At 44.2% G+C, this 71,655-nt stretch overlaps 2 protein-coding genes across 5 annotated transcripts; one reads left to right on the top strand and one right to left on the bottom strand.

Annotated features, from left to right (window-relative positions):
* The first annotated feature begins 7,032 nt into the window (after positions 1-7,032).
* On the top strand, positions 7,033-9,294 carry LEP (leptin). The gene is made up of 2 exons (XM_010975628.3): positions 7,033-7,198; positions 8,931-9,294. The coding sequence occupies exons 1-2, from the start codon at positions 7,055-7,057 to the stop codon at positions 9,288-9,290; spliced, it is 504 nt and encodes a 167-aa protein (XP_010973930.3). The 5' UTR covers positions 7,033-7,054; the 3' UTR covers positions 9,291-9,294.
* Positions 9,295-43,006: 33,712 nt separating this feature from the next.
* On the bottom strand, positions 43,007-71,313 carry RBM28 (RNA binding motif protein 28). 4 transcript variants are annotated; one of them, XM_031455305.2, is made up of 20 exons: positions 71,093-71,313; positions 69,254-69,412; positions 68,743-68,837; positions 68,222-68,297; positions 67,677-67,769; positions 66,837-66,908; positions 65,817-65,988; positions 65,535-65,677; positions 62,514-62,583; positions 60,030-60,139; positions 57,349-57,422; positions 56,409-56,544; positions 55,340-55,404; positions 52,555-52,713; positions 50,577-50,726; positions 50,195-50,269; positions 47,564-47,820; positions 46,852-46,951; positions 44,736-44,914; positions 43,007-43,906 (listed from the first exon to the last, which is right to left on the bottom strand). In XM_031455305.2, exons 1-19 carry the CDS (start codon positions 71,208-71,210, stop codon positions 44,780-44,782), a joined length of 2,259 nt encoding a protein of 752 aa, XP_031311165.1. In that variant the 5' UTR covers positions 71,211-71,313; the 3' UTR covers positions 43,007-43,906; positions 44,736-44,779. The 4 variants fall into 4 exon arrangements, with proteins under 4 accessions (XP_031311165.1, XP_010973933.1, XP_064343448.1 ...); XM_010975631.3 differs by having other exon boundaries at positions 43,007-44,914; XM_064487378.1 differs by having other exon boundaries at positions 43,007-44,914; positions 71,133-71,313.
* Between the last annotated feature and the right edge of the window lie 342 nt (positions 71,314-71,655).

The following is a 71,655-nucleotide window of genomic DNA, read 5'->3' as shown; positions in this document are numbered from 1 at the left end:
AGGTGGGGCAGAGGGCAAAGGCTTGAAGGCACCACACCAGGAGCACCAGCAGGATGACTCCGCTCCATAGGCACCGACCTCTGTCCACCCTCTTATGTTTGTCTGGGAGAGTTCTGAGGTGGGCAGTGAGACTGGGACTAGTGGGAGAGAGGGAGTCCTGTCTCTTTCCCACAAGGATGGTGTGCAGAACCAGATTCACTCTCATTCTAACACCCTCATGAACAGGAGGGCCTTGCTGATCATTTCTCTCCTTCAGGCAGAGGGAGAAGGCAAGAGAAAAGCCGTGGATGTGATTTGGTTCTTTCCTTTTCCAGAAGTTGAGGACATTGGGTTGAGGGGAACGTTTCCATGTTGGCCAAAGGAGCGTCCTTCTCATATTTTGTACATCTTATGCCCAAAATAACTCTTCTTGGTATTTGGGGGAAATATTTTCCTCCCCCTCTGTTCCAGGAAATGGCTCCAAGAGCCAAGGACAGAGCCAGGGAGATTGCAGTGAATTCTTGCCCGTCAGCCTCAGGCGGATGCCGCTCGTGTCTGAGTGGCCCATGCAGGGTGCAAGGTGGCCGCTTGGGAGAGCTCTCTTCACGGAACCTGGTCATTGTCCACGCTCTAGCCTAGCTGCCACCTAGGGGAACATGGTGGTCAGTGGGGATCGGGGGAGATAAGGGCTCCAGGGAGGTGGAGTCTTTGTGGGTGTGTGCATCCTCAAATAGCATGCATGTAAGTTAAAGGAAAACCAAGCCAAATTCTCCTGCAGTCAGTCAGTCAGGAGATCCTGTCCCCAACAGCAGTAGGAGTCTAGTGGCGGCAGCTCCCGTGTGGCCTGCCAGCCAAGAGCTTTGAAATACTTTTCTGTCCACACAATTGTCTCAGATAAGTAGAAGGAGATGTTGTTTCTGCTTAAAAACAGCACACCTGATGCCTGGGCCCCCAGAATCCTTAGCACTTACTCCATATGTGAAAACAAATGTGCCTTCTTCTCAGCAAACTGCATTTTACAGTCTTTCCTGCTCAGTTTTTCAGCTCTCTGGAACTGAATCTGTGCACACTTTGAGTTTGTACTCTGGGGTCCCCCAGGCTGGGGGTGCAAAGGAAGAGGGAGGAAGCCACAGGGAAGACAGGAGGGGCAGAGGAGAGGTCTCAGAAGGGCTGGGGGCCCAGAGCACAGCAGCAGGAGCCAGCCTGATGAATGGGACCAAGGCAGGGAGCACCTGGGACAAGAGTCAAGATGGAGCAGAATTCAGGAAGCTGAAGGGAATCAGGGCCCACGTGGTACTAGGGGACACCTATCGGGTACAGGAAGCCAACCAACATTCCCGGAAAAGAAGACACATTTCCTGTCTTCATTAAGAAAGTTTCTTAGGAATTCCTGCTAGGCAAAAGTGAACCCTAGGATGTGACTTTAAAATGGGGGCAAGTGAACCATTGTAGAGTTAGGTAATGAATGCCTGGATAGACAATGAAGACCAGGGATGGGAAATATTTTATTTGTTCATTCATCATATATTTAATGAGCACCTGCTCAGTGCCAGGCCCTTGGGAGATGCTGAAACAACTGGCATATCCACCACTCCTGCTCCCAGCAGACATCACCAATTGATCACAGCACCTTCTTTCTCTGAGGCTGGATGGAGCTTCAGGTTCCCCTCCACTCAGTGCTCCAGGGAGCCTCTAAACACTGATCAGTTGATGCAGAAATTGAAACCTATTTGTTATCCCTGGTAAGATCAGATCTGAGGGTAGTTTCCAACGAGCAGGAAGAATATAACCCCCAACGTCCACATTCTTGCCACCAGTTAAGTATGTTAACATGATTGCTCAAACAAGGCTCTTGACTGTAAATAAAAGAAAACCACTCATGCTAGTTCAGTGTTTTTCAGCTATGTTGCAACCAACTTTTAAAAAGCAGAATGGAGACTCTCAAGGGTGCATCACGCATAATAAGGGTGAATTTCATTTCTTGACACTTCTTTCCCTTACATGTGTGTATTTGTATGTCTCCTGGATGAAAAAAAATATATTCAGAAAGTTGAAAGCTACTTAAGTGAGTAGTATATTTGTTCTTTGTTTGCTTGTTTTTTTCTTCTTTTTTTCTTTTGGAGGGGAATTAGGTTTGTTTGTTTGTTTATTTTAATGGAGGTGCTGGGGATTGAAAACCCAGGGCATTGTACATGCTAGGCCTACCCTCTACCACTGAGCTATACCCTCCCCCTGTGAGTAGTATATTTGGAAGCATATCTCACACTGGAGGCTAAGGACAAGGATAGCCCAGAACCAACAAGGTCAGGAGCCAGAAGGAAAGTCATTGCCTGACCATTGACCATAACCCACTTCTCAGTGACTGGATAGACCCTGGTCTCTCTTAGCTACTCCATGTACATGATGCCAACCGTGGCTACCTTTGCACTTCTAAGTCCTCAACAGAGACAAACTGAACTCTTTGAAGCCCTATTTTAAATTCCTGGGAGAGACACTAATTAACCCAATCAGAAGTTGGAGGAAAAGGGGACAAGTAAAAGGAGAAAAGAGTATTCTGGTTTTTTGCCCACTACTGCTCATGCAAACATATAGCCTCCAGGGTGTGTGTGTGTGTGTGTGTGTGTGTGTGTGTGTGTGTCCGTCCTGAGCTAGGGCAGATCACCCACAAGGTCCCTACCACACATGGAATCAAGCCCAGGACATTCTAACTCTCCAGCTTCACATACTACCCTTCTACCATATTGAAATCTCTTAAACCTATCATGGATTTCCCCCAACTCCACATTGTCCCCTTGGCCTGGAATACCCTGCTTGCTGTCTTACACCTGGGGAACTCTTGTCCTTCAGATCTCTGTGCTAAGCTGTCCTCACCCTTCCACCAGAGTCACCCCCTTTCCCTATGCCCCTCTGGTTCAATGTTTCTTTCCTTATAACTTTCACCAGGTTGTGTTAAAATGAGTTGTTTAAGCTTGTATCTGTTCCACTGGATTCTGAGTAACTTGAAGGACCAGGATGCAATCCAACCTTCTCTGTCTCTGTTCATCTTGTGTCCTTTCCTCATCCCCAAATCCCTTCCAACTTGGAGTCAGGGAGGAAGGAAGGAAGGCTAAGAGGGAAGAATGGGAGAGAGCCCGCAGGAAGAATCTCAACAGGGAGAGCGAGGGCTTAGACTATCCAAAGCACTTTCCTCAAAATTAATGGCAAATATCGCATTACCTGAATTTAATTCACACTAGCATATCAAAGATGACTGAGAGAGGGATATAAAAACCTGATGGCTGGGAAAAAGAAGAAGAAAGAGAGGAGAGTGTCCCGGGCCCCTTGTGAACCTCTGGTACTTTCAACCAGGAGAAGAAGAGGGGTGTGGAAGGCTCAGAGCCAGCGGCCTCCACCAGCAAAGGCCTCTGTGACTCAGAGCGCTGCAACCCACACACAGTTCTGCTGAACTTTAGAGCTCCTAATTTTACACACGACTCCCTCCTGAGTTACCCAAGCCTTCCTCTCTCTTTAAATGTTCTTCCTTGCATTGCAGTCAGTTAGATAAATTCTTCAATCAGTTATTTAAGAGCACAGTTTTGTTCTTTACTTTTATTTTTAACAAATAGTATATGTAGGTAGTTGATGATGTCAGATACTGCAGTTTACTACCTGGGCTTCCTGGGAAAACCCCCAGCCTTCAGCCCCATCCATCCTCACTCCTGATTCCCACTGTCCTGTAATTGCAGGTCTCCTTCATCTCTGTCCCTGGCCCACGGTGGGCGATCAATACATGTTAGCTGTCACCCATCAAATAGATATTGAGTAACTATTATGTGTCAGGTGCTGTGCTCAGTGAAATTGTAGTTCCTGCCTCAAATTATCCCTCCCCTCCCCAGACCCTAAACCCTGCTCTTACCAGCCATTCCCCTCCACCCCAAAATCTCGGGCCACAACCAGATCCCACCCAGATACTGACACTCGGGTAAACCAAGAAAGACTTGATGTTTGATTAAGCCTGATGTCTGATGCTTGTGTCCAAGTGTAAAATGAATTAGCATTAATTTTGGCTGCATTTAGCAGAGACCCAAAATAACAGTGGCTTAACCAAGACACAGATTATGTCTCTCACTGCCTTAGCACAAGTTCAGAGATAGGTAGTCCACGCCAGTCTGGCATCTCGGCTCCAGGAAGTCCTAAGGGACCTGGCCTCCTCCAGCTCTCTACTCCGCCATTCATACAGTGAGGTTTTCATCCTCATGATCCAAGAGGCACTAGTACGCCGGCTACCACATTCACAATTCAGGTATCGGGATGGAGGAAGGGATGGAAAGGAAGGGGCAAAGGCACACAGCACGAGAGCTGCCATGTGGCGTGTCTGCTTCTATTCAGTTGGTCAGAATTTCGTTGCACGGCCATACCTAGTTGGGAAAAGCTGGGAAATACAGTCGTTATTCTGGGTGGCACTACGAGTTCTGTCTGCAGCCCTGCAGGGAGCACCCCTAAACCTGACCTCTCCTCTTAGACTTACTCAGCAGCAGCTCTTCAATTCCTCCTACCAAGGAACTGCGATTTATTTCAGCATCCACTGAAGCATATTATCAGTGGTGATAAAGAAGTCTAGTAAAACTGCTTTTCCACTCAGGTATTGCATACAGGGTGGCCATTATGTGAGAGCGACTATGACCAGAGTTAATCTGGTAGTAAATTCTCTTGGGAAGGAGGGTGTCATTAACACACGAATCCTAGGAAAGGTTACCACTCAATCTTGTGCCGCTGCAGGAGGACCCAGAAATACCAGACACGCTTTTGAGATGGCCCAGGGGAGGCAATGGGCCAAGTGCCAGATTCAGGGTTGGCTACAGGTAGTGTTACCCGAGCATTTCAAGACCTGCCAAGTAATGACACAATTCCAAAACAGCTGACATTTACACCCCCTGCCCCCACCCCACCTTACACACACACACACACACACACACACACACAGCCACACTTGGATGGGCAGGGGCTTTAGAGGTTCATCTCAGTTACCCTTTGGGCCATGCAGTGTTATTCGTCCCATTTTACTGATGGAAACCGATGCTTTAGGGAATTAAATATCGTGCCCAGAGACACATAGCTAATAAGGACAGGGCCTTCTTATGAAGCTTTGGGGCCCGACCACTGTGCTTCCACTTCTGCTGGGGTTTCATGGAAACACTGGGGGATTAGCACTGTTTAACTCCATTCCCCAAACATTTGGTGGACATATTTACTATTAAAAGTATTAACTTTTCAGGAGAGAAAATAAGCACAAAAATATGTGAAGCGCCCCCTCCCGAGTTACTTAGTATTTTTCATACGTGAAGTTGACGCAGGGGTACAGTCTTGTAGCTTCATCCTAGAGCAGGGTGTTTGTTCCTGAGTGCTGGAGTCCCAGGAGCTGCCCTTGGTTGGGCATTGGATGGCTTGTAATCTGGGCTTTCCCTTAAAGGCTGGAAAAACTGGTGGGGTAGGGGAGAAAGTGCCCAACCTTTCTGGGTAAGGCAGCTCTGGCCGCGACTCCTGGCTTTGCCACTTACCTATTTGACTTTGGACAAGTGAATGCATCTTCTTGAGCATCATTTTCCCCCTGCTATAAAATTCACATTAAAAAAAATACCTTTGGGGAGTGGGTATAGCTCAGTGGTAGAGCATGTGCTTAGCATGCATGAGGTCCTGGGTTCAATCCCCAGTCTCTCCACTTAAAAAAAATTAAATAAAATTCTTAAAAATAAAGAATTAATTAATTTTTTAAAAACCATACCTTTGATCAAGCACTATAAATAATATAGAAAGAGACTGCGTGTTTCTATTATATTGCCATAATAGTGAATTATACTGTTACTGTCACCTATGGACTGAAAATGCATTACCTGTTTTTATCAGGACCCAGATGAGGCAGAACACAAAAATCAGGGATGAACTTTTTTGCCATCTCTAGAACCTTCATGCTAATATTTACTTACTCTTGATCATTATTTCAGGCTCACCCACACATACTTAGCACAGATCATTGGCCACAGACTCACATACATTTAACTTTATTACCTTTTGCCTCGTGTATCTCATTAAAACTTTGCTGCTTAATCAAGGATCTGCACAGTATTCATGTTAGAATTCATGGTTCCAGGACTTTGGAAGTTTCAGACATTCTGGATGAAAGTATTACATTCTTTCCTGCCTCCACGCCATTGCACCAGCTGCTTTCTTGGCCACTTCTGGCAACCATTTTATATTCTTACTGACCCCTAGTTGACCTTTAATACCCAGCTCAGCCGACACCTCTCCTGTGATATCTTATCCTTCTTGCAAAGCTCTTTCTTCCTGTATTGGAGTGAACTATTTACCTGTTTACCTCTCCTATGAAACTGTAAGAATCTTGAGAGTAGGGGACTTCCATTGTTCACTGCGGCATCCTTGGTGTCCGGCACTGCATCTGATGTATCGGACCTTCCTTAAGTGCCGGTTGGATTCAGGCTCCCAGTGGGAGAGAAGGGAAGTAATAAAGCCAGTGATAAATGCCACTGTGGAGGTATTAGCTGGCTGCAGTGAGAGAGTAATGGAGAGGACAGTAACATAATCTCTAATAATAGAGTAGTAATAGAGTACTCATCACAACATCTTTAAAACTCTTTCACACACATTATCTAATTTGATCCTTGTAAAAGCCTGGAGATAGGTATATTGCAGGGGATGAAGGGGGAGTTTTTAGTGGTTCTGTGAGATGCCTGAAGTCATTCAGCTAGTAAATGGCTGGATTCAAATCAGACCTTAAAACCCTGTCCATGTGCTCATGCCCTGGCGTACTCCTCTGTGGTCTCCAGCTCACCTCACTGTGGTTTTCTTGATCTGGCTGTGCCTGTCCTCAGGGAGTGCATTTTATTAATGTATTTCTAGATAATGAATTGTCTTTGACTCTGGGGAGATGATAGCCACAGCAGAAAGCCAATCTCGTTTGTATCCGCATCCGATAATGTGGTTGGTAACGGGGCGTATGGGTGTTCTCTGAGATCCCAGTGACATGCTCTATGTCATTCCTTCTGTTTTCAGGCCCCAGCAGCCCATCCCGGGAAGGAAAATGCGCTGTGGACCCCTCTGCCGATTCCTGTGGCTTTGGCCCTATCTGTCCTATGTTGAAGCTGTGCCCATCCAAAAAGTTCAGGATGACACCAAAACCCTCATCAAGACGATCGTCACCAGGATCAACGACATTTCACACACGGTAGGGAGGGCCTGGGAGACCGGGTAGGAGTGGCCGGCCCGTGGGGATGCCGGACTTCAGAGGTTGGCTGAGGCCGTGCAACCATACACAGTGCTGTGGTGGCCTCGATGCCCTCCCACGTGTCCACGCACGGACAGCTGCCTCTGCTCTCCCCTCCCCACAGCCCCCACTCCCTTCCTCCCCTTCTGCCCTGACTGGAATCCTAGTGCCCAGGACCAGAAGGAGACGTAAAGGTCCTGTGTTCCCTGGGGAGGTGACCAGACCCCCCAGGAGCATCTCCTCTGGGTCTTCATCCCATCTCTAAAACGTGCTAATCATTGGGCATTCTTCGTGGTTGGAGCTGAACTCTGACCCCATGAAGCTTCTCATGACCACTAGGTCTGCCTGTCAGGCCGCCTAGAAAAAAATCTGTCTTCTTTCACATACAGCCCTCTATGTACTTGCAAACAGCTGTCAATGTCCCCTGGGTCTTTTCTGTGGGGACCACTTCCCAGATGAGGTCTGTACTTAGAATTAGGAAGACTAAGTGTGAATCCTCACCCTTCTGTTCTCTGTCTGTAAAATCTTTTTTTTTCCAACAATGAAAGTTTTTTTTTTAAGCTTTGTTTTGGGGGGGGAGGCAAGGGAGGTAATTAGGTTTATTTATTTTTAGAGGAGGTAGTAGGGATTGAACCCAGGACCTCATTCATGCAAAGCATGCGCTCTAGCTCTTTGAGCTATACCCTCCCCACTCTGTCTGTAAAATCTTAAGCCAGTTAAGTTCCTTAATTTCTTTAAACCATGGTTTCCTCCTCTAGGTAATGGGACTATCTTATAGTCTTTACAAGGTCGTTATGAGATTAAATCAGATAAAGCATGTGACCCATCGCCCCCATATACCCCCCTGCAGAACCAGAACAGAGTGCGTGTCCTCTTCAAAGGTTTTCAGTTGTGACTTTTGATATCCCCCAGCCTTAAGTTTACTTATTGACCTGCATTGAGCAATCTGGAGACTTCATCTCCTGGCCACTGTGCATTTCTGACCGTGGCCTTGGGCAGCCGGGGAGAAGTTCGGTGGCTGGAAGCTGGGACAGTTCAGAATTAGATGGAGTCTTGGGCATTTCATAGAGAAAAATCTGTATGTCTCCTTACTTTCAAAATAGTCATTTGACAAGCTGCACATGATGGATCCAGAGTGTGCCAACCTGTGTGGTGCAGGGAGTGCTGTGGGCTGGGGGCAGGGGGAGAGTCTCTCCTGGTAACCGAGTTATTAGAGCAGAGGAGTGAGGTGGGGCATCGCTGGGGGTATGGTCTTGATCTTTAAGGGGGTGGGATTTCATGGAGAACCTGACTGGAGGAAGGAGTCTGCTCAGGGAGGAAGGGAATGAGAATCACTGGGAATGGGGACCTTATGGAGGACCTCAATGGCTGGGAAGAGGCTCAACTTAGTAAGAAGTAGGGATTCATGGCTGGTTCTATAGCAGAGGCATCTGGAGAAGGGAACAACTTGCAAAGGAGGGTCTAAAGTGGTGGGCAGGGTGGTTTGGGAAGGGCAGGAAGACAGAAGTCCAGGAGACAAACCCGCAGGTTTGGCAGCCACCTGGGCACAAGAAGTAAGGGCTTAGGCAGGATGATGTGGAAGGGAGAAAGGAGGTACCAAAGGAACAAACCTCCATGCTTGTGGGAAAGGCCAGGGTTTGCAGAGCTGACATCTCCCCCGCTGAGCAGTTGCTCTCCCCTTCCTCCTGCACAGCAGTTGGTCTCCTCCAAGCAGAGGGTCACTGGTTTGGACTTCATCCCTGGGCTCCACCCTGTCTTGAGTTTATCCAAGATGGACCAGACCTTGGCGATCTACCAACAGATCCTCACCAGTCTGCCTTCCAGAAATGTGATCCAAATATCTAATGACCTGGAGAACCTGCGGGACCTTCTCCACCTGTTGGCTTCCTCCAAGAGCTGCCCCTTGCCCCAGGCCAGGGCCCTCGAGACCTTGGAGAGCCTGGGCAGCGTCCTGGAAGCCTCCCTCTACTCCACGGAGGTGGTGGCCCTGAGCAGGCTGCAGGGATCACTGCAGGACATGCTGCAGCAGCTGGACCTCAGCCTTGGGTGCTGAAGCCTTGAAGGCCTCCCTTCCCAAAGTCAAGGGAAGAATCCTGAGCTTCCAGGTGTCTCCAGGAGAAGAGAGCCTGTGTGGACATCCTTTATGCAAGCCTGCGGGCCATTTTTCTCTCACTACTCTAAGCCACTCTTCCAAAGGCAGAAGACTCCAAGGCACAAAACCAAAGATATAAATACATGGTTCCATGCCCCCTGGGAAGAGGTCCCCATCCAGCAGCAGCAGACTAGATCTGGGATTTTCACAGAAGTCTTCCTCCCTGTTCCATCTCTCTCTCACTGCATGCTTCAGCGTGACCCTGGGTGATTTCAGGAGGCAGGCCACGGAGCTTTTTTGGACGATCAAGCAAGTTTCCATCTGAGAATTCCAGGGAGCACCATGAAGGCTACGCTGCATACACAGCTGGATACTCCTAGGCAACATGAGTTGAAAGCACCTATTTATTTACCATGCATTTTATTTATGGATTTGAAGCAAAACACCCGCTTTTCCAGGTTCTTTGGGGTCAGCCAGGGCTAGAGATGCTCCTAGGTGCTGTTTCCAATCTCATCGATGAGCCTGATCTAGGCAAACCCATTTTGAGTGACTTGAGGGCCCTCAAGTTAGTTCTCTAGTGACTGGCTTTGTTTCTACTGTGACTGACTTTCAATTACAGTGTTTGCTATGGCATTGCCCTAAACAGATCTCGAAGGGCCAGGATATTTTCAAAAGAAGAAGATGAATTTTGTCAAGTGTAATATATAGCTGTGTGCACCCGGAGATGGGGAATGCGTTGGGGGAAGGGGAAGGATCCAGAATGAATTTTTTGAAGAACATTTGTGTGATGGGTTCTTTGGATGGGGTGATGTCATTTCCCCATCTTCGTGGTTTTCATGAATAAGAGATGATCTCTTCAGGGGGATTCTGGGGTTTTGCTGGTGCCCAGTGCCCGTGGAGGGAGTGGGGACGGGGCTAAAGCTGAAGACTTCGGGGGCAGCGGTGAGCTCTGGCCTTCTCCGACTGCTGGAGAGTGGTCTTTCTTATCAGGAAGTGAGGATCCCGCATTGGAGATAGTGATCCCCAGAGTTGAGATCCTTGGTGTGGTGCTCTGAATGGTCCAGGTTGATCCCACACTGAGTTTATAACATAGCAGTGTCCCTGTTTGGCATTTGCATACTTGCCAAAAGCAGGGTCACTTTTCCCATCTGTGTGGGAAGGATTTGTATTCCAGTGGGAGGCTGAAATCTGTAGGAGGTCTGTGGGCTTTAGAAGATGGTTCCAAGACCTGGGTCAGCACTGGATCAGTGAGTCCCAGGTCTCCACAACTGGTTTCCAGGAGTACCCGCTCTTGCTAGAGGTCACGTTCAGTAGTACAAACAAGGAGGCTTAAGTTTCCCACCATCCTGCTGCTGTGACGCAGCCATCACACCACAGGAGGTGAATCTGTCCAAGGAAATTTGAATCTAAGCAATCAATTTGAAGACTGAGCGCCTACTTGTGCTCAGTCCTGACTGGTGCTATGGGCTAGAGAAGCTCACCGAATAAATATTAAAATGCAGTCCTGCCCTCAGGGACCTTGCATTCCAGATGATAAAACCCTACTCTGGGGCATGCAAAGGCTGGCATTTCACCATGGCAACCGAGCAGCTGAAATGCAGTGTGGTCCTCAGCAGGTGGGAAATGCTGAGCTGAGGAAGGCAGTGCCCAGAGGGCCCCAGGCTAACACTGCTTGGACTTAGTAGCATTTTTCTTTTTCAGGGCACGTCAGCATCTATTACTGTGAAGCCACATCCCTTTGAAGAAGGATAGCTGAGAATTTAAAAAACTTAAGACCGTAACAGCAGAAAGGTGACAGGATCAGCACTAGAAACAGGTCCTCTGACCCCTAGAGTGTCCCTGGAGCCAAGTAATGCTCTCTGGGGGTGCTAATAGGGGTGGGCAGGGAGACCGGGGTGCTTGCTGGAAGAGAGGAATTTTGAGGCCAATTTAGCAGGAAATGAGGGAAGTGAATTGCCCGGGGGGAGGAGGCTGATTCTTTGAAGCTTTGGTGCTGAGACACCAAGGTGATGGGGCGAGCAGCCAGTTACAAAGAAAGGCAGAGAAAGGAAAGATGGGAGGGAAAAGGACATGTTGAAGAGCCCTTCTGGGGCAAAGAAGTTTGCTATCGAAAGAGTTAAGAGTCTAAAGTTCTAGAGCAGAGACTCATGGGATGGCAGAGTTGGACCTGCTCTGGAAAAAAATATGTCCTGATAATCACAGCCACTCAGGCTGGGATTTTTGTGAGTCTTTTGCTCACAAAACCTGGCACTATGGCTCATTCCTGGAGTGTGAAACTTCCAAAATGGAAATGATTGTCTTTTCTTGTAACTTGAAATAATTTTTTTTGGTCCCAAAAAATCCAAATAAATTACCTTTGCCCCCTGGTCTTTGTTTCCTGTCGCCTTTTGTGGTGGGGCTGAGGAAGGGCTGCTTGTGTGTGACAGGGCATGGCCCGGCTGGCCTTCTTCCATCACTGGGGTCAGCCCTGCCCAGGCTTGGCCACAGCCGGCCGCCAGTTATTCAGGCTAAAGGATTCCCCCAAAGCTCAGAGCACATTCTGCACCAGCGTCAGGGTGGGTCTGCAAATCAGCCTTGAGAAACACCAAGTACCAAATTATTTTTTTAAAAACCCCCAACCTGAAAAAGAACAATCACAACAGAACCACAAATAAACAAAAACATGAGCCTGGTAACAGATCAGGTGCACAGACTCGAAATGACAAGACTTTTCTTGTCGCAGGCACAGAGCACAGACCCTTACCTCGGCAGTGCAGTTAGGACCTGAGAGTTTCAATGCAAGCCAAGCCCCAGGGAGGACTTGGTGAGAGGCGGAGGCTGGAGCATCATAGGCAGTGACTTCCATGGGTGATTTCAAGGGCCCCCTCCCCTCAAAAAGTTGCTGATTGCTCTGGAGCATTTAGTGAGATAATGACCTGGCACAGTGTCTGATTTACGGTAGATTTAAGTGAGTCTCCTTCTCCTCACATCACAATTAGCAGCAGGCTTGAAATGTGAGTGATCCAGGACCAGGGAGCACATAAGTGCAAACTCTCCTCCAGTAGAGATGACAGTTGTCCATCCTTTCCTGCAAGCTAGCTTAGGTGGGAGAGGGGAGGGGGCAGCGAGCTCCTGAAGGAGGCGGGCCACAGAAGGGGGCCCTTCAGATGCGGCTGGAGCAGCCTAAGTGGGTCACTTGGCACCTCGGGGAAGCGTCTGGCCTCTGTACCAGTCAAGACTCCTTTAGCAAGTGACAGAAACCCCAGGCAAATGAACTTAAATGAAAAAGAAAAATTTTTGGCCCATGTTGCTGAGAAGTCCAGGCCACGGTCCATCTCTTACAACACTTTTCTCTCAGTCTTCCCCAGGGACCTGGAAGGTGCTGGTGCCATGACTCGCCCCAGTCCCTGCCCGCCTACCCGCCTACCCGCCTACCCGCCTACCCCCCTGAGGTGGGGAATAGGGGCTGGGACTGGCTGAGCTTTCTTGTTTCTGAGCAGATGCAGCCTGAGAAGACCCCGTCCACCTCCACCCAGTGGCTCGGGAAGCCAGCCCGCAGGAGCAGGGGTCTCGGGGCAGAGACCTGAAGATGACATTCCCTCCTCTGTGATGTGACCCCCAGGGTCAGAGTGCAAGGAAGTGTCTGTTCTTCAAGCTGTCTTTCCAGATCTCTTTCATCTGCGGGCATTCTGCCTCACTCCCCTGAGGCAGCCGCTCACAGCTGCTGAGCAGCTGGCAGAGTCTGGGGGCTGCATCTGGCCGTGTTCAACCTACAAAGGCAAGATGTTGGTTGAGTCTAATGAGAAAAACCTCAGGTCAATCCAGGAAGACCTTTCAGAAGACCCTACCCCAGAAGCTTTCTGCATAACAGCACACAGCCAAAAATATTACCCCCTTGTTTTTTCCAAAAGGAATTTAGAGCAATTTAGTCCAGGCTTTTAGCAGCAGGATCTGACTCTAATGATGCCTGACCGCACACCTGGGTTAAGTTCATCCGTGGGGTGCTTAACCCATACGCAATTTACTTAACCTTTCTTGGCCTCAGTTAATTGTCCGTACAATGGGAGTATAATAGCACCGTCCTCATAGGTCTTTAGAAGATTAAATGATAAAATGCTTGGGAAGCTATTAGCCCAATGACTGATATACAAAAAGCACTCAATAAGTCATGTTGTCATTATTAGTATTAATAAGTCAGGGAAGCAAAAGGGAAGAGAATTGCTGTAGCAGACGTGTTTGATGCCTGTGGCCCACCTCTGAGCTCAGTGCGGACGTGCTGTGCTGTGTAGCTGTGCCTTGTACTCCCCGCATCATTCCACTTTGACACCTTGGGGAGCCCCTTCAGCCCACACAGGTCAGCTTGAAAGTGAGGGAGAGTGAAGGCCCCAGAGAAGCAAGTCCCAACCAGTGGGGATTGGGGGCCAGCCTCCCACCCTCCACAGGGGCCATTCTGAAGTGCATTCTACCAGGATTGAGCGCCGGGTGCCCACATCAGTCACTACATCAATAAGGCATTCTGGATGGCTGTTCCTCCTTCCCTACCTCCCTCTCCCCGCTCCTCACTCTTGCCTCCTCAGGTCCTCCCAAATATACCTCCTGCATCAGCACCCTTGTCTCAGGTGCTGCTCTTAGAGGAACTGAAAGTAAGACAACTGCAGAGCAAGTGGAGATGAATTTGGATGCTGGGAGGACTGTGAAGCAAGGTTCTAGAACCTGCAGGAACCACACATCCGAACTCAGAGAGCCCCAGGCTGTCCCCAGGAACGAGGCTAAGGGAGGGGTCCTCTTAGGAAGAAGGGAATCCACTTCAGGAGAGCTTGACTCAAGAAAGACAGCAAGGACAGGAAGGGGAATCTATTAAAATGGAAGAATTACAGGATTAATTACAGAGTTAAGCATCACTTGTCAGTGCATTCAGGATGCTGTAACTGGGTGGCTTTTAAATAACAGAAATGTGTTTCTCACAGTTCTGGAGGCTGGAGGTCCAAGATCAAGGTGCCAGCAGATTTCGTGTCTAGTGAGAACCCACTTCCTGATTCATGGACCACACCTTTCACTGGATCCTCACGAGATGGACGGACCTGGAGGTTCTCTGAAGTCTCTTTTATTTTACTTTATAAATTAAAAATTTTTTTAATTAAATTAAATTGAATTAATTGAATTAATTAATTTATTTAAATTAATTGAATTAATTAAATACATTTAATTAAAATTTTTTCTGGGGTCTCTTATAAGGCACGAAGCTCATTGATGAGACCCCCCCCCCACCCTCATGACCTAATCACCTGCAAAGACCCCCGCTGTTAACACCATCACATTGGACATTAGGATTTAACATATGACTTTGGGCGGAACACAAACATTTGATTTACTGCATTACTTTATGATAACTGATTAGAGGAACAATCAAGCCAAATCAAAGGAGTCTCAATGATTAAATATTTTCTGCATAAAATGTCTTTTTACAAAAATGGGACCTGATGTTGGTATTTCTTCCTTCCACTGAGTGCCCACAGCCCCAGTATGTGTCTGTGCACTACCTCACAGGGAGCCATTCCTGGACAATTTTCACCACCACATCCCTTCCACCCTGGGCTGGGAGCCTCTGCTGGCAGGGTCACCTCGCCCGGTGCCTGACTGTAGTGTCTGGCACAAAGCAGGCCCTCTGTTCTTACTTGGTGACCAAAGGAACTGAGACTCCTGTGTAACAAGCCCTTTATTTCCATGTAAGCAGATTCTGCAAAAAGCCTGAAAACAATCATGACCGTTAAAGGTTAAACTTTTTATTAGAATTCTGCTTACTCTTAATTTGCTCAATTTACTCTTAAAAAACTTCTTTTTGCATTCAAAGATACAGATCCAAACCAACCGTAAAAGACAGCTTTGAGACAATGACAGAAATTTGACTATGGAATCTGTTTCAGATCATGACAAGAAATTACTGTTCATTTTCTTAGCTGTGATGACGGCATGGTAATTATTTTTAAATTCTTCTGTATCCATTAGAGATTCAAACTGAAGTAGTTTACGGTGAAATACAATGATATCTGGGATTTATTTTAAAACACTTCAGGAAGAAATATGTTTTTATGTAATATATATTATGTGTGTATATATAGATGAAGTTAGATAAACAGGATCAGCAAAATGTTGGTAATTGTTAAAGCTGGGTGGTAGGTACACAAGCGCTCATCATACAAGGTTTTCTACTTTTGGGTAAAATTTCCAGAATAGATAATTTGAGGGTAAGGTTCACTCAGCCCAGTGCCTCCACTGCCCGGGCATTCTGCGTTCTTGGAAGGAAGGAGGTGGTGGAGGCGGGAGGGAGAGCGAGGATGCGATATGGAGCCAAGTTGCATTTAACCTCACATTTGATGTCACTGCCTGGCAGATGTCCCAGGGCCTGGGGAGGACGGCAGACTGTCAGTGTGGGTGTGAAACATTGAACTGAAACAGACATTTAGCAAATCAAACAAGGAGAAAGCAGTAAGAGTCAGCTGAAGATGCTGTGAAGGCAAGTCTTGATGCTCATAAGAAAAAGCCAAAAGAGGAGAGAAATCAGGGCCCTGAGCTCTGCCTCATCCCTGCAGGGCCCCGGGGTGCCTCACAGAAGCCATGGACCGTCCTTTCCCCTCCCCAAGGGAAATTGTACTGCTCCTCTGTGTATTTATCCCTCCTTATGAAATACTATACAGGAGAGAAGCCCTCAGCCCCTTTGTGAAGGAAAATACGATTTTTTTTAGTTTTTGTTGTATGTGTGGTTTTTATTTGGGGAGGGGATTTTTTATTTTGGAGGGTATTTTTATTTAATTAATTAATTAATTTAATGGAGGTAGTGGGGATGGAACCCAGGACTTTGTGTGTGCTAAGTGCGCACTCTACCACTGAGCTATACCCACCTCCCAAAGACTGCACTTTTTCCCACTTTAAGTTATCATTTACAAAGAGGGCTACTTCATCCCTACCTTCAAAATTTTGTCCCCAGGGCTCTGGATCTGGCCACAGCCAGGGGCAGCCTCATCCCTTTGCCTTCAGGCCCTTCCCAGCACAGGCGCACTATTCACCCCACACACCCCATCCTCTACGTGAGCTTGGAGGGTCAGAGAGGGCAGAACGGGACAGGCTGAGTGGCCTGTTGCTGCTGAAGCTCGGACGAGGCCTTTCTCTGGAAAATGAGCGTCTCATCTCAGGCAGATGTCTCCTAGAAAGACCACAGATCAGAAAACCGACCCTCAAGTTGCCTTGAATGATGACCCCTTTTTGGCTATAATTCTGGAGAAAACACCCACCCTCACAGCTTCACTTTTCTGTTTACAAGATGCGTGTGTTTATCTGAGGGAGAACTAGCAGGTGCAGCATGAGTTGTAGGAAGCAGAGCCTCCCCCATCCCAGTGGTGCGACAGTCACAGACTGGGAAGCCCCCGTCCCTTCCTCACATGGGCTCTGACCTTATGTCCAACTCAGAATCTGTAACTGGTCTTCACAACCCAGTAATTATTTGGAGATCATGGAAACAGTCCAAAAACCCCCCTCCATACTTCAAGAAGGTGGGACTAGAGACCTTCCTGCCCTCAGGGGAACATGGCAGGATGCTCACTATTTACCCCGAGTACTGAGTGATGCAGCTGAGGCTTAGTGGTCTCACAAGACTTGCCTACAGGCTTCCCTCTGAGGATGGCAACCTGAACCCTCAGACGTACAATACCCGGGCTGGGGGTGTAGAGAGTAGATCCCTTTTATCCTCCATTTTCCAAGTTTTCAGTTACTTTCAGTCAACTGCAGTCCAACAAAACGACATGGAAAATTCCAGAAATAAACAATTCATGAGTTTTAAACTTCGCGCCATTCTGAGTAGTGGGATGAAATATCTTGCCATCCCACTCCATCCTGCCCAGGACATGAATCATCTCTTTGTCCAGTATATCTCACCTGTTAGACAGTTAGTAGCTGCCTAAGTTACCAGACCAACTATCTCAGGATCTCAGTGCTTGTGCTCAATTAACCCTTATTTTACTTACTAATGGCTCCAATTCGCAAGAGTTGAGATGCTGGCAACTGGGATATGCCAAAGAGGGGCAGTGAGGGGCTTCCTTTAGGTGAAAAGGTGAAAGTTATTGACTTAATAAGAAAAGGGGAAAAAAATTGTACACTGAGGTTGCCAAGATCTACAGTAAGAACAAATCTTCTCCCTGTGAGATTGTGAAGAAGGAAAAAGAAACGTGTGCTAGTTTTGCTGTCATACCTCAAACTGTAAGAGTTATGGCCACAGAGAGTAGTAAGTGCTTAGATAAGATGGAAAAGGCATTAGATTTGTACAGTAGGATGTTTTGAGAGGGGGAGGAGAGACCACATTCACATAACTTTTATTGCAGGATATTGTTAAAACTGTTCTGTTTTATTATTAGTTATTGTTCTTAACCTCATACTATGTCTAATTTATAAACTAAACTTTGCCATAGGTATGTACGTATAGGAAAAAACACAGGACATACAGGGTTCAGGACCTTTTGTGGTTTCAGGCATCCACTGTGGGCCTTGGAATATGTCCCCCGCAGATGAAAGGGGACTGTTCTATTTGTCTCTACTCACTCCATCCCTGCCCCAAACACACACATACAGATTTCCAACTATCTTCTGTTTGCTATCTCAGCCCGACCTTTCCCCATTGGAAGGACAGCTGTCAGGAAAGACACTGGCTGGCCATGTCACTGTCCTCATGGTGAGGAGCTTGTAGTCAGGATAGCGTGCGCACATGCACACACACACACGGTGTAAGTAGATGCCTGCACAGATGTCCCCAGGTTCACCCGTGGGTCTGCTTACCCTCCCCATCAGCACTGCCTGAAGTATATTCCATCAGCCACCTGTCCTGCTACTTTTCTTGGGTGAAAAGCTCTTTAAATCATAGTCATCTGTAATTAACTATGACTTCCCTCTCCTCACCTACTCACCCTCCCTCACTCCCATATATTTTATTTATACATTTGTTTATTAATATTCTCCCTTACCCTCCCCAACACACACACACACACACACACACACACACACACACACACACACAAATTTAAACTCTCAGCATACAGGGGTGGTCTTTTGGGTCAGTTTAGATTAATACTATATCTCTAGCCTCTTGACCAGATCCTGGCACAGAGAAGGGACAAAAAGAATATTTGTTGGCTAAATGGGTGTCTGACTTCAAAAGCTGAGCCCCCATATACACTTTGCATGTGTGACGTTGTTTAGGAGCAAAAGAAGACCCATGAAGGGAAGTGGGATTCTGGGCAGTCTGTCCACTTAGATGACTCCGAGCCTGAGATGATTGCTAAAGCCTTGTTATGGTGTGGGCAGCACTGGAGGAAGATTGGAGAACAACAGGTAGAATTTAGCAGAAGGCAAACTTCGGCTTAATCTCAGCTGGAGCTGCCCTATGGTAGGAGGGCTGTGGGTGGACCCTTGCAGGGATGGCTGCCATCAGTCATGCCTGCTGGCCTCCGCCCCCTTCATAATCTCTTCCCTCTACTGACTCTGGGCTTAGCCATGTGGTCTGCTTTTCCCAATAGTGGCAAACAATACACAAGCAGAGGCTGGAAAGTTGTTTGCACTAAGGCTTATCCTTTCTCGCTGCTGTGAAACCTTTAACCACCATAGAGCAAATTCAGACTAGCCTCCAAGAGGATGAGTGACCATGTAGAAAGAGGTCCTAGTCATCCCATGCATTAAGCATGTTTTTAATTTTCTGTATTTTCTGATGCTCTGGCATCTTAGAACCTGATTGACACTGGAGGGACCTTCCTCCCAGGGTTAGCAAGCAACGCTCTTAGAGAACATGCCTTTCAAATGCAAACCAATCAACCCAGAGCCCACACCACCAACCACCTCCTCTACTGGGCTCTCACATTCAGGGCCACTATCCGCCTTCCCTAATCACCCCAGGGCCAGGTAGCAGACAGCTTGACAGCTCCTGTGGTCCAGAGCTGAAATTATTCTAACTAGACAAACCGAAGCCTGCTTACCCTGTCTTGCCTTGCCTTTCCCGTGCAGTTAACCAGTGCTTAAACCATGTCAACTGGAATCATTCTCTGTCTCTCGGCTCAGCTTCCTTCAACATTGGTGTCATTCTTAGGTGACAGCAAAGGTGACCACCAAAAATTAGGTTTCTATCTTCCAGCTTGGCAACTCCCCAGGAAAGAGAACTTCTCCTTCTTAATTGTCCTACAAACGTCTCAGGGCTGACACTCATTGGCCTGGCTTGGATCACATGCCTCTTGCTGAATTAATTATTGTGGCCATGAGGATGTAGTATTCTGATAGGTCAGGTTTGAGTCAGCCCAGAAATTAGGGAAGGGATCAATCCCACTTGGAATGAGAATGGGGAAGGGATAATTTCCCAAATGAAAAGAGGATTCTATTACCAAAAAGAGAGAGAAAGGACTCTGGGAAGGCAGAAACAACAGGTGATCCCCCCCAGGAATGCTCTGCACATCTCTTCCCTGGCTTCTCTGATTCCTGACAGCCTTCCAGAGCCTTACTCCAAGTAGAATTTCTTTCTGAGAAAAGTAAGAGAGGAGACTTCCTTTGAACTCTTACTTTTTTGTACAAAGATCTAAAACCAGCTCTGAATGGCTCTTAACTTCAACCACACGGCATCAAATAAAAAATAGCCTTTGACCCCAGGCTTAGGAGAGGGTGGAACGATTGTCCTTGGCTCTGAGAACTTCACCGAATGAGAATGGGGAACATTTTTGTTATAGGATACTCTGGACTGGGCCTTGATATGAAGCCATCCAAGTTGTCATTGCTCTTGTTGGGGCTATTTTTTTGGTCTCTCTGCTTTGTCTGGGGTCACTCTTCTCCACTGGGAAAATTGGTTCCTTTTTTCCTCCCTTATAATGGAACTCCTGCTGCTGACACTTTATAGTGTAAGGCATAGCTGTTCTGGGCACATCTCAATAAGCACGATGACCTCAATGATCCCTTACGGTGGAATAACACCTTGACATTGAGAGAAGACTTTCACACACATTATTATATTTGATCCCCACAATAACCAGGGGGAAGGAGTACAGTATTATACTCACTTTCTTTAGATCCGGAAATAGATTCAGAGAGGTTAAGTGACTGGCTGAAGGTCACAGAGCCATGTTGACTTAGGTAACATGTTGGCAAGGAATAAGCAGGCATTTATTCAAGGCTTCCTTTATTTAACAAGATTTGAGTTTATTGCTGCAGAATTCAGTGCTAATTCCCCAGTGGAGTTAGTTTGCAGTCTGCAAACTATAGCAGCTCAGAAGGACCAAAGCACAAACACAAGGCCACGGTGCCCCCAACAGCCATGATGAGAGTCCAGCCCAGCACATCAGCACTTGGGGGTCACTCAAAAGCGGGTCAGAGAGAGGCAGTCCCAGCTTGGCCCCCTGCAGAGCAGTTCTTGGCTCAGGATGAGCACCCTGGAGCCCACGCCTGTGGTCAGCCCTGCTGTGGAACTCCTCGCTCCCTACCCAGCTCCTTCCTTCCTCCAAGGGGCTGGTAGCCGGGCCAAGGATGGGACTGGGGCTTTGGTCACAGAGAGGGAGGGGGCAAGTCTAGCAGGGCCTGGAGTGCTGGAGACGTCCTAAGGCTTAGTGGAGTGACCCAGCCCCAACACCTGCTTTGTGCTGGCCCCAGACCCCCACACTGGGGTTGAGTAGGTCAGATAACTTTCCCAGCAATGTCTGCGGTGAACGGGATGGGGCTTTTCAAAGCCCGCGTGGGCCAGAAGAGAAAGGCCCCAGTCAGATCACCCTGCCCTCCCCAGCTTCGGGTGAAGGCTTCCCTGGACCATCAGGCTGTGTGCTGCTGGGAGCCTTCTATTCTAGAAGGTTCCGCCACGCGGCAGAGAAAAATAGCAGATGCCAGAAACTCATCCATCTGAAAGGATTCATTTTTCCCCCATAGGAGAAAAACCAATCACACCTTCTCCCAGTTGGAGTATCTGCAATTACCTCCCCTCCGTAAGTGGAAAAAGAATGTCAGGACTAATCAGATGACATCGCTCTGGGAACCCAGTGCATCCCAGCACCAATCTTTTTGAAAAGCCCCATATGGGAAGACAAATTCAATTTGTCTTGTCTAGGGGAAAAATGAGTTTCAAATACATTGAATCAAAAGTGATATCTTACGTACCAGACGTCAGTGATCCAGAACAAACGCCTGGGGAGAAAAATTACCCTGAAAATTGTAAGTAGTCAGGTTGCCAAAGAACTGGAAATTTATGCTGCAATCAAAGCACAGGAAGTCCAAAATACTGGACACCACCATGCCCCAGGCTGGGCCCCAGAGGACTGGGTGCCCCAGACAGAGCCCTGGTTCCTGGTTCCTGAGGGCCAGGCTGGGTAGCTTCCCTCAGGGACACCTCCTGCCTGCCTCCCAGAGACCTGCAGCCTCCATGGCTTCCAGCTGGGCTGGGTTTACTCAGATCTGCCCTAGGGAGCCAGCCTGGCCAGAGCAAAGTTGGGGGAGGGCTGGGGAGGGAGAGAAGAGGTCCGGGTCCCACTGTTTTCCCAAGCCTGGTGGACACTGATGCTATCAAAAAGCCAGTTTACAAACCCTGGAGGCCCCTGGTGGTTCTCTTCTGAGACAAGCTGGTGGAGTAGAAAATTCCAGGACCAGAAGTCAGGAGATCTGGATTCTAATCCTGGCTCTGCCAATGGCTGGTTAGTGCAAGTCTCTTTGCCTTTCTCATCCTTCACTGATAAAACAAAGAGCTTGATGTAAATGACATCCAGGATCTCTTTCAATTCTGTGACTAAGAGATTTTTCTTTCTTTCTGCTCTTTTTCTTTCAAGAGTGTCCAACATGGTGAGTAAGACCAGTCTTTCAAATCAGTCTGCGTGGCTCTGAATCCTCGCTCCGCTGCTTTCTGAGTGAGCTTGAGCACGTAAATAGACTTCTCTGTGCTTCCATTTTCTCTTCTGTAAAATGAAGACAACAGTATCTATCTCATAATCTTGTGAAAGGATAAAAAGATTACATGTGCAAAGGGCTCCGCTTAGCTCCTAGCATGTAGCTATCTTTTATTGAAAAACGATTGAATGCCAGGCTCTGTACTAGGCACTGTAGATACAGAGATGAGCCAGAGAGCCATGGTCCCTGCCCTCCAGGATGTTATTGTCTCCTAGCAAAATGCTGCCCAGGAAGCCCCTCTCTCATGGTCACCAGTGTGTTCCTTGTGTCCCTAAGGGTGGGGTGACTCCAGGCATTCTGCCTTTGGCAGTGGGGTTGGGCATGGAGCAAGCCCCCCTTCTGATCCCTGAAGTGCACACCAGCTGCCTGACATCTCCACTTTTCCCTTCCCTGCTTCTTTATTGCTTTTCCACTCCTGATTCCACTTGAAGTCTAACTTCAAAGACAATAGAAATAAATAAAATCTGCAAAAGAGACTTTCCTCCTCCCCTCCTCCCCTTTTCTCTCTCTAATTTTCGTCCCAGTCTCCTCTCATTCTCGTTGCATCACTTGGTCTCACAGATCTTCTCTGCTTGCCCCACTTGGGGACCTTCAAGATCCCTCGGTGACTTTCTGCCCTCCCAAGAACACACTCTGGCCTTGCTCTTCCTAGAACTCGACACAGCCATAAGCTCCTTGGTTACTGAGGACATTGGCTGTGGGAACATCCGGCATCGTTTTCCCAGGGGATGGGGGTGGGGGCCGGAGAAAATGCTCTGCTCCTGCACAATCAGCAGGGACAGGAATGGGGATCAATCTGGGCACTGCCAAATGCAGATGTGTCCCCAGCCCAGGAGGAGGGACGAGCAGCTGCTGTCTCAGGGGCCAGCTGTGGCCTGCAGGCGGGCCCGGGAGAAGAAGGAGGCGCTGGCCCAGAACAGGCAGCCCCAAGGGGTGCCAGGCAGCATCCTGGAGGTCTAGAGCTGCCCTGCCCAGCCCTGCCTGGCCAGGAGGGCTGCTTGATGGATGACTTTAATAGATGTTTTAGGGAGCTGGCGGGCCAAGCATTTATGCCCAAGTGCACACTGGCTGTTAAAGGAATTCCCAAATCCCTTGCTGGAGTCTAGCTTATGAAAAACATTTCTAGAGGAATCCTGTGGTCACTCTTGCACTGTGCTCATCCTTGGGCTGCCAGGGGTGGGAGGGTGGGGGAGAAGTGTGATGCTCTTTGGTCAAGCCTCGCAGGTTCCGGGTCAGGCCAGTTAAATGATGGCATGTGAAGAGCTGGGGTAAAGATAGTTGTTTTGCAAACATTTCTTGAGTGCTTACTATGTGCCTGGCATGGGGCCAGGCTCCGGAGAAACAAGAGCAAATAATATCAAATAGAGGAGTTCATACTTTTGTTGGACAGAGAGATGCACATGGTGGGTGGAGGGGGGGGGGTGGCTCCCGGAGCTGTGGGAAACCCACAAAGGTGACCTTGGGGTCCTTGTGTTTCCCTGCCATACCTCCTCCACTCCCTCACTTCTGCAGGTGCCAGAATTCTTTTACAAGTAATAGGGTTGTAGGACACTCCCCCTTCAGCAGTAAATGGTGCTGAGGGCCTATAATGGCAAAGTTTTAAAAATCGCAGCAGATCTGGGGAGGGGGAGCTGAAGTGCGTGTGGAGGGTGATGTCTTTGTGACTGCCACATTTTATAATCCTGTGTCAAGCATCAGAAAAGGCAGCTTCACAGCCATCTAACACTGACTAGAAGGGAATCAGGACCTGGGCAGGGGAGGCCCTGTGTCCCTGATGCCTGGTTGCCAATCCTTTAAGCTGATTTAACTCTGATTTACACCCAGCGCCTGGTGGCTGCCCAGCAAACAAACGCTGGCCCACCCTCCGCTCCCAAACGTGGCCATGATGCTGTACCAGGGAGAGGCTTCTCTCCCTCCCCAGGCTCCCACCGCCAGGCGGCGCTCGTTCAAGAAGCCCCAGCCTCGTCTTCCACGCCCCGTGCTCTACACCTCTTCTGCTGCCCGCCTCTGCCCTTCCTAGAAACCGCGCCAACGAGAAGCCGGGGCTGTGAGTTCCTTCGGTGCCCCTGGACTCCCAAGCCCAGCTGAAAGGGGCAGGCTGGAGGCCAGGTTTGGAGCTCAGGGTCACTGTATGGGCTCCCAGAGAGCAGCGCAGCCATGGGGGAAGGTTAACAATGCCTCTCTCCGCCCCCACTGGGATGCCAGATCCCAGATTCCAATCCAGATGCTGGGTGGCCCTGGGCAAGCATCTTCACTTCCCTGGGCCTCCTTATCTGAAAAATCCACACGATGGATTACATTTTTAGGTCTATTCTAGATTTACTATTCTAGGATTCCAAAAATAAATGTATCATGTGGGAGGACGCCCAGCTAAATCATCCAGCGGCCACAATAATTTGCGTCTGAGCGAACATGCCAATATAACAACGCTTTGGAAAACAGTTTTATTTCTTGTGCCAACTCAGATCTGTGGGGAGTAACTATGAAGAGTGCTGTGTTGAGAAGGAATCTGAAGCCTTAACTAGGTCCAGCAGGAGACTGGACGGTTTAGGGTTAAAAGCTAAACTCAAAGGCAGACGCCTTTACCAGCTGTGTGATTTGGGCAAGTTACTCGATAATCTCTCCCAGCTCAGGGGATGGTAACGTACCTGCCTCCCGAGGTTGGGTGTGATGATGAATGAGACATTGTAGGTAAAACTGCTCGTACGAGCTTAGGTGCGTAATCAGTGCTCCGCTAGGAAGAGCCCCGGCTGCCTGGAGTGGGCGTGAGAGGGGTGGGTAGCATCGCAGCACAAGGGGGCTTTACTGGCCACATTATCTTGTTCCTCTCCTCCCAGGGATCCTTCTGGCTGTTCACCCTGTTTCTCTCAGAGGGAGATTAGGAATCTCACAGTAACGGAGTGGAGTCGGAGGAGACAGCCCACCCCCAAATCCTCGTAAAAACTCTGAGGTGCTCCTTTCCTTTTCCTTTTGTCCCGGACGGGATTTATTTCCAGAAATACCCTTGTGACTCCTTCAGGGAGCCCACCCTGCACTCCTTTCTCGGGCGGAAGGGCAGGAGCCAGTCGCCGTCGCCCCTCCCCTGACCCAGTCCCAGGGGGGTGTCAGGCCGCTCTCCGGTAGGGGTCTACCTCCCGGATTCCTGACCCCGGCCTCGGGGCGGGGCAGGAAGGGCGGGGTTTACCACGCCCCGCGACCAGGGCGGAAAATGCGCGGTTGCCGGGCCCCGCTGGTGCAACTTGCACTCGGGAGAGAATTTCAACCGCTCAGTAAATTTACTTTTATTCTTGGTTTTGTCTGTTGGCTTTTTCCCACTTTCTTTTTTTCCTTCATCCCTTGAGTCAGCAAAGCCAAACTCAGAGATGCAGATGGAGCAAAGAAGAAGAGACCGGCCGGGGGCGCCCTCAGGTCCCTTTGCCTCATTCCCTCCACCAACTCTCCACTGCCAGCCCCGCGCTGCGGAGACCCGCACTTCTGGCTCCTTTTCCAACTAGGCAACTGAATGTCTGCCCTACCCCACCCAGCCTCGGCCCAGGGCTGGTGGAAGGGCATGGGCCGGGAAGGGCAGGTGCCGGTCACCTGTGGTCTTGTGGGCACCTCATCAGAAAGCAAAGCTGGGGGCCATGTTTTCAGAAGATTCAATTTTCTGGCCCATTTACACCTTGATCATTGTCCTTTAAGGCTCAGCGACCCATCAAGGGCCTCTACCTGGAGAGCCCCTGCTCAGCTCTCAGGTCTCGGCTCACCTCTTCTTTGGGGAGCCCTTTTCTGACTCAGACCCCTGACCCCTAGGTTTGGCTGGGACCCTTGGCTTTATGCTACAAAGTTTCACTTCTCTTAGCATAATGCTCATCACATTGTTATTACTTATTTAAATTAATGACTTTTTATTGTTATCAAATTTGTTATTGGAGTGCTATTATTTATCTAATTTGTTTTCCTTCTATAAGCACCATAGGACAGGAACCCATTGTTCTGTTCACTCCTGTATCCCGAGGACCTGGCACATAAAGGCCCTCAATAAATACATGCTATGTGTGAAAAATCAGTCCAGGTCTTTGGATCTTTGGCAGAGTCCGCCTCACTGTGCAGCCATTTATTCTTTTCCTGTCTTTCTCCTCTCTGACATCTGGATGGAATTAGGGGTGTATAGGGATTGGCTTTGGACAAGACCCTGTATCCCAGAGAATCTGGGACAGTGGGAGGGGAAGCTGCCAGCCCAGAGCCTTGGCAGGGGTTTTGTGGAGAGACGTTCAGGAGAGAAAAAGCATGAGAGACCAGGCTGTCAGCTCCTGCGTTTGTCTTTGCCTCCCTATCCGCAGTGCTGGGGGAGAAGGAGGTGCCCAACATGTGTCCAGTGAATGAATGAATAGAGACAGGCCTTGGCTTTGGGATTTATGGCTCAGAGCACCCTAATTCCCTCTGTGTGTCTGCAGTACCAAGACAAGGTTCCACCCAGAGCCTGGCACACTGCCCAGTTTCTGCTTTGGCACCACAGCACCGCCGTGTCTCATGGCTGTTCCTCAGGAGAGAGCTGTGCCCTGGGAGCTGTGCTGGGGCCCAAGGAGGAGAGGATGGAATCCTAGAGGCTGGGCTGAGGACTCTCCAGGTCCTCTGCCAAAAAGGCAGCTGCCACCTTGGGGAGGCTTGCAGGATGTAGCGCACCCCAAAAGCTCCCCTCCGAGTCAGGGTCTTGATGGGTCACTGGGGGACAGAGTAACAGTGCTTTTGAAGTTCCCAGGGCAGGAGAAAGGCTCTCTGGAGCCTTGGAAACATTATGCTTCTGTGATTCCATTATATAAAATGTTTAGAATTGGTAAATCCATAGAGAAAGAAGGTATATTAATAGTTGGCGGTGGTGGTGGTGGGGTAGTAGAGAGTGATTGCCAGCAGGTTCAGGTTTACTTTTAGGGCAATAAAAATGTTGCAGAATTAAATAGTGATGATGATTGCACAGCCTTGTGAATTCAGGTATCCCCTGCTACCCGAAAGTAGAGTGAAAATTTTGCTAGCCAAGATGGCGTAAGTTGAAGAAGCAATTACCTGAGGACATATCCTGCTAACAGATGCACAGAATAAATCAAGATAAAGCACAGATGCTTACAGACATAATGTGAAGCTATGGCGGCCTGATACTGAGATGCTGAGTTGGGGGGGTGAGGGGAGACTTGGCGGGGGCCAGTCTCACTGCTCAGCTTGTGCACTGCAAAACCAACGCTGAACCCTATTTTTGTTTTTCACCTCTTTTCATCTGCTTTGGATTTCTTTCCATTAGTGAAAACAGGTACAAATGTAGATCTTTCATAAAAGTAAAGTGACCTAAAGCAAACTTCAGAAAAGCAGGAGATACTTGTATATTAAAAGTCACTTCTTTCTCTATGGATTTACCAATCACTTCAAACTGGTGAATTGCATGGTAGGTAAATTATATCTCAATTTTTTAAAGGGTGGGGGTGTGCAGCTTCAGGCTCACTGAACAACTGAATGAAGCTCAGCTCACATGGGAAGAAAGGGAGAGATGGGTCAGACCAGATCCTGCAGGACCACCTTCAATTCAGATGGACTTGATCTGAGAGCTATGGAGACCAGTGGAAGGTTTGAAGCTGGAGAGCGACATGGTCAGATTGACACTTTAGGAAGATTGCTCTGGCTGCAGTGTGGAGGATGATTGAATAGGGGACGGGAAGACCAGTCAAGAGGCTGCTGCCATGGTCCAGATGAGGGATCGTGGGGACCTGAACCAGGGGCAGCAGGGAAGGAGAAACGGATTGGAGGGAGAGATGGGAAGCAGAAATGACAGAGCTTGCAGACTGCAGGATGTAAAGGGAGGGGTGAGAAGAGTAAGGAGTTGGGGGTGTTGAGGCAAATGGCACTGAGGGTGAGGGTGCCAGGGCATATGGAACGGGGGTCCTTTATTGGGAGGGGGAAGCCTAGAGGGGGGCAGAGGAGCCACATTCCATCCACTTGGGGCAGGTTGAGGTCAAGACACCTGCAAGATGTTCAGGGGCATTTGTGGCGGAGGTGGTCAGCTCTAGGGGACGGGGCTCAGGAGACAGCTGGGACAGGCAGAAAGACCCAGAAGGCAGCAGCATGTGAGGTCATTGAGGCCTTGGGAGTGAGAGAGCTGCCCCAGCAGAGAGCAGGAGAGGCCAGGCAGAACCCTTGGGAACTTTGATCCCTGAGCATCAGATGAGGAAGAGGCCCCTCAAGGAGTCCGAGAAGGAGAAACAAGGAACCAACTAGAAGTGAGGGGCATGTGGGGATCTAAGGGGGGGAGATGCCTTCAGAGAATGGTGTGGTCAGCCGTGTGCACACCACTGGGGAGCCCAGCCAGAGGGGATGCACGTGTGTCCACTGGGTTCACAGAGAGGAAAGTCCTCAGTGACCCTGAGAAGGTCAGGGTTGGCACCACAGCCTGGAGACTGGAGTAGATGGAGGAGGAGCGGAGGAGGAGGAAGCAGAAAGTGATCCTTGGAATAAGTGTGGGAAGGGGAGAAGTGATACAGGGGATACAGGGGGAGAGGGCAAGGGGGTGTTGAGGGTAGGAAGGAAGCAATTTTGTTTGAATTCTGAGAGCCTGGAGAGGCAAGAGATATAAGTTATGCCGAGTAGGTGGAGCCAGGCTTCAGAGTACCTGGTGCCTGGCCTCAGGTGGGAGGAGGGACAGACCTCCCCCTTTTAGCAGAAGAGAAGAAGAAGGGGCAGGGCTGAGGTGGGTCATGCGAGGGTTTGTCCTCCTGGAGATGAGGGAATTCCCGCAAAGTTTCTAGTTTGTCATGGAAGCGAAGGACAAGGTCAAGAACTGAGGCTGCAGGCAAAGCCTGAGGGCCTGGCCCAGCCCATGCCGAAAGTGGCTCAGAGTGTCACATTTCCAAGCATTCTGTGAGCTGGTTCGTAATCAGAGCAATGATTAAAAATTAAATTATAATAGATCCACATAAAAATGCTCAACTAATCTTTTACAAAGGTGCAAAAGCAAAGCAATAGAGGAAGGATAGCCTTTTTGACAAATGGTGCCAGAGCAATTGAACCTCATCAAAATGAAAAACTTTTGCTTTGTGAAAGACCTCTTTGAGACAATGAGAAGGCGAGCTACAGACTGGGAGAAAATACTTGCAACCTACATATCTGACAGAAGACTAGTATCTAGACTATGTAAAGAGCTCTCCAAACTCAGCAATGAAAACAAACAATTCAATTAGAAACTATGCAAAGTGTGAACAGACATTTCACTGGAGAGAATTTACAGATGGCAAATAGCACATGAAAAGATGTTCAACATTATTAGATATTACAGAAATGCAAATTAAAACCACAATAAGATATCACTGCATCTACCAGAATGGCTAAAATAAAAAGTAATGATAAAACCAAATGCTGGTGAGGATGTGGAGAAACTGGATCATGCACATATTGCTACTGGGGATTCAAAATGGTACAGTCACTTTGGAAAAGAATATGGGCACTTTCCTACAAAACTAAATGTGGGCTCACTATACAACCCATGAAGTACGCACTCTTGGGCATTTATCTCAGATAAATTAGACTTATCGTCACACAAAAACCTATACAGGAATATTCATAGCAGCTTTACTCTTAACAGTCAAAAACTGGAAACAACCCAGATGTCCTCCAGTGGGTGAATGGATAAACTCTGGTGCATCCACAGCATGGAATGCTACTCAGCAGGGACAAACTATCGATACATGCAGAGACTTGCATGAATCTCCAGGGCGTTATGCTGCATGACAAAAATTCAATCCCAAAAGATCACGTACTGGATGGTTCCATTCATGTAACATTGTCAAAATGACAAAATCACAGAAATGGAGAACAGATTAATCGTTGCCAGGTGCTGTGGATGGAAAGAGGGAAGGAAGTAGATGTGGTTTTGAAAGGACAGCAGAAGTGATCCTCGTGATGGAAATTTTTTTTTCTGTTACATTCATTTAGTAAATCTACACTTTGGGAAACTTGGAACATATAACCCCATGCAAACAGTAAGATTCAAGGTCAAGACAATTGAAAACCTTATTTAATCCATTGGGTGGCTTAATATAATATAAATAATGTCATTATAATTCCAACTAATTTCCAAGTATTTCTACAGAAAATCATCTAGAATGTTCATATAATAAGCCCCAAATCCGGCTTCTTGGCAGCAACATCCTGAAATAGGAGGGCTGTAAGGGGTGCAGTAGACAGATAGTCCAAGCTAAAAAATGTTTGTTAATCATTTACATCTGCATAGTTCTTACATAGGCATTTTTAATTTAGTTTTTTTATTAAAGTATAGTTGATTTACAATGTTGTGTTAGTTTCTGGTGTACAGCATGATGATTCAGTTATACAAATAGATATTCTTTCTCATTATAGGTTATTACAAGATACTGAATATAGTTCCCTGTGCTATACAGTAGGACCTTATTGTTTACTGTTTTTTATATAGTGGCTTGTGTGATGGAAATGTTTTGTATCTTGACTGTATCAATGTCAATATCCTGGTTGTGAGACCAACTATAGCCATGTAAGATGTTACCAGTGGGAGAAACTGGGTAGAGGGTACAGGAATCTCTCTGTATGATCTCTTACAACTACTTATGAATCTACAATTATCTCAAAATGGGAAGTTTAATTAAAAATACATTTTAGAAAGGTGACATATATATGATTCCATTTATATAGCATACCTGAAATGACAAAACTATAAAGATGAACAGATTGCTAGGTGCCAAGTGTTGGAGGGTGAATGGAGGGAGGGCTGTGGCTTTAAAAATTTAGCAGAAAGGATCTTTATGATGGAGCTGTTCCATATCTTGCGTATGGTGATCACACAAATCTACACATGTAATAAGACTATTTAGAAGAATCAAATACACACACACACACACACACACACACACACACACACACACACACGAGCATATGTAAAACTGGTGAAATCTGAGCAAGACCAATGGATTGTATGAATGACAATTTCCCTGTGATATGGCACCTTAGATGCTATTGGGTAAAGGGTATAAGGGATCTCTGTGTGTTATTTCCTACATCTGTATGTGAAGTCCACAGCATTGGCTGGAATGGAGGCGGGGACCCTGAGGATGAGGAGCCAAGGGGGTGCGAGGCTAGGGGTTAGACAGATCATTTCCATGGAGGCTGGTGTCTCCTGGGATTGTGGCAGGACTTGGAGCAGAGGAAACACTGGGAGAGGAAGAAGGGGAAATGGAGGAAGGAGGGACGGAGGAAGGGAAAAGATGACCCAAGAGAAAAAAAAAAGTATTCTTCACAGAGGCAAGAAAGGGAGACTAAAGTGTAAAGCTGGAGGCTGTTTAGGGGTATTGTTTAATGAATTAAATGTCTCTATTTTAATCAAAAAGGCTAAAAGGCTTGATTGAGAATCTAAATTACCCCAGGGATTAGGCTAAATTCCTGCCTTTGCAATTCTTAAATTGTCATGAGTCTGAAATTATCAGACACTTCACAGTGCATTCTAAATTGCATGACAAAGGGTAACCAAGAAAAGGAAGGGTGGCTGGGACGGTCCTCTCAGTGCACTGGGACCAGCCCTGCCAGCAGCGGAGCACAGCTCCTAGGCATGAGTGGCTGCTTACAGGGCTACTCTGAGGGAGGAGGCTTCAAAGGGGGCATCAACCAGAAGGCAAGAGCTCGTACCACATCTCAATTAGACAAGCCTGATTCCTCCAAGGACACAAACGGGGACCCAGGAAAACCCCTGCTCAAGCCCAGGGAGTGAGAGGATGGTGGGAAGTTCTCTCAAGATTCGGAAACCTTCTCTTTCTGACTCAAACATTGGTGCCTGGTCCAGCGTCTTGCATATAGTAGGATAGCGGGTGCTCAGCAGGTGTTTGTAGAATTAAACAAAATGTATTTAAAAGAGGTGGAGGGTATAGTTCAGTGGTAGATCATGTGCCTGGCATGCATGAGGTCCCAGGTTCAATCCCCAGTGCCTCCATTAAGGGGAAAAAAAAGAACTAAAATAAAAATAGACTTAATGTAGAAAATGTAGAGCGAGAGCTGGGTTGGGGGCGTGATGTGTTTTCCTTCCAGACAGATTTTAAATTAAGATGGAAAAGGGAAGATGTTAGCACATTAACACCTCACTAGTGGACCTCCAGGTCTCAGTGGAAGGTTTTCTTGTTGGTGGAGAAAAAGTGGGAGAGCCTTCCTTTTGCTGACTGAATCACCCCAAGGGGCATGGCTGCTCCACCAGTCAGTTCAGAGCCCTTGCAGGAAGGGAAGGGCCCTGAACAAGCACTTCCTGGAGGGGACCCCATTTCAGCCTCACCACAGCCCCTGGAAGGAAGGGAGCTGTTATAACCACTGCATCAATCAGGACCTTCAGGTTCAGAGAGGCCCCTGGGTGACACCACTGGCCTGGGTGTGGGCCTGGACCACGAACCCTCCTCCTGCCCTCAGAGCCTGAGCCCGCGACCTGACACCTGCCCCTCACAGACCCCGGGAATGAAATCACAGCAAGTGACCCTCTTCTCACCGCCTCAGAGCTTGTCCCCTGGGATCCCCCAAGACACCAGCCCTGTCTTGTCCCAAATCTTGTGCCAGATCAGGTTCTTGATCTGTAGGTAGAGCTGAGGGATGGAAAAATCCAGATGCCACTGTGAAAAGAACTTCAGTTTGTGGGTAAGGGAGGGGTGGAAAGAGGAGAGAAGTATCAGAAACGATTCAAAAACAGCTGAACTTTGAAAAACAGCAGAAAAATCTCTCGGGTACTGCAGAGAAGTACATTTTTTAATGAAGTTGTGCCAAGGGACTGAAAAATTGCTTATGAGCAGAGGACCTCGGCCCAGGGAGCAGCTGAACTCACAGGGCAGACAGAAGAACTGCTGGAAGGGCAGTTTGTTCAGAGGCAGCAAAGGAAACTCAGAGCACATTCTTAACCACGGAATTCCAGGAGGTCACCAAATCCTTCAGCCACTCAATACTGTGGCCCCTGAATATAACAGACACCAAATACGACAGCCACTAAGTACCGTGGGCACTAAATGCTACAGGCAGTTATGCTGTCATAACTGAGCCCCACACCTCAGACTGAAAAATTCTAGTATTATGACTACAATAGACTGGGCCTAAGGAAGACCAGGAATGTTTGGTAAAAGAGTTATAGTCTCGGGGCCCCTGAATTCACCCGTGGACCCCATTGTCTGGGCAGCCAGGGTAGAATGACCACAGCCTTGATGGTAGGTGGGACCAGAGGGAGGGGAAAGGGGGAAGGGCATTAATTCTTTTGTATACAAGGCCAGAAGCTGCCTCTCCTTTCTTGGGGGAAGTGAAATTTCTTTCCCATTTGGCTGTCCTTGGGCACACACAACCACCTCTGCTCTTACTCACTGGGGTGAGACCGGGGACCAGAGAACTCTAAAGTTGCCCACAGAGTATTTCTGTCAGGTTGCATGTTTATGGCCAAGAGGTGATTGGCAACAGCTCGATCCTTCCATTTGAGGGGCTGTTCCCCACGGAGGAGGGGGTGTGGACACTGGCTCAGCTGAGGGTCATCCAGGTGGTCATGGCTGGAGGCTTCCAGGCACCCGCTACACTGACTTTCCTGGGGAGCCAAGAGATTTCAGGACTGTTCTAGCCCTCAGATTTTGCTTTCTCAAGGCTTTCCCTTATCACAATGATACACACTGGTAGAAACTGCAGAAAAATATAAAGAAGTCAAAAAACAATTACTGAGGGTCCATTACCTGGAGGCAACCCTAGTGAAACTTCAGCATATTGTCTTCCAATCTCCTCTGCTGGTCCTTCTCCCTTTACGTGGTTGAGCTCTTACTGCACTCTTTTTTTTTTTTTCAATTGACTTACAGTTGATTTACAATGTTGTGTTAATTTCATGTGTATAGCAAAGTGACTTAGTTGTACATATATATATTCTTTTCCAGATTTGTTTCATTATATGTTATTACAAGAAATTAGATATAGTTCCCTGTGCTGTACAGTAGGTCCTTGTTCTTTATCTATTTTATATATTGCAGTGTGTGTATGTTAATTCCAAACTCCTAATTTATCCCTCTCCTTCCTTTCCCCTGTGGTAACTGTAGTTTTTTTTCTATGTCTGTGAGTCTATTTCTGGTTTGTAAATAAAGTTTGTTTGTATAACTTTTTTTAGATTCCACATATAAGTGATATCATATGATACTTGTCTTTCTCTGACTTACTTCACTTAGTATGATCATCTCTGTGTTCATCCTTGTTGCTGCAAATGGCATTATTTTATTCTTTTTTATGGCTGAGTAGTATTCCATTGTATATGTATAACACATCTTTATCCAGTCATCTGTTGATGGACATTTAGTTTGCTTCCATGTCATGGCTATTGTAAATAGTGCTGCTATGAACATTGGGGTGCATGTGTCTTTTCAAATTAGAGTTTTCTCTGGATATATGCCCAGGATTGGGATTGCTGGATCATATGGCAACTCTATTTTTAGTTTTTTTAAGGAACCTCCATACTGTTCTCCACAGTAGCTGCACCAATTTACATTCCCACCAACAGTGTAGAAGGGTTCCTTTTTCTCCACGTCCTCTCCAGCATTTATTATTTGTAGACTTTTTAATGATGGCCATTCTGACTGGTGTGAGGTGATTTCTCACTGTAGTTTTGATTTGCATTTCTCTGATAATTAGCGATACTGAGCATCTTTTCATGTGCCTGTTGGCCATCTGTCATACCGTACTCTTAATTTTGTGTCATGCTTGTTTCTGTTAACAACAGATGACAAATCATTCCCTATGATATTAAACATTTCATAATGTTGTTTTAAAGACTGTATGTGATGGTTAATTTACTTTTATGTGTCAGCTTGACTGACCATGTGTGTCCAGATTAAACATTATGTCTGGGTGGTCTGTGAGGGTGTTTCTGCATGAAATTAGCATCTGAATCCATGGTCTCAGTAAAAAGCCTCAATAGAACAAAAAATGGAAGAGGAATTTGACCCTTTTTTCTGCATCACTACTTGAGCTGCAATATCTCATTTCATTTTCTCCTGCTTGAGGCTGAGATTTATGTCATTGGCTCCCCTGGTTCTCAGGCCTCTGGACTCAGACTGAATGAAACTATCCGCTTTCCTGGGCCTCCAGCTCACAAACTACAGACTGTGGGACTTCTCAGCCTCCGAAATCTGTATTTGGCATGAGCCAATTCTCCATGATAAACCTTGATGATAGACAGATGGATAGATAGATACATCCGTTTCTCCTCTGGGGAATCCTGACTGATAGGAAAGCTGTCACCGAGCCATCTCATATGTAAGGAAGGAGAAATACATTCCACCTCTCAGTGAGGGAGTGGCAAAGAATTTGCAGCCATCTCTAATTCCACCACAGCAGGTAGAGTGAACACTGTGGTGTGCCACCGTATTAGTCTGGGTTCACCAGAGAAATAGAACCAATTGGAGACATAGATACAGTTAGAGATATAGATGCAAATACAGTCATTTGTATTTACTATAAGGAAATGACTCATGCAGTTATGAAGACTGAGAAGTCCAAAATCTGAAGTCAGCAAGCTGGAGACCCAGGTGGGCCAATGATATAGTGCCAGTCTAAGTCCAAAGGCCTGAGAACCAGTAGAGCCAGTGGTGTAAGTTCCAGGCCTGGGCTGAGTCCAAAGGCAGGAGAAGATCGGTGCCCCAGCCCAAAGACAATCAGGCAGAGAGAAAGAATTCTCTATTCCTCAGACTGTTATTGAATTCTTGCTTTCAACATTTTGGATGAGGCCCACCCACACAGGGAGGGAAATCTGCTTGACTTGGTCTACGTGGATTCAAATGTTAATCTCATCCAGAAACCACCTTACAGACACACCCAGAATAATATTCAACCAAATATCTGGGCAACCTGGGACTAAGTCAAGTTGACACATAAAATGAGGCATCGCAGCCGTCCAGCTCCTGCCAGCAGCTTTGGCTGCTCACAGCTGGGTATCTCTCCAGGAATTGTCCTCAGCCAGAGTTACACCCTCCTCAAAGTGCAGTCCCCTTCCAATGGCTGGTGGATGTAGGGGATTCCAGAGCCCAGCCCCCTTCCCTCTATTTGGGACAACTCTGAAGGGCCATCCCAGACTTAGATCTCCCTGGGAGATCAGCTGATGACTCTGTTGTAACTATATCACAGTTAAGCTCTCCTCCTGCCCAGTCCTCTTCCCTGACAGATGCTGCTCTCAATGTCCTCCCTGAGAACCAGACCCAAATCTCTCTCAGAGTGTTTGCCACCAGCCTGAACTATTCAGACGCAGGGAAGGCTGAGCTCTGACTGGGGTGTGGAGAGGTGTAGACAGCTTCTGAAATGGAATCAGAGGCTTCTGCAGGCAGGGGGATTTGTGAGGCTGCAGTCTGAGGGAGAGGTGGAGGCCTGTGATGGAGTGAGTAGAATAACAGATCGGGAGACAGGTGAAAACAAAGTAAACATTGACCCAACCAATTCGCTAATGTCAATAATTTCGGTTGTCTCCAGTGTTCACTGTTATAAATAAAAAACATTGCAACACATGTCTTGATTCCTAAATTCTTTTGCCCACAGTTCTGATCACTTTTTTAGGACAGATTTCGAGCAATGAAATTATGAATTAAGGAATATACATTTTCTGGAGGCTACCAGAACTTTCCAAGGCCCCGTTTCACACGGCATTTACACAGCATTCTCCTTCAGCCCAACTCCTAAATTTACAAGAGACCTGATTTAGGGAAGGTCATTGATTCAGCTGGAGAGTTAATTATTCATTTCAATTGGTTGGTGCAAAAGGCTCCCCAGAGCCTACAAGAATAAATTGAAAAGCTATTAGAACTAACAGGCGAATTTAATAAAGTGGCTGCATGCAAAATTCAATAGCTTCCTCACCAACCAGCAATAACCAATTAGAAACGACAATGAGGGTGGGTGGATGGGGGAACAGAGAGCACAGCCATGATGACAATAACAGTAACGAAAATACCCAGGATTGACTTTACCAACAAGTGTGAGAAATAGGAAAAACTAGATCTTAAAAATTTGTAAACTTTTCTAACACACATGAAATAATTAATTAGACGCTAAGGTCTGCCGCGTTCCTAAGTGGGAGAAGTGAATGTCCTGTGGGGTTAAGCTGTACATTAAACACAGTCCAATGAAAAGTCCAAAGAGTTTCGTCATTTTGCTGTTAAACATGCCGCAGTTATTCGAAAGTTCACTCAGGAAAAACGCATAGGCAAGAGGAGCTAAGAAACAAAATTTGCAGATGAGTGAAGAGAAATTTTGCCCTACCAGGTATTAAATATACAGTAAAGCTAAAATAATGAAAGCAGTGTAGAGAGAAGGTATAGCTCAGTGGTAGAGCGCATGCTTAGCATGCACAAGGTCATGGGTTTGGTCCCCAGAACCTCCATTAAATAAATAAATAAACCTGATTATCTTCCTCCCAAAAAACAAAAGAAAAGTTTTTTTTTTTTAAAGGTGGAGGGAGGCTATATCTCAGTAGTAGAATATAGTGCTTGGCATGCATGAGGTCTTAGGTTCAATCCCCAGTACCTCCATTAAAAATAATAATAAATAAGCCTAATTAATGCCCCCCCAACAAAAAAGAAAGTAGTGTAGCCCCAGTGCAAAATTTGGCAGACACTTTGTGGGTCGTGCTTACCAGCAGAAGTTAGGGTGCAGGAATCTCGTGGCCAGAGATGGTGGCATCACAATCCTGTCAGAAGAGGCAGCGTTATTTGATAAACGGTATAGAGACAATTGATTAACTATTCAGGAAAAAAGTTACACCTTCTCTCACACCACATATCCAAATAAATACATTGTAGGTGATGAAAGAGTTCAATATTAGTATGGGTTGAATTGTAGCCCTTGCCAAAAAAAAAAAAAAAAGTTGAAGTCCTAACCACTAGCCCCTCGGAATGTGACCTTATTTGGAAACAGGGTCATTGTGTATGTAATTAGTTAAGATATGGTCGTACTGGAGTAGGGTGTGTCCCTACTCCAGTATGACTGGTATCCTTGTAAGAAGACACCATGAGAAGGCAGAGCAGAGATGGGAGTTCATGCTGCCGCCACAAGCCAAGGAACATCTGGGCCTACCAGAAGCTGGAAGACGCAAAAGAATCCTCCCCTGGAGATTTCAGAGGGACCACGGCCTGCCATCACGAGACTGCTAGTCTCCAGGACTGTACGACAATACATTTCTGTTGTTCTAAACCACCCAGGTTGTGGTGCTTTGGGTTACAGCAGCCCAAGGAAACTAACACAATGTATAAATTAGAATCATTTTTAAAATTTAAAGAAAATATTGGTGAAAAATGTATATGCTTTCAAAAGCAATAAGGACTTTATAAGCATAAAAATGATAGAAAAAATCCAAGGAGAAAATCAATACTTTTTAGATATTAAAAAAAACATAAACAAACATAAAAAAAAGCTTTACCAAAACTAAAAGTTAAACAGCAAACTAGGAGATGTAATTGCTACAAAATGACAAGTAGCCATTATTCTTAATACATAAGAACTCTGAAAGCCCAGTAGAAAATTAGATGAAGAACACAAAGACAAATTCACAGAAGGCACATGACTGTGCACATAAACCATGTTTAAACTTACTAGTAATCAAATCCATATAAATTAAAAGATGACAATTTTTGCCTTTCATATTAACAATGTTTTATGTGATAGTACTTAATACAGATAAGGATACAGTAAAAATTGTACCTCCCAATTATATTGTTCAAAGTCTAAATTTCTACATTTTTTAGAAGGCATTCTGGTGCTAGATATAAAGAGATTTTTAAAAATTCACACCCTTTGATGAAGTAATTCTTCTAAAAATGTATCTTAAGGAAACAATTAAAAGGTAAATATTTACGTACAGAGATCTTCATCATTGAATAATTTGTAATAATAATTTGTCCCTTTAATAGTCCTTGTCAAAATGCCATGGCTCTCCCCAGACAAATTAGAAATAGCCTCAGTGTCCAACAATACAGGAATCTTGCACAATTATGTAATGCTAAATTATGCAGTCATTAAAGGTGGTGATTTCACTTTCATGACATGGGAAATATTCACAATAAAAATGTAAGACAAAAAAGCTCACTATTGTATGTATATTATAAATCAAATTTTACAAAACACACACCTGCAGGGGAAAAAAAGAGTTAAAATAAGCCAGAATATTTATCTTTTCAGGATTTATGGATGGTTTTGACTTTTTTATTGTGATTAAAAAAATAACATATAGCATACAATTTACCACTTAAGTATTTAAAAAAATTTTTAAATTTTGGTGGGGAGGTGATTAGGTTTATTTTTTTAATTATTTTTTTTAATTTAATGAATTTAATTTTTAATGGAGGTACTGGGGATTGAAACCAGGACCTTGTGCACGCTAAGCATGAACTCTGCCACTGAGATATCCCCTGCCCCCTCCTGGAACTATTATATTTGAGTTTAATGCACCCATCCTCTTGCAGAGAGAAAGAGAGCAGAGACAAAGGGTTCTTCCCCTTTGCCATCTGTACCCTCTGCACAGCTGGCCATGGGCAGGAGACTCTGGCTGGCAGCTGTCCCTGCAGACAGGAGCAAGGGTATGTGATTTCCTGAGCAGCCATTTTAGTCCTAATGTCCCTTTAATAGTCCTCGTCAAAATGCCATCGCTCTCCCCAGAGGTTTTCATGACAATGGAAAATAAATAGCCATTATCTGACCTCCAGGGGAACGGAGATGTCTGCAGAATTCTGGGAAAGGTAGTTATAAAACCACGTAGAGCCAAGCCACCCTTTCAGTATCGGCAACCCCAATGCAAAGCCAAGGTATGGAGCCCTGGTTATCAAGGAAACCACAAAATAAATGGAGCCACTGCTCAAAGTTTCTTTTCACCTCTTTTATGTGCGTGAGAACATCTGGCTTCTGTGGGGGGCAGAAGAGAGAGAAAGAGGAGGAAAGAGAGAGAGAAAGAGGTCCAGCAGCCATCCAGCGGGCGTCATGATCATAACTCTGCAAAACTGGACCAAGCACCTGTCACAGCCAGACCACCTTCTGTCAGGCAAGCTTCAGCCACTTCTTGAACGACCAGCCTGTCCCCATCCTGCCTGGGAATGGTCAGGAAGGGAAATGAGAAGGAAGACGTTTTTCTTCATGCTATCTCTCCCATGCTGAGAAAAGCTTCAAGCCAGGAGGGGACGGAGGGACCCTGACTTCCCTGCCTCCACTCACTGCTGGGTCCTGGTGGCCCTCTCATATGGGATGGAGGGTCCCAGGAAGGCCTGGGGTCCTGGGCTGAAGTTGATTGGCAGCTGTCCAGCTCTGCCTTTGTCCATACTCCAGTATTTTGATCCAGTGGCTGTGGCTGTGGCCCTGCCCCTCTCGACAGAGCACTGACCCTAGTGTCAGAAAACTGGGATGGGATCCCAGCCCCATCCCGTTCTGTTTTCCTGGTCTGGGCCTCAATTTTCTGTGTCCCTGAAAATGGAGATCGTGATCTCATCTGCTTAACACATGAGGTGGGTCTGGAGTCTGACCTGGCAGGGGAGGCTGCTTTCAGACTACCAGTGGACACTGCTGGCTTGGCAGGAGCCAAAGCTCTCTGCCTCTAGGCTGTTCTTCCTTTCATTTGCAGCGTTACCCACTTCAGAAGTGAATCAGGCCTACTTCACTCCCCAGGACCCTGCTGCCGAGCTGATGGCGGTGTTATGAGGGCTGGACAAATTCACATACCCTGGCAGCTGATGGCCACTGTGCTACTGGAGGAGGGGTATTTGTTGTGGATGATAGATAAAAGTATATCATCTCTAATTCTGACACCGACTACAATTTTGCACCCAATTCCGATGTGTGTATTTTTTCACCACACGAAGCAATTCTCCAACACCAGCTGTGTCCTACCATTCAACTCAGTTCTGACACTGTCTACTTGGAGATAGTGTCAGCTTCCACAGGTTAAGGGCTCAGTCCCCCAAGACTAACCCCATCCCCCAAATTCAGATCACAAGTTCAGGTTGTTACCTATGCTTCTGACCAATTGGCTATCGATCAGAAGTTCCAGTGGTGACACTGTCCACTTGGGGAGTTAAGACCTAAAGGAATGATGAACAAGCCACAGCTGCATATGCCCCATTGAGTGAGTGGGTGCCAACCAGAAAGTGTCCGAGGGAGGACCAAGAGGGGGACCACAATGCTGGGGGTTGGATGAGGTTCCCACGGAGAAACGCTGGCAGGCCTGTGAGTGGAGAGGGACAAATCAGGGTGGACAAGGCACAGCACAAAGAACACAGGCAGTGTGGTGCGCTGAAGGGGCCGTGACCAGCAACTTACTATTCTCTTTCTATCACTTTGTATCTGGGGGCCCTTCCACATACATCAGCTCAGGAAACAACTCTGCTGTCCTTCACAAGTCCAGCTAAGCCCTGGAACACACAGCCTTTAGTGAGTTCAACTCACTAGAATTAAATGAACTCCAACTATGTGTAAATCATTGTTAAGTATAGCAGGGTATGTAGGAGAGTGTAAAATATAGTCCCTGCCCTCAAGGACAGAAAGGATTTTCCTTCTGTCAGACAGCCAACGAAGGTGATTCTGGGATGACTCTGCAGCAGTGAAGCCTTACTTTTGATAAAGGGGAGCAAGCTCCGGGCAGCGTGGACAAGCCTCAGGGAAACTGGATTTGCCATCTATCAAGATGCTCCATTTGGGGCAGGGGTGGGGTTGGGAGTGGGGGTCCAAAAGGTATTCTGGTGACTCTGCAGTTTCCTTCTCAGAACTGGCTGCCAGGCTCAGTCAGTCCGTGTCTTCACAGTCTTCCCACTGTATTACTTCATAAGCACAGAAGCTTGTCTGCAGCCAAACATCAGCTCAAAATCAAAAGCCAAAGGAACTGCAGATGTCCCTATAACTCATCCATGGCTGGGCCACTGAAGAACACCCCAATCAATGAGCGGTTTCAGACTCTGCAATTAATCCTGGAAAAGCAGCAGCATCAGGACAAGAATGAAAGAACCAAAATAAGACAATGCACGCGGGTAACTTCTAAATTGGTCAACCTTGGCCAAAGGGAGGTCTGGAAATTTTTGCTCTGCCTGAAACAAAGCAACCTCATCCTGTCTCTTTCAGTGCGGGTTAGGACTGTGGGAGAAAGCATAGTTGAGCACCATCTGAGACAAACTGAACTACAAACTTATCTTGGGCATCCTCCGTCTGATGATGTGGGGACTGCCATGATGGAGCAGTCCATGGAGAAGTTTCAGAACTTGCCAAGTTGTGTGGGCAGAGTTGCCACTTACATGACAGAATTGGCAGAGGCCTGTCAGTTACTTCTCAAAAAGTGAGTGGCAGGAATACTAAGCAAAGAACTAGCAACCTGGGTCAGTCAGAGGGCCTGTGACTGACGATTCTTGGTGGTCAGCACTCACGGTGGCATATTTGACCTCCTACTTCCTCAGATGGCTGAAGGTCAAATACATGGTGAGAAGAGGATCTCTGGAGCCTTGAGGTTCTGCGCTCTGAATTTTTATTTGAAAAATGTCTTTCAAAGGCAAAAACATACCAAACGACATTTGGAAGTATTCTGAAGACTAAATTCACTTGCCCTAACTCTGTAACAGAAGCTTCAGCTCTTGCTTCAAGACAACTGAAGTGCACTTCCCGCCGCAGGTTATGCCTAGAGGAAGGAGCTCCTCCTGGGTCAAAGCAGAGTCTTCAGACTACCAAGCAGCAGCCTCCCCATACCCCTGCCAAAAAAACCTCAAAGAAACAGCTAGCACACAATCTTAAGACTCTTTATTTAAAGGAAGTATCTCTGAGCCAGGCTGTTGTGTAACGGAGCAGGAAAATCAACTGAAAATTGACTGATGGCCTTCAACCTTGGATGTTAACAAAATGTTTGCTACTATTGTTTTTAAACTGAGCAGTCTATAACTCCACCTTCATGTTTACTTCAGAAAGCTCCATTTCATGAAACCTTAGGCTCTGAAGTGAGGAAGTGAGCACAAATCTTGTTGCATTAATACTCACGAGGCAAGAGTAAAAAGGTGCCCAGATAACCCAAGGTGAGGTGTCCCAAAGGAGGACACCATACAAGGAATCTGGCTGTTGAGAAAGTGGATGATTCGTCCTATTACTTTTTAAAAGAACTGTGCAATAACTTTTCGAGATGAATGATGTTTTAAACACACTGGGTTGCTAAAGCTGTCAGAAAAAATACCTGGGATCTAAGAAAATCTGGCAAAGCTACCTGAATGAACACCAATTTTTATCTATCCAAATGTTAAGATTATTTTTAAATGTTCATTTATAGATATTTGTACACTAGGGGAAAAAGTGTCTAGTGAGCAGACAGTTGGCCAAGGGAAAACAGATCAGTTGCCAGGCAGACTGTGGACGGTCTACATACACCCTTAACAAAGTATGTGACTCCTCCACAGAGTACAGGCCATCCTAGGATTGACGTGTTGCCAAGCTGCCACCAGAACGTTTCAAACTCCCCAGGTCACACTGTCTCAAGGTAACTCTGGAGATACAGCCTCTGTCCTTCGTTGTCTCAAAAAGGCTTCAATATTTTCATGGTCTCTCCTACCCATCTTTTCTTTTCTTTTTCCTTTTACCAATCTTCAAACCAATTAAGGGCATTCCTGAGCATTCACTGGTTTCCAAAGACGCTGCAATAAAACAGCCATATCCCTAGATCAGCAGTGGTTCTGAAGAAAGCATCGTTTATTATAGCACCAGATTGAATTAGAGAATTAAGAACTTTGTGCTATATTTCCAACTCTTTTTCTGGCCTCATGCTCACTGCTCCCTCTACCACTCAGTACCTCAGGAGGCAGTGCTGGAAGAGAGGAAATGCAGGTTAGCACCAGCCAGGCTAGTGTCTGTGGACCAAGCAAACTGATTTCCAGTTACCTTCAAAAATTACCCACTTATTTAGCAAACAATTATCAAGGGTTGCTCTTGGCCAGGCCCCATGTTCCCAATTACTTTCCAAGTCTCTCCCACCCTCAGAGATTAGGTTGGAAATCATTTTTTCCCGCTTTTTCTAAATCAATTTCTGCAGTATGCATGACTACATAACTGGATTAGAGTTAGGAATGTCAAAAACATAAATGATAAAGGATTCACGTATATTAGAAATGAGTCTGTTATTCAAAAAGCCACAAAATATCTCATTTAGAAAAGACATTTAACAAAATATACATCTTAAAAATCTAGCACTCAAGAATGCTTTTTTATAATTGTTTCCATTTGAGAAACAAAGAATTAAAATGAGTAAGAATTATAGACACAACTTCACACAAAATATGCAAGAAGCATCAAGATGTTTTTCTGATATTCCTCTTTGTGATTAACCACACACCAAGGAGAGACCAAAGTTTGGATGTGCACAGCCCAGAGGGACCCTCAACAAAGTGGCAGTGCACTCAGGGGGTTTCTTTCCCTCAGTAAATGACATGGAGGGAAGGCTGCCGGAGGAGGGGGGCGGTGCTTTACCAAGAAGCACACGATCCAGCTTCTTATCCAGTCTGATGGCATCATCAACTGTCAAACCATTTGCTCCTCTTTGCAAGAGGAGCTCCTTTGGAAGGTCCCAATAATTTCTGCTTATATTGTTCGACCAGCTGGTTGAAGCGAATTTCTGTCTTATTTCCCTTAGCTTTTTTCTTAGGTACCTACAAATGAAAGGTAAGGAAACATAAGATAATTAGTTTTAAGCATCCAATATCACCTTACCCAGAGGCCACCCAAAGGCGAAAATAAGTAGGTTCAGAGATCTTGCCCACCACAAGAGGGACTTCCAGATAGTGACCCAAACAGAGCCATCCACTGGTATGGAATGAGAACAGGAGTGCCTAAGAGTAGGGCCCCACTAAAACACTGTCCGGGTGTCTCAGAGGCCTCTCCCACTCCAGCTCTCAAACGCTCACAAGAATCTGCTCACAGATGAGTCAGCCCCGAGTCTGTATGCTCTTGCTTGCCCTTTCCCTCACCGAGAACACTGCTCACGGGGTTTGAGAGAGAGTTCTCTGTAAGGTAGTATGATGGGTCAGAGACTTCCCAGAGACACAGATTTCTTGAGTAGGATGAGAAGCCAGTGCTTCTTGTTCCCTTACAAGAAAGGGACAGGGACTAAGGAAGGGAAAAAGAAAGCTTGACCTCAAATGTCCAAGAATGCAGGACCACCATTTTCTACTAAAAGGAACTAGGGCTCCTTGGAAACTAATGCCAGTTCTGGGAAAGAAATAGATAAGACGAGCTGGGACCAGAAAGCAAGGACACTACCAAAGACAGGGTCATGTCAGGACTCAGGAGTCAACCTGAAGGGGCTTCTGCTGGCCTTAGATGGGACAAGAGTAATGACTGCATCTGACTGACACACATCAAGTATACAAAAACTCAGGAATTTACAATACTGAAAAAATCTTACTGGTCACCAGAGAAGGTTGGTAGGACACCAACTCATTACTCTGAAAACTGATTAAAAAAAAAATCAAGCATTTATCCTGCCTTTCCTATGCAAATGGTATTTCACAGTAACCAAATAGTTGACAAAGGAAGATTCTTTTTTTCTAGAATTCTACTTTAAAAAATGCAAAAGGATTGGTAAAATTAGAAAATTACCATTCTGCAACTCGTGTTGAAATACGGATCTAGACAGTAATCATCAAAGGGTGCTAAGACCAGTAGGTGGGAGACTGATGGGGGACTTTATAAATGGAGGGTAAGGTAGACAATCTCTAAACCTACTGATGAATCAACATCACTAAAAATGGGGCGACCAGACACTAGGCACGTTATGATGCAACAGAGAGCACACAGCACCACGTATGAGATACTCTTGCCAAGAAAACTGAACTTGAATCTAATCAAGCCTCTATGTCTAAAGACTAGTTTGTAGACAACACGGGGTGTTATAGGAACAAGTTAAATGACACAAGGAAGAAAGCAGCTAAATTCAAAACGTAACGCACTCTCAAAGGCAAAGGACTTGGTTTCTCCAACAAATTAACAGCATGGAAAAAGGGAGGGTGGTTAGAAAGATTGGATATTATAGAGGAAAAAGGGAGTTAAGAGATATAAAAACCAAATATAACATGTAGACTTTGTTTGGAACCTAAGTCATACTAACCAATTTAAGAAAAATATTTTTGATGCAACTGGGGACATTTTAATATGAGCTGCATATGAGATATTAAGGGCTTCTGAATTTCATGAGATGTGACCATGGCATAATATATGTTTGTGTGTACATGCGTTTAAGGCCCAATCAGAGGCACATTCTGAGATATTTTTCTGAGCAATGTACCTCATTTCCACATGAGGTACATTTACATGTGATGGAGAGTCTGCTTTATTACACTTAGAGGGCAGAGGGAAGAGGTAAAACAAGATAACCGTTGAAGCAGAGTAACCAATACATGGGGTTCATTTTACTATTCTCCCCACTTTTAGAACTGTGTGCCCTCCACATTCTCTAAAAAGCTGCAGTCCTATACATAAATGCAGTCTAGAAGCCCTTTCCTTTTTGTTCACCTAATCAAGGCACAAAAGTGGGGGCCGACCCCAGCCCAGCTGTGCCATACCAAGCCTTGGCGCCTACAGAACTCACCTGCTTAGAAGATAATTTTTGCTTCTCTTGCTTCCAGTGGTTCATCTGGGGCTTTGGCTTCTTAGGAGGGAGAGACGTCATTTTGCCTTTGTCCCGCAACCTGAAACAAATATGGCTAAGTGTCACCCTGAGTTCTTCCTCTAATTGGCACCCCTGAGGTTTTCTCAGCCCAGAAGATAAAATGCTTTTCTTACACTGACTCTTTCTAAGCCCATGAGAAGTCATGCTAAAAAAAGATACTGCAACAAAATGGCCTAAAGTTCAACATTTGTACACTTGCTTTTTGTTGTTGTTGTTTTGGCTTGAAACCTCAGGGGAATCTCATATACCATCACTTACTTAACAAGTATTTTGTGAAGATCCACTTTTGTTGACAGCACTAATCTGTTATCCCAAACAGAAACTGGAAGGGAACCTCAAGGAGTGAGCCTCGGCTGACAGAGATGGCCATCTGGACAGGAGGAAGCCCCTCAGAAGAGGAGAAAAATGGCAAGAAAGCTCACCCTGGCACATCCTCCGAGACCCTCTGCCAGTCCTGTTCTGGCCTCCGTTTGGTCCAAGAGTGACACCTCTGCTGGGGCAGAGACACGTGTGCATCGCCCCTCATGGGGGACTGGCACAGCACAGCATCCCTTTCATCCAAACAAAAGCCACAAAGAGGAAAAAAGGCAAAGCAAAACCCAACCCTCTCAGAAGCCGTCCTGCATCTCACCTAACTTTGGGGCCTTGGTGCGATGGGAGCACCAGGACCTTCCTTCTCTTCTTTCCGTCGGACAGCTCCACATGCTCCACTTCGGCCTTGGTCTGGAATCCTGCCCACGAGACAGAGCCCGCCTTCCCCTTCTGCTCCGCGGGGCCCTTGCTCTGCTCTTGTGTGTGGTTCTGAGCTGCTTTCCGTGGCTGGTGTTTTCCAAGTTCTTGTTGTTCCTGCTGGAGCTCACCAGTTGCAGGCTTGGATTTTGCTTTTTGCTGCATAAAATAAGAGACTGCCATTTGGTTTCTGGATGAGGTTTATTTGCTAGAAATATTCAACAGAAGAGAAGTGAGCTTGGTGAGCCAAGGAGAATTCTTTCCACAAAGAGACTAAAGGAAAATGAATGCAAGTAGTTCACAGGCCCTGACAGAGTTAACAGGTGGTTACTCAGTGGGGGACGCAAAACAACCATTTCCCTTTCCACATGTAGAAATAGGGGGAAAGTACATGGATGCCCAAAAGCCAGCAGAAAACAAACAAACAAAGGCCAGTAGCATGGGATAATTACTAAAGATGTAACAAATGTGTAGTGTGAATCAGAAGAAAGAAAAGAAGAAACATTTGAAGTAACGAGAGCTGAGGATTTCCAAACTTGATGAGAGACACTAAACCACAGATCTAGGAAGTTCGGCCAAATACCAAACAGGATAAATAAATTAAAAAAAAAAAAAAATACATAGTCACAGCACATCAAACTGCAGAAAATCAAAGAGAAAATCTTGAAAGAAGCCAGAGGCGGGAAAATACCTTATCTACAGAGGAACAAAGTTAAGATTACATTGGATTTCTCTTCAGAAACCATGTAAGCAAGAAGAGAATAGAATGAAACATTTAAAGTTTAGGGGGGAAAAAATCACCAACCTAGAATTCTGTATCCATGCAATCATTCTTCAAAAGTGAAGGAGAAATAAAGACTTTCTCAGGCAAACAAAAATTAAAGAAATTCATCACTGGCAGACCTACCTTGCAAGAAATACTAAATGAATTTATTGAGAGAGGGAAAATGACATAGGTCAGAAATTCAAATCCACATAAAAAAAGAAAGAGTATTAGAGAAGAAAATCATCAAATGAAGTCAAGGAAAAGATGATGTGAGAAAGAAGGCATAAAGTATGTTACAGATTTATGTTGCACTGACATAGGAGAAGAAAATGAAAATTCAGGTGAAATTAATATAATAAGTGTTATGTTGTCCTTTCACCTTAAAAATCTAGATAGGCACATTGATACAACAAAGATCTATTACATGCCTATTATGTGCCAGTCTGTTTCTAACTAGTAAAAGGTAGATGGAAAGAATGAAGTGTCTACCTTTTAGGACTCAGAGCCTAGTGGAGATAAGAGATATACACAAATAAAGTAAAAAATTAAAGAAGAATTTAAGGAAGTTCAGGAAAGTACAAGTAATAAGGTCTTACCTCTTTTAAGAGAGGTGGGAAACGCTATTTGAGGAAGTATATTTGATCTAAACATGCAAAGTGAATAGAAGTATCCTTGAGTCAGGGGAGAGGGTCACTTTCACACAGAAAGATCAGTATGTACATAAGCGTAGGCAACAAATAAAGCCACCTGAATTTTTTTTTAAGCCAGTAGCTATAGATTCACCTCTGAAGCCATGGCTTAGGCAGTAAATAATCCTTTACCTACAATAACAAAGCTGCCTTGAATAATAAGCAGAGCTCAGGTTTTTCTGACCCAGGGCCATTGTATTAACGACTGAAATGCTTCTCTAGAGGTCATGCTCATGGTATACACAACAAAGACACCAAAACACTGTAAATGTTTGGTATATATGCAAGTTAAGGTATAATATCAATGAGATCTGTCAAAGTTATGGTATCAAGAATAATCTGGCCCTTTATGTCCTGGGGCAAGAGGGATAAGAGAATGAGTACTGTGTGCTGACATGCAGTATGCAAGACAACTTACACCTATTACCTCATTTAATCTTCATCAACCATGTAACACAGATGATGTTAATTCTATTTAACAAACTAGAAACTGAAGCTGAGAGAGTAATAACTTGCCAAGGAGCTCAGAACAAGGAAGAGCCTGAATTTGAACATAAGCATTCTTGTTCCTAAAGTCCCTGTTCACTCCTCTGTACTAACTAGATTAAAAATAGTACTAAAACTATCAGGCATCACCCTTCTGGAGTCATCCAAGAAGAAAAAAGAATTATAGAAGAGACAGCTGAAATCTTCATCTTGGCTATGAATTTGACATGTACCATCACCAAACACTGCAGTACAAGAACCGCTGATTGGTAATTACATCAGTCTGATCGTCCTCTCTCCTTCCTCTCCCTTCTGTGGAGCTATCACAAGACAGGCCAGCAGAAGAGAGATGGCCTGCAGAGTTCTAGGGAACTAAGAGTAAAGGGTAACAAAAGAACCTCATGAGGCAGAGATCTACTTCAAGGGAGCAGAACCACAATCTGAACAGAACAGGAGTTTAGATATGGCCTAAAAAAATTGTCTTAACTGAACCGTACAATTAAAAATAGTAAAGTTTATGTGATGTGTATTTCACTACAGTTAAAAAAAAAAACAACACCAACAAAGACAGAAAAAGCATTCAGTTCTGTACCAGGCTGCGCTGGATCCTCAGTTCCTTTATTTTAAGTTTCCTTCGATCTTCCAAAGAGAACTCCACTATTGGTCTCTGCAGCAGGAGACAAAATGTCATTCATTAGATTTCTTAATCTCTGTGTGCAGTGAGCTGAGATGTCCCCCCGTCACTACTCTCTTTCCTGCAAGTCAGAGGATGCTGCTCACTTCACTCTTCTTAAAGGCAAGGGGCCAGTTCTGCGAGCAGTCTATCAATTTAGAGTTCCTTCTAATCACCTTATCACCTGACTCACTACTCACTCCTTCCATCACCCTGCTACGCTTACCCACCACACAAATGTCAGAGGATTCTCTTCAAATGGCCCTCAGAGGAACATGTCTCCCCACAGGAGGAGGCTCACCTTCTGAGGCCCAAAGATTTCTGGATTGTTGTTGATGTGTCGTAGGGCCGCCAGGGCATGCTCGTGCTCCTGGAACTCTGCAAAGGCGTAGCCCAAGGACTGACCCTTAACTTTCCCATAAATTCCTTTAAGGTCTCGCATCACCCGACACTATGAGTAGAATAAGAAAAAGAATCAGTAATTACAGGATGAAGATCCTTAACAGCTTAAATAAGAAATCAGGTTATTGGAACAGAGTCTTCATCTATATCACCATCCCAAGAGTTGTACTGGAATAACACTTATGAATGCCTGTTTTATTAGGATATGTCTACTGAGAGCACAGAAGAAGTTAAATAGATATTTTCTTGCTTTCTAAGAATTTACAGACATCAACATAGGTTTACAAATAAGCATGTAAATAAAATAAAATTCCCGAGGAAAAATTACAATAGTCAACTGTGGACATGACAATACATACAAGTTGAGAAGTACGTGGTACTCCAGGTTGTGTAAGTTAGCACTGAGGCTTTAATGCCGTCTACAGATCTCATCATTGGAGAAACCACTCAGAAAGAAAATTACTGAAGAAGGGATGGATGAAGTCCTGATGGCTTTAGATAAGAAAGACAATTCAGACATGGGGAAGATCCTGCCCAACACACAGCCTCAGAGCTACAGGAAGAAGCTTCAGCTGTCTTTGTTTAGAGCTCAGATCCTCTCTGGTATGATTCCAAATCCTTAAGGGTACCCTGGGGCACCGAGGAACAGTAGGACGTTTTGGGAAAACTGATTGTTTACATACTTTTACTCTTGGAGGCTGGAGTTGTCATGCAATGGAGAAGTCTAGGTATTAGGGACACTTAGATGCTGCATTTGGTATGTGTCCAGTATCTACTCTGTGCCATGTATTGTAAGGAAATCAGAAAAGCATAAAAAGAGGCTCCTATCCTCAAGAGGCTTACTATCTTACTGAGACACAATACTCACACATATGAAAGAATTAAAGAGAAAATTCATATAATGCAAACATTGTAAAACACACATACATATTGCTAAATGATGACAGGTTTTAAATGTGGAGTCACTTACTAAGTATTGTGGATATTGATGAGAAATTATATAATTGACTCCTATTCCAGTAACACTTTGAACAGTTTTACTAAGTGTAGTGTCAGCTATGTGCTGGTATGTTCACAATCTCTTCTATGGTTCCCTGAACACCAGTACCATAATGTTTGAAGAGGCTTTCCAGGAGTAGGAAAATAGTTACAGCGATGAGTCACAGTAAAGCAGACTCACAATACTGGCTATTACCTATTCAATAAACACTGATTGAGAGATGACTACATGCTATGCTAAGAACTGGGAACAATGAGAAGACACCTGTTCTCAAAGAGCTCAGTCTGGTCAGGAGAAGTGACTGACAGTGACAGGCCAGGGTAATTGTGCTATGACAGAGGGATGCACAGGGTGCTGTGGGGGCAGAGGAGAGGTTTTTGTACTCATAGTGCCTAACCAGGTCTTGGTGTGAATCCAGAGTTTGTCTAACACAACTGCTGAAGACCTGGGTAGCTCCCTGTGCTCACCAAGGGGCACTGAGGACTCTTACTATGGGGTAAGAGCCTAAATGATAGTGAAATGCTATTCCAAAAAGCAAAGCACACAGATTATTTTCTCTGCAAGAAAATTAACATTACAGCACCTGGTATAATGCTGAGAACACAGCAGGTATTTAATAAATGCCTGCTAAATTAATTTATGAGGGCAGAGGATTCATCACATTCTGCTGCAATTTGGTCAGATGTAAAAGGCAGTGCTTAGAAGAAAAAAAAGTTAAAATCAAAACAAAACATGAAAACTGCCAAACTCAGCCTTATCTGCCCACAATGTGTCCAAAAGAAAATCTGTCCATCTGCTAGTACCACAGCCTGAACTAAATACTCGATCTGACCCAGAATGAGTACCAAAGCTCTGAGTGGGCAGAGCCAACTCTCACCTCCTTGATGTGCACCCCCTTCTCCCCTCTAGTAGCATTCAGTAGCAGCTTTCTGAGCTGTTTGTCATCCACAGCCTTTGGGAGATTGTGCAGGCAGAGCCTGGTCCGGGAGACAAAGATATTTTGGTCCTTGAGTTTCTGGTGCTTCAGCAGCTCAAACTGAAACAACAAAAAATTGTTAATAATACAATCCATTCTTTAAAAACACAGGCTCACAATAGGTACATGAAAAAATGCTCAATAGTGCCAATTATCAGAGAAACGCAAATCAAAACTACAATGAAGTATATTACCTCACACCAGTCAGAATGGACATCATTAAAAAGTTCATGAACGATAAATGCTGGAGAGGGTGTAGAGAAAAGGAAACCTTCCTACACTGTTGGTAGGAATGTAGTTTGGTGCAGCCATCATGGAAAACAGTATGGAGATTCCTCAAAAAAACTAAAAACAGACTTACCATACAATCCAGCAATCCCACTCCAGAGCATATATCGAGAGGGAACTTTAATTCAAAAAGATACATGCACCCCAGTGTTCACAGCAGCACTATTTATAACAGCCAAGATATGGAAACAACCTAAATGTCCACCGACAGGTGACAGGATAAAGAAGTTGTGGTATATTTATACAATGAAATACTATTCAGCCAAAATAAAACAATGCCATTTGCAACAACACGGATGGACCTGGAGATTGTCATTCTAAGTGAAGTTAGCCAGAAAGAGAAAGACAAATACTGTATGATATCACTTATATGTGCAATCTAAAAAAAAAGACAAATGAACTTATTTACAAAACAGAAACAGACTCACAGACATAGAAAACAAACTTATAGTGACCTGGGGAAAGAGTGGGGGAAGGGATAAATTGGGAGTTTGAAATTTTTAGATACTAACTATATATATAAAATAGATAAACAACAAGTTTACACTGTATAGCATGGGAAACTATATTCAATATCTTGTAATAACCTATAATGAAAAAGAATACAAAAACAAATATATGTATGTATATGTATGACTGAACTATTATGCTGTACACCAGAAATTGATATAACACTGACTACCTTCAATAATAATAAAAAAAAAAATACAGGCTCATAATTCCCCAACAGGAAAGAACCATGACTCCTAGCCAATACCCACACATACAGAAAAAAGGAGGAGAATCACCCATCCTGCAGCCTTATGATGCCCAGCACAGGGAGAGAAAGGTTCAAAGAGGCAAGACGGTGGATAGGTGCCAAGATCATGGGCTCTGGAGTCAGACTGAATCAGAAATCCATCCCTAACTGAAGAAGTTACATGAAATGTTTTAAGCCTCAATAATTTCACCAACAGAGTAGGACTGTAGATCAAAATATACCAATCTCTCAGCACTGATGTGAGGCTGAAATGAGGTCATATGCATAAAATCCCAAGCTCAAACCTGGCCTCCAGCAAATAGTAAATAACACTGTGGTCAACATCCATGCCAAGCCCTTACCTACCCACCAACTCAAACTAATTACTCAGTCCTTTCTAAATTAAGTAGAATTTATTTAAAGAATACTTGATAGACTGTTGTCTCGTCTCAACTCTGCCACCTTGAGGCAAAGAAATGTCAATGGCCATAGAAAGGAATTCTGCTTCTGGAGTCTCAACTATGCTGCACGAAGCACCTGTCCCAGGGTAACTGTCTCTAAAGTAAAAAGATGACATTCTTCTTCTGATTTGTTTGTTAAAATTGTCTCAGTAGAAGAGCTTTAAATTAATCTTTTTTCTTTTATCAAGTCTCATTCCTGCTGCTTCTTGTTTGGTAAAGGTACTAACAAATCATGAAATAAACAAATACTCTGGAAATTAATACTAAAGGGCTATTTGAAGAGGCTATCATGCCTAAATTCAACAGTCTAATTTTTCTCCCTAAGAAAAGCTGTGCCTGCTGTGAGTTATAATGCATATAATCTAGTGAGCTTTTTGCTAGAGAAATTCATTCTAAGGGAAAACTCAATGTGCCACTACTGCATTGTGATCAGAAAAGGGCATACAATGCCCTCAAATACCATGATTTTTCTAGCTGCTCACTACCGAAAACAGTTGAGAACGCTCGTTTAGAAATTAACACGCAGAAGACACAATGCCTCTTGCTGCCACTATACTCCAGTTTCTCTCCATCATCTTCTGCACTTTCATGCTCCGTAGCTAATTCTGTTCATGATTATACATCTTCCATTCTAGGCAGCCTTAGCTTTTTGAAAGTAAGCTATATGGGCAAAAGTAAAAATTACTGGAACAAACATTACCGAGCAGCAAAGGAACTCAACAGTATCAGTTATCAGTGGAAACGCTCATAATATGGAATTTTCCTACAATAGTTTTATAATCTGGAGATACCACCCGCTCTCCCAAAACAGACATCTTAACTCTCCCTTCAAAGACCTACACCTACACCCTCTTTCCTACTAACTCCAGCCACTCTGATCTTCCTTTCTTATGTTGTTCTGCATTTATACTGACCTAACTGTATACAGCTCAAGTCACTAGGTGTCTACTCCATGATCGAGAAGCATACTATTTGGTTACTGCTAAGGTTTAGGAAAATAAAGAAAAAGACCCAGTTCTTCATATCATACTGGGTTAGTTGCTGTCCCACCCATGTGTTGTCTTTCTAACAATAGTGTAAGTAGCACCTGTGACCAACACCTGGCTCTTTGATGAGCATCTCTAGCATTCAACTATTATTACTTATTGATTCATATTAAGTCATGCAGAAGCTCAAAGCTGGTGCCTAATTTACTCACTCGTTCCCTTTTGGCCATATCAGCAGCACTCACACCCTCTGCAGCCTTCGTCCCAGCACGAATCACTGCAGAAAGAGGGAAAAAGGCCAAGACATCAGCAAGGGAATTTTCACTGAGCAATAAGAGGAATGTGATTTGAATGATGCAAGCTCTTTGTACAGGGCCCAGAGGACTATGCTGGCCAGGACATAGTGGCATCTGGTAGGTCCAGAAATAGGCTACAGGGCTAAGTTCTTGTCTATGGGCTGCTCTCAAGGACTAAAACTCTAAACATTCTGTGATTTTGTTCTTCTTCTTTCTTCCCCTCAAAAAGTTTCAGGTACATGCCCAAAGCCAGATGGAAAGGCCTCCAAGAAGTCCTGGAAATAAGTACATTTTAGGCATTTGGAATGCAGTAATGCTCTCCCTATATAACTTGTCCTTGGAAGCTCACTGCTCATGTATTTATTTGGGAGCCATTACTAAGCAATGATAAGCCAACCTAGGAAACAGGCACATCACAATATAGAGGCCTGGTATCAAGGGCTAATGGCCTCCCAGTACCAGTCTAGGCTGTGCAGCTGTGCAACAGGTGGCACTGCTGTGTGACCGAGAGGAAGGGGTTCTTTTTTTGTCTTAATTAAAGCTAATTCTTGGATTATCTTTCTGACATTAAGGGAAAAGTACTCAGTGCACATTTAAAACCCATGAATAATCCAAAAGAGTAATTTTAGTCATAATTTTCATCTCCTTCAGAAAACCTATCAGAAATGATGACAAGAGGCAAAGGTAATTTGAATTTTTCCTCATTCTTTGCCCTGCTAATCCTCTGATGAAAACATCAGAAGGACGAAAAGATGTAAAGGTTAGCAGGCTAGCAGGCAGAAAGGAGAACGGGACTGGTTAATCCACAAACTGGGTGAAGGCTTCCAAACAGGAAGCCACACCTGCTCAAGTGAAATAGTAACATAACTCATTAAAGAGGGTTTTAAATTTGAAACATGCCCCGAACGTACTATTGTTGGGTCACTGTTGCAGCAAAGGGCCAGCTACTCAGAAGCCTGATTCCCGTCTCCCTACCACTACTCACAGCCTTCTCGGGCCAGATAGAGGTTCCGGGTTCCAGTAGGCTTCTTCACCTTCTTTGTCCGGAGCTTTGCAGCTTCATCACGGGTCACCGCCAAGTCAACCTTGAGCTGCCGGCCATCCAGTTTAAGCCCACCACCCTGTAACAGATTGCAACCTCGCTCTTAAAATTCATGATGAGTAGAAACGAAGCACCTGACAAGGAACGCCAAGGAAAGGGAAAACAGCAAACCCCAATTATGCTGTGGAACCCAACCCCCAGGATGTTTTAGCCCAGCTGGCTGCAAGTGGGTCACTCAGCTCAGCAGTACTGGGTATAGCTGTGCAAAAGGCCACTTATTCATTTATTTTAAGGGAGTTGATCAGTCCCAAAGTAGGCCCCAATTGAGGAAAATGATCTGTAAACAGGCAAATTTTTAGTATTCTAAAGAAAGCTAATGAAATGGTAGTGTTAACTCTACAGAGGAGAATTTAAGAGACAATGGCAATACAGGATAACTTATCTCAAAACAAATTAACACTTGGTTATAGAATACACAGAAGAATCCTCCATCACCCACACTCTTTGTCTCTCAAACATTTACTCCACCTCATAGATGGCCTTAATCCCTTCTTGTCCCAGTCTTTCACGTCATCAGCCTAGGATGGAGACTGACATACAGAGAGTGATCCATAAATAGATTATTATACCCCCTTCCTCACCTATAAGATAGAGATGATGATTGTACTTACTTTATATACACCTAAATGGCTGATGTAAGGATTAACTAAAGTAACGCATGTAAAGCTCAGTGCCTAACACACACTATGTGCTCAATAAGTATCAGCTTTATTATTATTGTATCACTGACAATAATAATAATAAAGCTTTGTGTAAACATCAGATGTTGCTCCTGGGAGCCACTACTGCCTAAGTTACAGGGTAAAGGAAATGTCTTCCTTACCTCAGTCTCTGGAGAAGCAGCTTCAAGGCACTTCTGAGCTGCTTCTTGGGTCATGAACTGGGCAAATGCACAACCTGTACAGAGAGACAAAAGTAAGTGAGGTCCCAAACTCCTGTGGTCCACCAGGAAGCCAAAGACAGCACTACAAATGGTGGCAGCCTGATACAAAGTGGAAGGGGTAGGAGCATCTTTTGTTAAATACCATGAGACTTAACTAACAGGCACTGCGTCAGGCACTGGAGTTGAAAGACAGATAAGTTACCATACATGCTCACCGTGAAATTTTATTATTACTTTCTTCAGCTTTTCCAATGCATCTCAGAACTTTAGTCTTACCACCTCACTTGTTAATAGGAAATGCCCACAAGAAATACTACATAAATTCCAGGCTAATGTTTAATTCAGCATCACTTATTGTATGCCTATTAGAGGACTAAAAAATAAGGCAGCAACCACTTAACCCTGAAGTTAATACAGATCTCACTGTTGTCATAGTCACTTGGGAGGCATCAGATAAGGGCAGATCTACCTCTTGGAGCAAAAGTCTCTGGCCTCTATCCCACAAATACAGCAGTGAATCAGAAAGCCATGAGCTCAACCGTTGACTCACGCTCTAGAATTTCCACAGGCACACCTTTCACTGGTTAGAGGCAGGGCCAATTAACCCATCCTAATTTTCTGCTATTGATAAAAGCAGATTTTATAAGCAAAGAAAAAAAGTTCACCTTACAGTAAACTCCAAAAATAAATTAAGTGTCATAATATTTTGTTAGTATTCCTTTAAATTTTAAATATTCCCTCATATCTGAAAACAATGCCATATTTCCTAGAGCTACTGTGGCATTGATCTTTTGTCCCCGCTAAGAATATGGCAGCAGACTAACTGAAAGGACACATGTGGCAGGCCAACCCAAGGGTCACCATCTAGTGAGGTCTCCCCTGCCTTCTTCAGGCAGAGTGAAGTGACCCACCCTGCCAGTCCTCCACTCACATCTCTATTACAGCACTGGTCAGGTGGCATCTTCCCCAAAAGACTTGAATGCCTCAGGAATAAAGGCTATGTTTCTTGCCTGTTTCTATGTCTGTAGCACCTACTATAACGTCCAGCATTAACAGACACTCAATAGGAAGAAACAATAAAGAAAGAAATATGGGGGGGAAATGTTTCTAACAGGCAAATTAGCCTATTCATTCAACATGAAGAAAATGAGTACTTCTCTCTGAATGTGTAAGAATTTCATTATTGGAATTTCCAGGGTTAATACTGGCTTCAATCTTAACACACCCCTAAAAGTCTGCAGATAATACTTAGCCCTTGCAGGCAGTGAAATAGCACGCTGACAGGGATAAAGTGGAGGAGGAGGCCAAGACTGTGTGAGGAGGCAGAAAAAGTGCCAGAAAAACTCAATAGGAGCTAAGAAAAGACAATGCATTATGAAAAAAATAATGAAAACTAAGCTTATTAAGATCATTAGCTCTCAGCTAACATTAATAGACCAAGAAAGAGATTGAGCAAGTCAACTGCAGACTCCATTCTGAAAATGTCAACCCAATACACTACTGCACCCAGAAAGGGACAAAAGATTTCAAAATAAAGCAATATCCTACAGTAGCTGGAACATTCTATGCAATTTTAGTTGCCCATTTTTAGAAAAGCATACTGGAAATGGAGAAGGTCCAAGAAGTATAATTGAATATCATAGCTGAAGGCACCTTAAGTGATTGCTCTAGTTGAACCTACTCATTTTACAGATGAGAAGCTGAAGCCCACTGTGGTTAAATAAATTTTGCCAAAAATCACCCTGCTGGTCTATGGTGATTTAGCTGGGATTAGATCCCTAATCTCCAGAAAGCAATTCAGTTTTCTTTCCATTATACTGCCTCATTTACATCTTTTTCAGCCAAGTAAAAACCAAAGATGATCAGGTTTCATCAATCTGGAAAATAAGAAGGTTTAGAATGGAGGTAATTAATCCATGGATGGGCTCCAGGGAGTCCACAACCCTTATAAATGGCATTTTTCTGAGAGGATTCACAGCTTCCACTAGATCCCAAAAGAATCAAGAGCCAGAATGAATTAAGAATCCACTGCTTTAGGAGAATGACTGCCGTTGATAAAATCAGAGATTACAAATGGGTTGCAAAGATGCTTATCTAACAACAGTATACTATAATGAGGAGTGGTCAACCTTTAAGTTCAAAAGAAATACATTTAGGGAAGGGAAGAAAACAAAAACCTAAGGCAGCACTCCTGTTACATAGCTTCCTTTTCCTTCTTGCTGTTGCCACTGCAACAAACTTAGTCAGCTTCCACTTCTAACAAAAGCAACTGAAAAATATCCCAGTAATTTCAAGCAATGTGGAATGATTAATACCCATGAGACGCTATCACATTTGAAATTCAAAGAACAATAAATGGAATTCATTACCGTAAAATAAATAAGCAAGAGCTTAAAAAGCTTAGACAAAATTACAGCTGGCAGCACCATTACAGATGCTGAGTTTGACATCATAGAAGACAACCTCAGAATGTCCTTGGTGCTTTTATGGACCACAGAAACCTGCGCTGGATGGACTGTGGACCTCTCAGAGTGGCACACATTATGCTCTCATGGAACCTAGTCAGTGCACATGGCAGTGATCTCAACCCTTTTAGGGACTGAGCAGCTGACAGTAAATACCTTTAGAATGCTCTGTGTCTGGATGCAAGACAATGCGGACATATTTAAGATCTCCAAACTGCTGGAGGAGCTCTCCAAGGTCTTCTTCCTCTGAGTCAAAGGACAGGTTTCTATGGAAGACAATCAAGTCACAAGAAAGGTCAATTACAAAAGTGAGATCCTGTGTTACGGCACAAGGGGAGGGAGTCAGTCAGAGTGGTTCCCCTGCTCATGACCACCCTTCCTTGTTCAGAGATGGCAACTGGGGTGGCCCCAGTGGCCAGGTCTCCAACGTATGACATCTGCCCCTTGGCCATAATTGATAGAATTTCCTCTTTTAATCAGATTATCTCTCCCAGGAATTTAAAACTTGAACAGACATACACAGTTACCAAAGTTGTAGATGCAGATTCACTTCAAAACAGCAGTGTCCCACCTGAGGGAAACTTACGAGGAGCTGAGAATGTTCGGTATCTTGATCTGGGTGATGATTATACACACACACACACACACACACATATATCCATATATAAAGTATATGTACAGAGATGGTTATATATATGAAAAGTTTCACTGAGTTGTACACTTCAGTTAATGCACTTTACAGACTATATGTTACACCTTAAGAAAGAAAAAAAAAAAAAGGGATGTCTTCAAAGACCCACAGCCCTCTGAAACAAGGGTCTCAGAACCATCCAAATTTTCATCCCCTTCTTGATGTTTGCTCTTTGACAACTCTGATTCTGTGAGCCACCCTATTGTTCATCCAACAAACCTGCTTTTTCACTTAAATTGGCCAAAATTAGTTTCCCTTACTACAACCAAAAGACTCACAGATGGCTGAGAAAAACATCTCTCTCTTGATCAGCCATTTTCTCCTCTGCACTGCTATGAAATCCAGGTTCCAGTTAAAATTTTACAAAAGTCAGAAAATCCTTCAAAATAATAACCAAACATGGTAAAGTTTACTAAATGCAAAAAAAAAAAAAAAAAAAAAAGATAGAGAGAGAGAAAACTACTATTTCTCTCCATGGGATTAAAAAATGTTGGAAGATTTTGTTCTACTAAATTTCAACACTGTGTAAAGATTCCTCATTTCCCAGCTATGCACAGCCTTCCAGGGGTAAGAAAAACAGTCCCAAGAAAATATCTACAATGTTACTTCTCTTATGCTTAGTTAACAAACCCATAAACAAGTCTACCCTATGGAGCAACCAAAATAAAAAAGATGTTCTACAGTAAGACATAACCTGCCTACACTGTTTCTTCTAATTTACCTTATCATGTACATAGTTTTCTCTCTTCCATCCCTTTACTTTTCTAAGTTTCTTTTTGGAATGGAGAAGTAATTAGGTTTATTTATTTATTTTTTAATGGAGGTACTGGGGATTGAACCCAGGACCTCGTCCATGTTGAGCACATGCTCTACTACTGAGCTATCCCCTCCCCCTCTAAGTTCCTTTTTAATTAAAAGATTTATAAAGAGTGGTATCCTTGGCATTGAGGTCACAGGCTTCTAAGTGTGACATTCCTTCTTTCCTGTTAGACAGAATCCTCTACAAATACAAAATTACTTACATGGAAATTCCAAACAACACAGTAAAAGAAAGTATGGAGAGACATGCTATAAAGAAAGAAAATGAGCTACAGCACAGCATGTAGAGGCTAAACTCATCTTTGTAAATATCTGATATGGGCATGTGTGAGTGTCCCCTGAGTAGTGATTAAGATTTGTGTGTCTGTGTGTCTTTATGCCCACTTCTTTCCTAAATTTCCCACAATAAACATAAATTTACTTGTATAATGAAAACAATCTTAAAAGACTGTACAAGAAGATAAAATACACATCTCTAAAATAAGATCCAAATGGCCAGGCACAAAGGTACATAAGAAAGGACAGAAGGCACGCTTGAGGCATACCAAAGATGTCCCCACCTCCTGAAAATGCCAACCTGTACTGCAGTCAGTAGGGCTAGAACAGCAATGGCAACATGGAACAAAACCTCCCTCCCTCCCTCTGTTTTCCAGGTGACAGATGGGATGCCTCACTTTATTCTGGACACTAGCTTGGAAGATAAGTTAGGCATGAAGACAACAATCATTTGGGACAAGTGGTTATCACTCCTCCCCAACACTTAACCTGAAAGAAAGGCCAGAAGCAAGATGTTTCTAATAGTTGAAGAACTAACTTGTTCCAAATGATGAGATCCCAATTACAAAGAATGAAATCGAGATAAGGACAAGACATTAAGACTCCTGCTATTTATCTTCTGTATATAGTTCTGACTCTCCTACATTTCTCATTGTGTGATATGTTCCTAGGGCAGATGTGCTAACAATCTTAGATGCATCTAACTTTTTGGCCTTGCTAACAGAACTAGTCGGGGGAAAAAGAAGAAAAAGAAAGAAAGAAGAAAAAAGGAAAGAAAAGAGGAAGCAAGAAGAGAAGAAAAGAGAAACCTATGAAGACAATATAACAACAGTTCTCAAGGTAGAAAGTCATACCTTATAAAGACAGTTTTCCCTTCATTCACATCAGAGGGTAGTTTCCTTTTCTTCTTTGAGACTTGCCTGTCTGAAGTAAAAAGAAAAACAAGCTGAAAAACACCAGTGCAAGCCTTACAACAAAGGGCTAACTTTTTAAATATATAAAGATCTTACATAAATTAATAAGAAAAAAAATCCAATTAAAAATGAACAAAGGATATGCAGCTAAATACATGAAAAGATGCTCAAACTCACACTCATAATTAAAGGAAAACATATAAGAAATGGGATACCATTTTTCACCAACAGATTGGCAAAAACCAAAAAGGATAAATGAAATTCATTGTGGGAAGGGTGTGGGGAATAAAGAGATTCCCATATGGTGCTGGGACAGTATAAGCTTCCTGGAAATATAAAACATGTAGAACATTTGAGGAGAAAAAAAAATACATATACATTCCATACACAAATAGACATTATATTGTCTACGAGTGTGTGTGTGTGTGTGTGTGTGTGTGTGTGTGTGTGTGTGTGTGTGTGTGTGTTTGCTCATGAAGGCATTAAATACCCTTAAAAACATTCATTGTCTCTGGGGATGGGACCCAAGTGGTTGAGGATCTGGGTTTAAAGGAGACTCACTGTTTTTAAGAATAGACACATATGCTTATATATACACACAAAATTTCTGGAAGGATACAAAAATAACAGAGGTTACTTTGGGGAACTATTAGGAGGATTGGTGAGAAACTTTTACTTTCTATATTACACTCTTCTGCACTATATCTTCCATTAATTTTCTCTCATTATTATGTATCAGTCCTATAATTTTTTCAAGTGAAAGAACGGTAAGAGACAGCTGAATCTGGCTGTACAATGCAAGGTCTTACAGTTCCTTCAATACAAAAGCTTCTTTGCTTCTAAAATGTCTACCATTCTCTCTTCACAGAAAAAACTTATTTCTTCAGATTTCTAATATGGTCAAATCAATGTGCCAGACTTACAGAAAAGGAAGAAGGGAGATCTGATCAGTGAATAAAAACCTCCACCCAGACAAAGTAAAGGATCACTTACTGACCACTACTCATTCTGTAATGACCTGCTTCCCTCAATAAACGAGTTGACTTTACACCCAACATTCTTGATAAAGGTTGCAATATGGTTTGGTTACAGTTTCACAAAATACCCCAGGAGGTCCTTTATCCAAAACTGTTTATATTCCACCACGGGCATGGAATAGTAACAATGATATTAGTAATATAAATCATTAGTTGTACAAGTCACTTAATCTTCACAACAATCCTATGTGGTTATTAGCCCCATTTTACAAATGAAGAAACTGATAATAATAAAGAGGCTAAAGTAATTTGCCCAAAGTCATACTTCAAGAAAGGAACAGAGACAGGATTTGAACACCTATGCCAAACAAGCTAAGCATGTGATCTCTAAGAAATGTGGGGTTTTATTTTCTCTTATTCACTCCTGTTCACCCAGTATCTAGCACTGCAGGCACTTGGAATATTTGTTGTCTGAATAAATAAAGGTGTAGTAATAGTAAAAGTACATTTTCTCTCATGACAAGTTCACAAATCACTGTCACACGAAGCATCTACTCCAATCTTTCCAAAGGGCAAACACACAATAGGTGTTTACACACAACATGAGAAGAGTGTGCACAGAAAAGTGTCCACTAATCTGGTCCAAATTAGTTCATCTACATTAAAAAAAAAAAAGCCTCTGAAATGTGTTTTTCCTGTTCTTTGCTTTCTCGCCAATTATTTGTGAGTGAAAGTCATGGGGCCAGATCAAAAGCTCCTGGAGGATAAGGATTTTTTTTCACTTCAGCCCAGAGCTTAACATTAGTAGGTATTCAATAAATGTTGCTTTTAAATGAATGAGAAGAGGGGACTTGTTTTGCTGAACTGAATGGAGCAATGGAATACCAAGATTACATTCTAGTCAGCAGAACTCAAGAGTGCCTCCACCTCCATCCCAGTGATCACTAAAAGATTTTTATCAGCAACCATCTTGCATCTAACTTGATGAGACTCACACATTTTTTAGAAGACTATCGGAGGAGGGTGGCACAAAAATAAGAATAGTAGCAACAAAGGCAACTAATAATGTTGAGGGCTTACTGTTTGCAAGATACTCTCCTAAATGTCAGGAGATGAGGACCTCTAACATCTGATCACAGATGAAGTAACGTGGATACCAGAGGTAAGGACTTGATCAGTACCACAGAGCTAGAAATGGAAAAGCCGGGACTTGAACCCAGAGTATTTGACTTCTAAGCCCATGCAATAAAAGGCAGAGAAGACTGCTCAAGAGAACTGAGCTTTTCAAGATGAGAAATTCTAAGTTCAGTGTTTGTTGTTATAATAATGGATTATTTTATTGCTGTTGCCAGTCTCCATCCTGGAAGGTGCCAGTGATTTATATACCTCTGATTTTGAGTAGATTACACTAAGCTGATGTTCTGGGGTTTGTTAACACTTACAGACACACTTAAAATAATACTTCTAATCATTGAGGGGAAAAAAACACCATCTTTGGGCTTTCAAATCTACTCCATGTAATCTGTCATTTATAGACAATAGCATGGATGGAAAAATACAGTTGTTTTCTTAACTGTCCCTCTTGAGTTTGCTACATTTAATAAAATGTAATTTTAGTACAGAAATGAATAAATTAAATTAATTAAATTAAACAGAACCCACTTTGGTGTCAGGATGCAATATCCTGTTTATCCAGTCATTCAATCTGGATAATTTCAGAGAGAGCAGCAGTGCCTCAGAATCAAACTAGGTTTAAAGCTCCCTAAGAATCTTAAACCTCAAACATTCCTCCAAACTCATTTAAAAAACAAAAATAAACCTTTAGAAGAAAGGAATATAAAGGTTTCATTTTCAGCATTTAAAAGCGTACATATGACAAAACACCTTAGGGTCCTATTTAAAAAAGAAGCTTGAGCTGAGCTGATGCACATTTCTCAGTAACTTATTTTAAATGTAAAGGTGTCTCCGAAGATCCTGGGCAAACCTTCATCCTCTTGCTCTTCAGTGCTGGTATCACTCTGAGCCAGCTCCTCTCCACTGTCAACACTATCTCCTTCCTCCAGATCGCTGTCATCATCGGAATGCTCCTCTTCACTGCTTTCCGCAGGTGCCGCCCCCTTGACTGCCCTGCAATGGCACAGATCAGAACTAAGGCTCCTGAGCTGAGAAGGGGGCCTATCCAACTTCACTGCACGTGTCAATTCCGTAATGATGGAGGCAGGGAAAGACATTATTTTTCCTCTCAGGGACACACTGAGCCACTTACCTCTTCTGAATTTGCACAGGCTTGGTCACCTTCGATTCTTTATTCTCCTCCTCCTCCTCTTCTTCATCTCCATCTTCATCTTCATCTTCATCCTCCTCCTCCTCCTCCTCCTCTTCCCTCCTATTCTCTTGACCTAATTCCTGACATTTAGGTTCAGGCCTCTTCTCCTCACCTAGACAGGAGATAAAGAAAGTTAGGAATTCATTTAGTATCCAAAGCTAGGTTATTTAAATAAGAGTAAAACCTCAAGTTTCTAGTTCCTTTGGTTTGACGAAATCTCATGTTTTTTAAAAATTTTATTTTATTGAGTAAAAATCTCATATATTTTTCTTACTGTACATAATAGGAGAAAGCATGGGGGGAAAAGGCAAAAAACAAACAGAAACCCCTCATCACTGAGATTCCCTTGTAGGCTGTCCCATTTGTCAGAAGCCTGAAGGTTAACCAGGCTCAGAACGAGATTAAGTAGCAAGTGATCCTCCACAAACAGTGTATCATCATGCACCACAGCCAGCACAATGCTCGCTCTAGAGCCCAGCCATGAACTTTAACCTTTGTGAATTCTGTTCTCTGAGCTCCTGGTGGCTTAAAGCTAATCATTCTCTAAATAAAACTCAAAATTTAAGTTTCCCTATTTTTAATGTTTCATCACTCCTTATTATGAAAGCTGGAAAGGACAGCAAGTAGAGGGGATAATGAACTCAGGCCCTACTCCTCACCCATATCCACACCCAGGAGTGGGCTTAGATTCAAAAGATCCTATGTTTTGGGACCAGATCACCAGATGGTACAATACAAACTGCCAAGCAGTTCTGCACTTATATCTGAGCCAACAGGAATTCAGAGTTTTCTTACTCCTCAGTCTCAATCTTTTGGTTAATCTTGTGCTTTTAGTATCTCCAGCCCAATATCCTCACAGACAAGCAAGTTCTCCTATACTTTTATTGTAGGCAGGATTGTTTCCACACTCACTCACCCCAGGACATACAACCCCTCCTACCCAACATCACCACATCTTACCTGGGGCAGAGGCAGACTGTGTATTTTTATATTTATCCTTTGCCACAGCCCAATCCACAGCCACTGTCCGCCCTGTCATACAGAAAAGTAGCATGAGAAGGGCCTTCTTCTCTTTAACATTCTTAACTCTTGTAAATGACTTCCTATTCATCAAAAACAGTAATGGAGACAAAGAAACTGAAGATAAAGAGAATGCTGGTCCTAAAATAAAACTAGTAGGTGCCTATTCCTTTAACCCTTAACTATTTTTTATCAATGAACAGAAGTTTTGCCTTTCTACACAGTCACCACACTTGGGATAAGATTAGTAAAAAGAATAAAGACTTAGAACAGTGCTTTCAGTTAGATCAAGTTTCCAGTTATACTAGCAAGAAGCAAAACAGACATTCTGGAATAATCTGTACACTACTCAGAAGTTAGGAAATCTTGAAGCCAATTCCTTGTTTAGGCACAGTACCTGGTAAATCAGGACCCAAAGTAACCTCACAGTCAGTTTAGTAGCCCACAGGAGCTGAATAGTGACCATAACCAAGAAGGAGGAACCTCCAAATCCCACATTCCCTTGACAGCAACCTGCATCTTTTTTATATCAGGAACGGTTTTTCATTAGGGATTTAAAAGGACACTCACCACCAAAAAAAAAGAAAAGAAAAGAAAAGAAGAGGATGGCATGGGTCCTTTCAAGTTTAACCCTAAGATTAAATGCTAGGTTCACCAAAACATCTTCTATTTATAGTAGTGAGACTCTCAACAAGGCAAACCCTTCTTGAAAATGCAGGAAGTGGGTTATTGTGCTACTCTGCCTAAACACCAGACATGGTATGGGTATAGAAAAGTTACCTTTTATCTCTTTCATGTTCATGCTTTTGAGAGCTTTTCCTGCTTCTAGGAGGTTTTTGAACTGAACAAAAGCAAAACCACGCATTTTTCCATCTGTGTGCAAAAGTACAAAGAAATTAGAGGTAGCAGGTTGGGAGCCAACAGACACTAAGAAGGACATTACAGCAACCTGAGCTGGCAAGGTAGCCCAAATCCTGCCAACCAGCCAGCCCCTTGCCCAAAGCAATAGCCTATATCCTGCTGAGGTTACCCTGACTCAAGTTTGGGCAGGGCAATGCGTTTTCTCAAACTATAACTCGTTTTCTAAAAGTAGTTCTGATCTAACTAAAAATACCATCAAGGGACTAAACACTATTATTTGAGTTTTTATTACTTGTCAAGCACTGTGCCTGATGCTTTACATATATCACATCATCTGGGACTCACAGAGTATGACGTGAACCTTGTATTTCTATTTCAAATGGTGCTTAGTTCAAACATGTTAGGGGAAAAAAAGATCCTTATGCAAAACAATTTAATCCACATAAAATAAAGGTTTGCAGTACCTGGTTTCCTAGGAATGTTTACTTCCAGGACAGCTCCAAATTGAGCAAATATTGTCCTCAAGTCATCTTCTGAACACTGAATTCAAAAGTGAAGAAAAAACAAAAAGAGATATTATCACAGCAAACAAACATGAAACATCAACTACTAAATTAGTTCACTAGGAAGAGCTTAAATATTTTTATTCCTTTTTAAATTTTGAGACTAGGACATCAAACATTTTAGAATAGAAGACATCTTGCTTTGTATCTAAAAGGCAAATAGGACAGACATCAGAGAGCTTTTCCTCCCCTCCCTTCCTCAGCAGTAGTTTCTCCAATAGGAAAGCGTCTTCACACTTTCTCTCCTTAATAAGTTCTTGTTTATACAGGCCCATTTTCTGAATTCAACAAGGCTAAGATTCATTCCCAGGAGGAATTAAGCCCAATTATACCATCCTGGTGAGGAATTCCACAAATGAGCATGCCTTCACTCCAATAGCCTTCAGAACATGTATGACCTGTTGGTTTTCTCTGTAACTTACCTTAAAGCTTAGATTCCGAATAATTAATCTGGCTTTCTTATCTGCAACTTTGGCTTTCTTTGGTTTCAGCTCTTTCTTTGGGGACTCTGATTTTTCTAAAAAAAAAAAAAAAAAAAAAAAAAAGAGGCAATGAAATAAGTCTATGCCCCTCTAGGCCCAGAACATCACAGGAAAGAAGCTACTAGCAACAGATGGCATTTGTCATAGGTTAAGTATGACAATGCCAAGGAACACCAGATTTTTCAGACTTAGAAGTAAACACAAGTCTAAAGCGAGTAACAAAATACACTGGATGATTTTGGACATCAAAAGGAAATTTGGCTAAAACACTATGCTGTACACCAGAAACTGACACATTGTAAATTGACTATACTTCAATTGAAAAAAATACTAAATCAATTTTTTTTAAAAAAGGAAATTCGGGAAGCTTTAAGTCTAGAAGTTACCCCCAGTGCCACTCACCCTCCCCCTCAATTGTGGGGGAAAACCCCTTCAGTTACTAGAAACTCACCATTTTTCCCCTTTTCTTTGGACTTGTTCCTTAGTTTTTTTTTGGCAACAGTCACATTGATCTTGCAGCCTTCAAAGGTGGTAATCTCCTTTAGGGCCCTCTGAACGTCTTCCAGCATAGAAAAAGTGACATAGCCAAAGCCTCGACATGCCTTACTCCCTGGAACAGTATGAGGATAGGGTGGGGGGATAACAGTAAGCCAAGATCCCTAAACAAGTAAATTCTCACAGCCCTAAACTAGCAGATATACAGTCAATTACCATTTGCCAAAATTCTCAAGACAGAAAGAAACATGGTTGGCATGAGTGGCCCCTTCCCCGCTTTGCTCAGAAATTGTGAGGCTTCCTCTTTATGTGGTGTCTTTGCTGTTAACTCCCTTTCTTCTTCCTTCCTTGATAATCTCAAGAATATGGAGGACCCATGATATGCATTACACCCCCAAAGAAGAACTCAACATCAAAGAGAACAGAACATCATCAGAGAAGGCAGGAAAGGTAAGTATGGTAGCTTCAAAAATAACAATGAAATAATTAAGCCACATCAGGAGCCTGCAGGTACTATTATCACTATTAACAAGCCTTAGAAATCAATATCAAATTAACCTTTCCAAAGGGGCTGTAAATCTCTTCTCTCATTTTATTAGAACACACCAAGGAGGGAGAAGGGAATATCATCATCCCTTCTTTCCAAATGTATCATTTGAAATGAACAGTTGCAAATATCAACTGTAACCCACCTTTGCTCTTTTTGGTAGGCTTTTAAAAAAATATTTTTGTGTAGTAAAGTTTTAAGTAATTTACTGCATCAAAAAAGAAAAGGATAGACCAAATAGCCTGCCTACGACCCAAAGAAGAAACAGAACTCACATGCTCTCCTTGTATAACTACACTCTAACCTGCTTTAGGGTACAAGCCCTCTAACACAGGACGCTGATTCACATAAACTGGTTAAAGCTGACACTCGGCACTACGAAAGCATACTGTGATATGGAGATCTGTTTCTTTTCTTGTGGAACTCCTTCTCATAAAAGTCTGCCCACTCACCTCTCAGAAAGTAAAAACACTCCTCATCCCTCTACAGCTTCCCCACCACTGCCACACACAGAAACTCCCTACCCTTCTTCCCTGATTTATTTCTCTCAGCATTTATCACCATTATCACTATACATTTTGGTTATTTATTTATTGGCTGTCTTCCCCATCTTAAAGACAAAAGCAAGGTTTTGGGGTTTGATTCTGTGCACTGCTATACCCACCAGACCTACATTAGTGCCTGACAAGTAGTCGGCATTCAATAAATATTTATGGAATAAGTAACTGGGTGTGTGAATAACATACTGGTTAAGAGCTCCAGGTCTGGTGATCAAATTCTGAATCCGCTACTTACTAGCTGCACGAACTTGAGCTAAAGTTACTAAGTTTCCCAAAGACCTAGATTCCTCATCTGTAAAATGGGGTTAACTCTCCACCCAACAAAACTGATGCGAAAATTAAATGAGATAAGATGTGGAACTCAGCACCGCACCTGGCAATCAGTTGACTTTCAATAAGCCTTACTGACGTCTTATTAAAAGTTAATTATTTACTGCCAAATAAGATCTTACATGTGAGCGTACAGAATAAACGGAAAGCGCTATACAAACTTAAGGGGCTGATTCGACTTTCAGAAACGGACTCTTATGGATTCATCTCAATCTGGAAAATAAACTCAGCTCCAAAGTCCTTTCACTTACGGGCAGGTAAAGAATTATATGGCTCGCTGAAGTTTCGTAGAGTGTTCTCGCCCCCCCACCCGGCTCCCAGGAACCCCAACCCTAGCCTCAACCGCCCCGCCCCCTACCTTTCTCAGTCACCACGAAGCACTGCTTCACCGGCCCCACCTGACTGAACAGCTCCTCCAGTTGCTCACTGCGGGCCGAGGTCGGCAGGCGGCCCACAAACAGGGTCAGCCCAGCCATGAGGCCGAGAAATGGGGGCGCGCGGGGCCAAGGCTACCGCACGTGAGTCCAAGTACTGACTTTACCTAGCGGACCACGCCAATCTGCCGGGAGATTCCGGAAGTGCTCGTCACTCAAAAGAGTCCGGAGGGAAACGTGGTGGAAGCGGAAAAAGTATTCCGGAATGAAAAAGTATTCCGGAATGAAAAAGTATTCCGGAATGAAAAGTCGCAACGCCCAGAGGCGGAGCTTCTCTAGCGGGCCTCCACCCCTCATCCAAGTACCACCCCCTTGCCTCTGCAGGGAAATTTGACGTAGCGAGTTCCTATCCTGCTTAAAATCTCACCTCCCGGAGGTAGATCCCAAATTCACTAGGGAAGGCAGGAGAAGTTGTTCTTGTTCTGGACCTAACCCAGGATCTAACATACAATAGATGTTTAATAAATATTTTCTGCAGTGCCACCAC

The sequence above is a fragment of the Camelus dromedarius genome, chromosome 7 (assembly GCF_036321535.1).
Source record: "Camelus dromedarius isolate mCamDro1 chromosome 7, mCamDro1.pat, whole genome shotgun sequence".
Classification (NCBI taxonomy): Eukaryota; Metazoa; Chordata; class Mammalia; order Artiodactyla; family Camelidae; genus Camelus; species Camelus dromedarius.
Note: the sequence above shows the minus strand (reverse complement) of the source record. Positions and strands in the feature narration are given on the sequence as shown.

Coding starts and splice junctions, on each gene's coding strand:
- LEP (XM_010975628.3), top strand. CDS start 7,055: ATGCGCTGTGGACCCCTCTGCCGATTCCTGTGGCTTTGGCCCTATCTG. Junction 7,199..8,930: donor TCAACGACATTTCACACACG/GTAGGGAGGGCC, acceptor CCTCCTGCACAG/CAGTTGGTCTCCTCCAAGCA.
- RBM28 (XM_010975631.3), bottom strand. CDS start 71,210: ATGGCTGGGCTGACCCTGTTTGTGGGCCGCCTGCCGACCTCGGCCCGC. Junction 60,140..62,513: donor GGGAAAACTGTCTTTATAAG/GTATGACTTTCT, acceptor TGTCTTCCATAG/AAACCTGTCCTTTGACTCAG. Junction 44,915..46,851: donor AAAAATTATCTTCTAAGCAG/GTGAGTTCTGTA, acceptor TTTCATTTGTAG/GTACCTAAGAAAAAAGCTAA.